The 72,089-nt window shown below is 44.0% G+C and overlaps 1 protein-coding gene across 1 annotated transcript; it reads right to left on the bottom strand.

The window, feature by feature from the left end:
- Positions 1-31,064: 31,064 nt before the first annotated feature.
- On the bottom strand, positions 31,065-35,805 carry HAS1 (hyaluronan synthase 1). Its single transcript, XM_063311802.1, has 4 exons — positions 35,110-35,805; positions 33,226-33,451; positions 32,958-33,090; positions 31,065-31,890 (listed from the first exon to the last, which is right to left on the bottom strand). The coding sequence occupies exons 1-4, from the start codon at positions 35,803-35,805 to the stop codon at positions 31,215-31,217; spliced, it is 1,731 nt and encodes a 576-aa protein (XP_063167872.1). The 3' UTR covers positions 31,065-31,214.
- Between the last annotated feature and the right edge of the window lie 36,284 nt (positions 35,806-72,089).

The raw sequence follows: 72,089 nt of genomic DNA, 5'->3' as shown, positions 1-72,089 counted from the left end.
CACAGCAGTTATAAGTACAATTGTATTTTGACCTCTCTCAAAAGGGAGCAAGATCTCAGAGTAACATTAGAACAACGAGGAATGTTGCATTTTTATTTTTAAAAGCCTCAGAAATAAAATGGGGGCTTGCCTTGACTGGAAAGATGAGATACAGTAGCTCAGGGGGTTTCAAACCTTTTCAGGACACTGACACTGTTAATTTAAAAGAAAAATTCCTGTAATCCCCAGCGAAGAGGTAAAGCTGTGATGATAAAAAATTGGCTATGTTCAAGTGAACTCTTTTTTTTTGCCCCTAGTCCTTCATGGAACCCCATCAAACCACCCAAGGTTCCCCTGGAACACAGTTTGAAAAACCCTGCTGTAGCGATTTAGTTGAACTAGGGAGGAGATGCAGGTTCAAATTCAGATTCCTCAATGGGATAGTCACACTCAGGCCAGCCTACCTTCTAGGGTTGTTGTGTGGAAAAACTGGAGGAGGGGATGCTATGGACACCAGCTTAAGTTTCAGGAGGAAAGGTGGGATGTAACTCCATTACTGTATATCAGGGATGGTGTGGTGGTGAATCCTGCAGTGTGCAGGGGGTTGGACTTGATGACCTCTGAGGTCCCTTCCAACTCTATGATTCTATAAATGGAATCGCTAGAGCATTTTTCTACAGCAAACCATCTTCAGTTAGGGTAGCTTTTTCTCAGAAAGCCATTTGCCTAACGCCCAGTAATAAAAGATGTGCAGAAGTTCTTAATAGCCTTGCAGGTGCCTATGAAAACCGAAAGCCTCTGGATGCAAAATCTGGGCTGAAAAAATCCAGAGGACCATTAGATGGTAGCAAAGGGTGACTTTTCTGAATTTCCTGGCTGCCTTTCATTCAGAAAACTCACTCCTTGAGTTCTCATCTAATGGTGATCTGGAGTCCTCTTTAAAGTGCTGTAGTGGCTTCACCAATTGGGGCTGAAAAAGAGGTGGGAACCAGACCATCTGAAGAAGCACAGGGGTGGTAATATGGATCATAATGCACCCTTCCCGGTATTTGCAAACTTTCTAGGCCTTTCCATTCTTTGATTTTTCCCCAGGGTCCTTCCCTCATTCCAAAGGAAAAAAGAGGCACATTAAATTGGAAAAGCAAGAGTTTTTCAAATGGAAAAAAAAAACTGAATTTATTCATTGTATCAACCCACAGTGCAATTTGTTTGGGGTTTTAGGGTGTTTTGCAAACCACCCAATTGTGGCTGATTTCAGGAATAACGTTTAATTCTAGCGTGATGCATATGATGGAATTTCTGCATTCCAAACAAAATTGCAGGAATAAAACAGGGTAATCGAACCACGAAGATCCCACTTACCGTTTGCAATTCAACTAACCTTGGTTTGCAGATTGTCTTTAATAGCAGCTTTCGATGATGGTCTTTTGAGGCCTGTATCAGTTTGGTTTGGTTGATTCAGTTTTGATACATGGACACCCCACCATTTGGAGCAGTGTTTCTCAACCCCGGGGAAGTTTAAAATGTGTAGACTTCAACTCCCAGAATTCATGCTGGCTGGGGAATTCTGGGAGTTGAAGTCCACACATTTTAAACTTGCCTGGATTGAGAAACACTGACTTGGGGGTTCTAAGTCAAGAAACAAGCCAGCTGGTGCTAACTGGATATTTGGGAGCCCGGTACATATAAATGCTAACAATTGGCTGTATTTCCAAACAACTTTAGGGCATCATGTGACCTAATTTGGCTCTGGGATTTTCAGCCCACACTCATATCCCAAACAAGACAGCCAGGGTGGGGTAGAGGTTCAGGGGTGTAGAGCGTACTGAAGATGACCTTGACGGAAATATGCAAAAATTATTTGTGTGTGTGCCTTCGACTCAGTGTTGACTCCTAGCAACTGCCAGACAAGTCCCTGCAGTTTTCTTGGTAAGATTTCGGAAGTGGTTTGCCAGTGCCTCCTCCCTAGGGCTGAGAGAGAGGGACTGGCCCAAGGTCACCCAGCTGGCTTTGTGCCTAAGGCGGAACTAGAACTCACGGCCTCCCAGTTTCTAGCCTGGTGCCTTCACCATGACACAAACTGGCTCTAACTGCAAGAACTATTATGTGGACAAAACTGGCTGAAATTTTTTTTTCAGTCCAGAGCAACGAGATAACATTCAGATGCCTCCATGTCAGCCCTCCAAGGTAGACCACACCAAAGAAACACAAGCTAATACTTCTTTTGTTATAAGGTTATAGTAACAGAATCTTGCAAGTCTTAATGAGCTTCCCCCTCCCTTCCTTCATCTTCGTGAAAACTTGGGTTCTTGTCTGAGAGGATCTTGTCTGAGAGGCTTTCTCAAATTACATTTCTGCCCCAGACTCAGTTTTCTTTTATCTGATTGTTGTCTTGGTTGCAGCTCTTCCTCAGGGTTATTGCTTCTGCCCATTATCCACCAGAGTATATGAAGGTGGTAGAAGCACAGCACAATCAGACTTTCAAGACAGTGTTAATAGAGGCACTGAATAAAAGTAGTTTCAGCCTTCCCGTGGAGCTGATTCCCTGGTTTGGTGCTGGACCTAAGTTCTACTCCCAGCTCAGGCATGGAAACCAAGTGGGCGACCTTGGGCCTCTTAGCCCAAATCAGCCTTGGGCTCTGTAACAAATTGGCGGGTAGACAAACACCTTGTTGCATCATGTATCAATAGTTTTGCTGGAGGGTGCAGTGCAAAAACAAGTGGATCCTTTATATATAGTCCAACACATTGTGGCAGGGTATAAGATGCAGGCAGGAACAACATACACTGAACAGTGCAACCAAGCAGCTGGCATTGTGTGCAGGAACATCTGCACAGCGTATGGGCTAGACCCTCCCAAGTCCAGATGGGAGATTCCACAGAAGGTCGTGGAGAATGACAGGGCTGAGATCCTGTGGGACTTCCAGATCCAGATGGACAGGCAGGTACTGGCCAATCAACCAGACAACGTGGTAGTAGACAAGGACCAGAAGACAGCGGTGGTGATAGATGTAGCAGTGCCAAGTGACAGCAACATCAGAAAGGAGTATGAGAAGCTGGAGAAGTACCAGGGCCTGAAGGAGGAACTAGAGAGGATATGGAAAGTGAAGGCCAAAGTGGTCCCAGTGGTGGCAGGAGCACTCGGGGCTGTGACCCCCAAGCTGGGAGAGTGGCTCCAACAGATCCCAGGAGCAACATCCGAGCTCTCTGTCCAGAAGAGTGCAGTGCTAGGAACAGCTAAGATCCTGCGCAGAACCCTCAAACTCCCAGGCCTCTGGCAAAGGACCCGAGGTTGAGGAAGACACAGACCCATAAGGGTGAGAAGGGATTTTTTTAAATTAATTTTTTTTAAAAAGAAGATAAAAACGAATACAAACTAATATAAAGTAAAGAAGAAAAGGGAAAAAGAAAGAAAGCAAAGAGAAAGCAAAGAGCACAAGAAAGGAAAGAAGTGAGAGAAAAATAGGAAGGAAAAAGAAAAGAAAGAAAAAAGATACAAAGCAGTGGCTTCTGATATTCTTCACCGCAGTTATAAGTACAATTATATTTTAACTTCTCTCTCTAAAGTTCCATCATAATACCTTTCTTTCTATAATCCATCCTGTCTAATCATCAGAAGCATAGATCACAAGTTCGTTTTTTTCATTTTTACCCGAAAAAAAGTCCACCAAGCGTGATAAAATGTCCCTTCATGTTGTTTACATTTCCAACATACATTTATACATTCTAATTTCTCTAGTGTCATATATCAGCCATAGATTATTTTATAAACATTCTCTTTGAGATCATGACACAATGTAAATTTCAGCCCTTTTAACCACATATTTTCCCATTGATCCATCCGTATATTGCAACTGAAATTATAACCAAAAAACAAGTGGATCCACACGGTTAAATGCTTAGAGCAACCATAACTCCTCTGCCCAACAAAATATCAATTTTTAAGGATGCATAAGGTTTGGTCTAGTGGTTAAGAAACTGGGCTAGAAACCAGGAGACTGTGAGTTCTAGTCCCACCTTAGGCATGAAAGCCGGCTGGGTGGCCTTGGGCCAGTCCCTCTCTCTCAGCCCAAGAGCCAATCAGGCGTGGTATGAGAGTTCTAGTCCCGCCTTAGGCATGAAAGCCGGCTGGGTGGCCTTGGGCCAGTCCCTCTCTCTCAGCCCAAGAGCCAATCAGGCGTGGTATGAGAGTTCTAGTCCCGCCTTAGGCATGAAAGCCGGCTGGGTGACCTTGGGCCAGTCCCTCTTTCTCAGCCCAAGAGCCAATCAGGCGTGGTATGAGAGTTCTAGTCCCGCCTTAGGCACGAAAGCCGGCTGGGTGACCTTGGGCCAGTCCCTCTCTCTCAGCCCAAGAGCCAATCAGGCGTGGTATGAGAGTTCTAGTCCCGCCTTAGGCATGAAAGCGGCTGGGTGACCTTGGGCCAGTCCCTCTCTCTCAGCCCAACCCACCTCACAGGGTTGTTGTGGTGGGGAAAATAGGAGGAGGAAGGAATATTAGGTATGTTCTCCGCCTTGAGTTATTTATAAAAATAATAAAGGCAGGATAGAAAAGAAATAAATAAATAAAGGAACCAAGCAGCCTGAAGCCTCTTGGGCAGAAGGCAACCAATGGTCTTGACAAAGGCATTCCATGATCAGGAACTTCTGTTCTTTTCCTAGGAGTGTGTCTTGCGCTTCTGGATGAAACCCAACAAGCAGCTGGAACAGCTGTCGTGTAGATAACTTTGATTTCAGAAAGCTTCAATTCATGGGCAGCTTTCTATACACATGTCCCATGGTCCACTACCTGCAAAGCCACCTTAGACCATCTGCCTCCTGCCAGACTGAAAAAGCTGTTTCTGTTCCTCAGGGACAACATCACTGTAAGGCTTCACAACTGACTGTTTTGTGCAGCCTGTTTATAATAAAATCCAGAAGCAGCAGACCATCAGAAATGTCAGCGCATGCAACCTGAAGACCATCTTGGGGTTTTAGAAGCAGGTCTCAATGCGATTACATTCCCCTTTGCTTTCCAACAGGAGCAGCCAGACCAAAGACTGGACTTGTGGGCCAACCCAAAAAGCAGAGAAGAAGGAGATTTGGAGCCAGCAAGTCTAGTTTTTCGGTCTGGAGAACAATAAAGGAAAAAAAGGATGGGTGGGTGGGTGGGTGGCCTGAGTAGGCAAACAAAATAGTGGATGAGTTAAATGTTGCAAGTTGGCATCAGTCCTGCACTGAGGTTAAAAGAAATCTCAAGTCTGAAGCCAAAGAGGGTTTATAAGAGGATAACCATCAAGAGGGTTGTGGACCCTGTAGGAGAAGAGTTGTGTTAGTCAACGGTGGCAAGAAACTGCAGCTCATGAAAGCTTCTGCCTTTTAATAAACATTTGTGAGTTGGAAAAGGTGCTACCAGACTCCTCCTGATTCACGGAGAGTTTGTGAAATCCTGGAGCGTCGGGGACAAGACCTTTTCTGCAATAGCCCCATGTTTTGGAATCCCCAATTCTCAGAAAGCCTTTATTGGTCTGGGACCTGTAAATGAAATGAAATGAAAAACGAAAGACCTATCGTCCCTGTCAAATTAGCCGACCACAAAAGGCCTCTCGCTCTCCCTTGGCCTTCGCTTCGTTTTAACATCCTTTGCTTTCAACAGATTTTAATTTGCGCCCACTTTTCTTTCTCTCCTTCCTTGCCTTGTTGATTTATGCCCTGCATTTGGGGGCGGAGGGGTGCTCCACCCCTTTGGCATTTCTACGCTGGCATCTCTTTGGCAAGGATTTTTTTTTAAAACTCAGCCAAGGGGGCAATCCATTGATGAAACCTTTTGCAGGCATCAGACCCTGCTGGAGGTTTCAGAAATAAGGAGGGCAAAGACAGAAGAGGATTCACAGAGAAGGCCCCAACCTTCAGGGCTTGCAAGCCTGCCTCTCTGCTTACACACACACACACACACACACACACAGCCATGATTCCTCCCTTGTGTGCTGGGCAACGCTACAACTCTCCTAATGCAACACCCTCTGGGTGGCACATTTTTAGCTAGTCAAGAGTGACAGGTTTTGGTGCTCTGCTCCTAAGTGTGCTATCCTAAAGGATCATCTTGGCCATACACCTGGGAGGGCCTGCCCCCCTTTCCCCTTGCAGTGCTGTGTTGTCTGTGGCCATAGTGCTGTGTGTGTGCGCGTGCGTGTGCATGTGCGTGCATGTGTGCATACGCACGTGTGTGTGTGTATGTGTGTGTGTGAGACCAAGACTGCATGGTGTTAACACTCCTGGCTGCACAGAGAAAGGGGACTCTCCTTCCACGCTGCTTCCGCCTCTCTCCTTCCCAGGCGTGCGCACTGGCTGGGCCCAACTTTTGGCTGGCAGCCAGGGGGAAAAATTCCATCTCCTCCCTGCCACCCCCCCCCCACCATCGCCACCCGCCTTGGCTTGGCTGCTGCAGCTGGAAGCAACAGCGCAGATGGGGAGGAGCCTGACGTTGAAAGCCAGATCCTCTCTCTTCAGCATCTGGAGGATGGGCCCTGGAGCAGAAGGCCAGGCTTCCCCCCTCTAGAGGGTGCTGGATTAAATGTGGTCTGAGCTGCTTATTTTTGTTCTCGTCAATCCAGCTAGATCTCAACGGCAGTCGCAAAAAACTTTGTTTGCACCGGGCACAGGAGTATTTTTTGGCTCCCTGGATGGGGGGCTGGCTTGGTGCAAAATGCAAATGATTAGCCAGTGCAATGGCTGGGTTTATATAGCAAACAGTGCTCCCATCGCTGAGCTCAATGGTGGCTTAATGCAGGGGCCAGGCTCAAACACCAGGTTAAGACAGTGGCTGGCTTTCCCCAGGTCTCTGAATCACAAATTATCAACTAAGGAGGAGGGGAGCAAAGCCTTCTCTAGGTGACCATGGACTGTATTTTGTGGGCCTCTGGAGCGACATGCCAGTTTGGGGAAAGGTGGTTCTTCGGTCTGGAGCAATGATTAATGTTACGGAAGCGTCTGCAGGAGGCCCCAGTGAAGGTGAACGATTCTCTGAACAAATCTCTTTCTCGCTGCTCCATCAGCGATCAGTCCTTCTCAACCCTGATTATTGCGGCTTGTCCCAAAGCCGAGGATAACTGCGAACATCACAAACTGTGTGATTTAATGTTTTAATTATTCCAAGCTGCCTGAAGCATTTTTTTCTTTTTCTTGTCTTCTCCTTTCTGCTGAGAAACGGACTATAAATTGCCTAAAACTAATGCGTACAAGGCTGAACTTTGCTCTTCTCCTGCATACAACAGTAGTGGGTTAAAGGTGGGGCTACCTGAGATGGAAAATTGGGGAGTCTCTAAAAAGGACCAAAGGACATTTATTGATAATCTGGGGCAACCATTCCTTTGTGATATGGAATATGGAATATGGTGTGGGCTGCCGTAGATTTTCAGCAAGGGTGTGAACTGACAAAATGGTTTAATTCAGGAACCAAACAAGACGTCTTGTGCCAACCCCACCACTGAGTTGGTAGCAAAGGCAGGTGTGTCCGCAGGGCGTGGTCAAAAAAGTCAAGATGGTGGCCACCATGGCACAATTGAAGTTCTACCTGCATCACATGTAAAACATAGGGAGAACTTCAATCACACCATTGTGGCTGCCATCTTGATTTTTTTGACCACACTCCATGGACAACCCCTGCACAAAGGTGAAAGCTGTACCCGGAATGGCTTCCTTTGCTATCTCCTCCCCCCAAAGCACCCCAACAGCAATTCACCCCTAACACTCTAGTTTGCAGTCAAGAGCAGCCCCCAGGTTCCCAAGTGACTCCCCAGGGCCGTTAACTCAGTCTTCTTGTTCCAGGGTGAACTGTCTCCAAGAACAGAGCTGTCACCAACCTGATTCAGAAACTAATTGATATGATGATCAGAACCTTTGATCCCTCTCCTTGGCTCCACGGCCACATTCTGAAATCAGATGAAGAAGAAGAAGCTGTCTGTTTGAAAGCTGGAGAAAAGACCTTTCTTTGCCCGGGTTGGGGGGAGAACAAAATGAATGGAGGAGGATTTAAGTCACTTGTGACATTTGACATGAGATTGCATTGAAAGTGCAGGTTTTAAAGTTGCAAATATATTCTACTTAGAAGGGGGATGGTTACGGGGATCAGAGCAGACAGGTGTGTGGATTTAAATTTTTTCCTTGCCTGGTTTAGTTCTGGGGAAAAAAATATCTCTGCTGTGAATTGGAAGTTTCAAGGAAGTCAGTGGGGGATTTTGTTTTCAGATAGATTCTATGGCTAGTAAGTTTTCCAGTAATTATTACTTCCTCGTCCAAATAAGAGCACATTGAACTTCACACGTGGTTGAGGTCCTATCGACCCTTTTTGTCTGAATTTAGATTTTCTTTTCTTTAACAAAACAGTCAAACATGCTGAGGTACAATGGGGTGAGTGCGGGGCCTTTATACCCTACTTGGGAAGATGATTTTCAGTTGGATGAGCTACAGATTTTGAATCATGCCTTGCTGGGCCTGAGTTTATGTATCATTTCATGATGTGCTTAGTAGCTCATGACATCTACCACTGCTCTAATCTGATTGGTAGACTTACCTTCTATCTCTCTTGATTATGAAAGAGCCCCACTCCAACATTTAATTACGTAAGGATTGATATGGCTGCCCAACTCGCAAAAATAAAACAAAACTACAATGCCCTCAATGACAATAAAAAAAGCCCCAGATCACCATCAACAACAATCACGAAATGCACAGTTGGGGTACTCTAACATATACTACCTGTCCCAGGATGAGTTTATCTAAATCTGGGCTTGTACACGGGTAAAATGTTCTAAAGAACCTGAAAGATTGCACGGCCGTAGTTGACAACCTAATAGCTCCACCACCACATCATGGGTCGGCATGGCCGCCATTGGCTTTCATTGATGGAAATCAATAAAAAGTCCCAGGTGGGATTTTTATTCAGAAGGGTTGGGCAGATGCCAGCACCTTGCATGAAATACCTTATTTATTTATAATTTATAGGACTGCCTATCTTATATGCAATAATCCTAGGCTGCTCACAACAAAACCAATAAAGCAGCAATAAAACCATCCTTCCCACTTAGAGAAGCACCCCACTTTCCACCATGGTGCTGTAAGATCCCTCAACTCTACATGCACTACTTCATCCCCACCTTTGCCCAATGCTTGGGGAAGAGCCAGGTCTTCACAACCTTCCAGAAGGCTAAAAGACAGCTATTCAAAGACAGCTCTTCTTTCCTACTATTTCCGCAAGCCCCGTGTTGGATATGGCTCTCTGCATAGGGAGCAGGACACCTGCATTTTTGTTCAGTCTTTGTGCACTGAAGATGTTGCCTAGTCTGGCAATGAAACGTCTGCAAGAAAACAACAAGGCTCAGAGAGCGCCAAGGACTCCACGGTTCATCCCTGAGCTACAAATACTCTCTTCCATTGGTACCTGCATTTTTACGTGTCACACCCCTAGCAATAAATAGGCTGGGTGATTTAGTGAGGTGGCTCCATTCTTAACATCCCTTTGCCTATACTTTTCTGTTTTAGTTCTGCTTTCATAGTTTTTAACATTTTTTAAGTGTTATATATAATACTTTTATGATATTATATTTTAAGTATTATTATATAATGGCCTTAGGCAGTGATGGTTTATATATTTACTGTTTTATTGCATTGCTGTATGCCGCTCAGAGTCACTTTTGTGAGATGGGTGGCCGTATACATTTGATAGATAAATAAATAAATAAAGTAGATAGATCAATAGGCAGTACGTGACACCCTGCCTGCACGAATAAGACAGAGTGATGAAAAGAAAGGGAGTCGCTGCCTGTTGGGTTGCTGATGGTCATGCCAGGGATCATGCCAAAGGAAAAATAAAAAGTCAACACACCTATTTGTCGCATAATAGGGAGCTGGCAGTTGTAGGCCTGCCTGCTCCCCAGTTGTTGCAACCGTGTTGCTGTGTGGCAACAGTGTGTTTAACCAGGTCAGTTAAAGACTCAGCTGCATGTGCACAACATGTAAATTGCTTGTTTAAGCAGGGGGGTGACTTAGCAAGCTCAGCCAGCCAGCCCCATCCATCCTTCGACAGGCGCACAGATTGGGGTTTTCCTACAAGCATTGCAATCAGTTCCCAAACAGGGCTGGCCCTGCCAAGCTGACCTGCTCAGGCCCAAACTGTGAGGCTATCCTTGCCTTATATCAGTGTTTCTCAACCTCGGCAACTTGAAGATGTGTGGACTTCAATTCCCAGAATTCTCCATGGCTGGCTGGGGAATTCTGGGAGTTGAAGTCCACACATCTTCAAGTTGCCAAGGTTGAGAAACACTGCCTTATATTATATTAGAGCCACTGCTTTCTTTGCTCTGGCAAGCCAATCCCTTGCAATCTATCCAGCCTGGTGCAGAGGATACCTCGAAACAGCAAAAGATGCAATTGATTTCCCCCCAGAAGAGGGACCCCCTTTCTTAAGGTAAAGGTGTGCAGGAGCAGAGAGGGATTGGCTGATTTGCTGGGCATCATCAAGCCTTGTCGGAGCAACCTCCCAGCCTCCTCCTCCCTCTGCATTTCTGCCTAGTTGCATCTGGAAGCTTCTTAGGAATTTCTGGGTCCTGAGCCTCCCCTGCTGCTGCTCAGCGTAGCTCAGGGGAGGGGTGAGCCAAGGACACAGAACCAGACAGCCTCTGTCCTGCCCACATTCAAAAAGCACTAATCCGATTGGTCAGTTCTGGGCTTCAAAGAACTGCCCAGGAATGCAAGTATCCTTGATTGCTAGGGGGAAAAAACCCACCTTTTCTTTCTAACCATGAAGATACTGGGACCTAATCCAGTAGCTTAAACCTTGCTTTTTCTTAGCCCTTGTTCAATCATGTTTCTTCTGAGGAAAACAAACTACCCCAAATTTGAACATTTGTCACCAAGGGGACCAGCTGTAACATCTTTAATCGCTGTCCCTGTGTCTTTAATAACTCCACTGAAAGGGTTTTGCTAGTGTCACTCATCTGGGCTCCCAGCAATGAGGTCTGGGTGGATTGCTTGGTTGACTGTCTTCCAAAGGCTGTGAGCTTATATGACGACAGCAGTGGACAGAGAAAATGGTATTTTTGATGTATCCCAGGGCCCTACAAGGATGCTACACCAGGGCTATGGAGGAAAATTGAAAGAGTGGTCTTTTAATGTTGAGAGGGTTTTGTTTTCTTTTTAAATCATATGGCATAGCAGTTCGGTGTTCATTCTGCTTTTCCTTGCTGGGAAATCCTTGTGGGGTCCAGCAGCCAGATGTGTAGACTATTTAGCCGTGACAAGTCAAGTTGCCCAGGGTGCACCACGAGGAGGCTGGCCTACATTGCACCAAGTTGGGCTGAGAGAAAGCGACTGGCCCAAGGTCACCCAGCCGGCTTTCGTGCCCAAGGCGGGACTAGAACTCACAGACTCCTGGTTTCTAGCCCAGCACCTTAACCACTAGACCAAACTGGCTGTCATGTTGAGAAGTTAACTGGGTTTCCCCAATGTGCTGGACTGCAAGGGTGTCCGTAAGGAATGGTTAAAAGAAAAGTCAGTGGCAGCCGATGAAGGTGCTACCGAAACTCTCCAACCCCACCATTTTTTATGGGTGTTGTATGAGCACATTAAAAAAAAAACTAGGTGGAGCTTCAACCACACTGTCACAGACACACCTCACTTTTTTGACCATACCCTGCAGACATTGTTTCTGAACTATATGCTGCCCAGCCCCATTTTAGTCTGTTGGGCATCATGGTATTGGCAAGACAGTTGAACTTGATGATTCATGGAAGGCACTGAGGCAAAACAAACAGGAGCAGAAGTAGAACTAGGCCTGCAAAGGGGTTTTATCTAAGGCTGTGCAACTATCTCTACGAACAGGGAAGGGCACTGCAAGGGCAGAAGTATGTTAGTTTCCATCTTTGTCTTAGAAATCATCCTTTACTCCAACTGCATATAAGAGCTATCAGGTTGAAGCACAGAGAGATTACAGAGAAGGCATTTCCACCCCAGAATAAACCCAGTTAGACACCATGGTCACCAAAGTTCATAATTATATACTTTGGAATGCATTCCCCCACCCCCACCCCTTTCATAAGGCTGGGAGGTATTTAAAGGGAGCATCATTTCTGTGGAATGATCTGGGAAGACAAAACAAATTTGGGCAACTTGGCAGTCACCTTTCAAGCCTAAACAGGCTGCTTTGCAAATTCATGTACAGATTTTTTTTTCTCTTGGAAGTTAATCCCTTACTGTGATCAAAACCTTTGGAGTAACTCTTATTAATCCCTACAAAATGATACGGCTGGACCAGCTGACCAGATCTCTTTTTCTCTCTCTTTGCATGGATTCTCCCAAATATTCCTTGACTGACTTCCCTCTAAATCAAAACCATCTCTTGAAGCTGCATGTATTTTTTGTTGTTATTTCTGACATCTGAATGTTGCAATTTAGGTAGAAAAGAACATGACAGTCTCATTAAAATGTAACAAAAAAACTTCCTGATGGTTTGATCTATACAACAATGGAACACATGGAGGTCATGGGTCCTTCTTCATCTCTGGAAGTATTCAAGAATGGTTTACAGGTAGTCCTTGCTTAATGACCACAATTGAGACCGGAATTTTGGTTGCTAAGCAAAGTGGTCATTAAGCAAATCCAACCTGATTTTATGACCTTTTTTGTGGTGATCGTTAAGTGAATCACCATGGCATAAAGCAAACCATGTGGTTGTTAAGTGAATCACATGGTTCTCTATTAATTTTGCTTGCCAGAAGCTGGCCAGGAAGGTTGAAAATGGCAATCAAGTGACCATGGGATGCTGCAATGTTCATAAATGCAGACTGGTTGCCAAGTGCCCAAATCATGATCACGTGACTGTGGGGACGCTGTGAGGGGCATAAGTGTGAGGACAGGTCGCAAGTAGGTTTTTTCAGCACTGTTGTAAGTCCAAACCATCACTAAACGAATGGTTAAGTGAAGACTACCTGTCATTGGTTTTCCTGAATATTGCAGAGGGTTGGATTAGATGATCCTGGAGGTCTGTTCCAACTCCACAATTCTGTGTTTCTATGTTCCCCTCTTGGTTTCTGCTCCCTGCACCAAAATGCTGCTTTTGAAATATCTCCCACTGAAGCCCAAAGAAGAGTATTTTCCCCCTCCCCTAAGCAACTGGGAAAGCTTCATTTTTTCTTCTATCTCCACGGACAGGGCAGCAGTCAGGAATAAATGAGCAGAGCTCTCTTTCAACTGGAGGAGAAAAAGCTGTCAATTTCTGCCTGCAAGGAAGCCAGTTACTGATGGGTGTTAAAAATGATTCCAAGGTGGCAGGCCTGGGAGGGACTGGAGATATTGTTATCTTCCCTAGGGACAGAGAAGTGTTAGGAGAGGGGGGGGTTTGGGTGGAAAGATTAGGTGATTACTTCCTCACACTGTCTGGAATTGTATAAGGCTTCACATCTTTTTTTTGTTAAAAAAACAAAAATCCAGCAAACACACACACACACACACACACACAAACTTCTTCTGCTGGAGAGCCTGCATTCCTATTTGGAAAAAAAAGGTAATATTCATTTATTTTTTTGTTTTATTTATACACTGATCTGGTCAAGACTCTTGGTGCTTTGATTGATTATCTGCCATCAAGTCTGTGTTGACTCTGAATGACCACACAGATAGACCCTCTTCATGATGATCTGTCCCTAACGTGGTCCTTCTGGTCTTCCAACAGTGCCCCCACTGCCACTGTAACTCAGCCCATCCCCCTTGCTGCTGGTCATCCTCTTTTGCTCTTTCCTTCCACCTTTCCCAGCATCTGAGCCTTCTCCAGAGAGCTAAGTCTTTGCATAATGTATCTGAAGTAGGATAATTTGAGCCTGGTCATTTGTCCTTGAAGGAGAACTCTGGGTTGATTTCTTCAATGATCCATTCGTTTGTTTTCTTGGCTGTTCATGGAACTCTCAGGAGTCTTCCCCAATACCAAAAGTGTCAATACTTTTTCTCTCCTGCTCCTTCAATGTTCATTTCCATCTCAGCAGTTTACAAGTATACATTAAAAGAAATAGAATAATAATAAAATAGAATGGAACAGAAAATATGATAAATATAACAACACAACTAATGTTTGTGTTGAATGGTTTTGCAATGAATCTCAAAAGCCCTCTGGAAGAGCCAGGTCAGTGGGGGTCAAACTTATTTGTCCCATAAGGGGCTGATTCCATTGGAGGGGACCCCCTATACAAGCCCACTCCTGCCACACCCCTGATAAGGGGGGACCTTCAGCAGATGTTCTCTGGAGATCCAAATCAGATAGGCAGCATCTATCTGAGAATGACAGTGAGACCACCTCTGAGAGAAAAAGCCCTGAGTCCATGTTAGAAGGCTTCAGAAACATACCTCAGGGCATCATCATTTGTTAATATGGTACTTCTTTATCAATCACGCCCCCCATTGACTCATCTATCAAGACACATTTCTTATAGCTATGCTTATGTGTGTCCTCCCTCCCTGGCAGTATTTAGATGACTGGTTTTGTCCCATCAGCACAGGACAAATATATTTGTTCATTACTGAACTTTTGGGTTTATGTTCTAGAACAGTGTTCCTCAGCCTTGGCAACTTGAAGATGTATGGCTGGGGAATTCTGGGAGCTGAAGTCCATACATCTTCAAGTTGTCAAGATTGAGAAAGACTGTTCTAGAAAATGGATGACTTTACTTTTTGTATGTCATCTGGAGACTGGGGAACGTAAGGAAGAAGGATCCCCTGGAATTGGGGGTTATGTGTAAAGGGCAGCTCCTTCTATTGTCTCAATTTACCAATGGTGTTGGGAACTCAGCTTATACAGGAAAGGCAGAGAACATCTACTTTCTCCCCCACCCTAACCCAGCACAGAAATTGCTGTTGACTTTGCTGTTAGTTTTAGCACAGTAGGTCAACCAAGGACACTAATGCTGTAGTTTGCAGCTGACGCCCTTGCAGAAAACTGACACTGGCTTCTTCTAAGTGGGAAAAAAAATGAGATTTAACCAAGGAGGACTGCCCCATAAAGCCCTGGAGCAAACACCATGTTCTTCTAGCCACTGGAGACAGAATCTAGAGGTGCATGTTTGAGGCTGTATACCTTGGCAGCTTTCAAGAACACATCATACTCTGCATTGGCTTAGTCAGTGATGGGTATCCACACCTGGCTGAATACATATGTGAAAGAGAGATTCTAATCCATACAAATTCAAGTGGGTGCAAAGTCTCAATATGCATTGTGCAGGATGAGAGATCTGTGAGCTTCCTAGGAGCATTTGCTAGTCCAGAGAAAACTGGATTAGGAAATCAGAGAGCATGCTGGGAATTATACTGTGAGAGATGGTATGTGCTTGTGATGAATTTGCAAGGACCTTATATAACCTTGTGATGCCAGCATCATTGCTCAGATGAGGGGAGATCCCTCTTTTTGAGATTTTAGACCTCACTAGAGTCATAAAGTTACCACTTTTTTTTGTGCTGGTACTTAGTGGGAATTAGCTCGGTGGCTGCTACTTGTACATCCGCAACCACAAAGTTGTGGTTATCTATGCAATAGATAAAATCAGCTATAGCTATGAGCATGCTTACAGGTCATGAATGCTAGCATGGATACAAGACAAAATAATCTCTTGACACATATATACATATAAAACTTGACACCCAGGTCCATAAACACATATACCAGTGTTTCTCAACCTCAGCAACTTTAAGACGCGTGGACTTCAACTTCCAGAATTCCCCAGCCAGCATGCTGGCTGGGGGATTCTGGGAGTTGAAGTCCACGCGTCTTAAAGTTGCTAAGGTTGAGTAACACTAAAAGAGACACTGAAGATACTGTCTCATCCGGCAGGAGGGATTATGGAGGACAGAACTCATGGCCAAGTTCACATGTTTTGTTAAGCTAGGGTTTGATTAATCATGGTTTGTTCATTCAATCAAAATTGGCATGGTTCGTACAACATGCTCAGCCCAAACCAATCTCATTATGGTTGTGAGGGTGTGATTGTAAACTCAGGCCTAATCCTAGCATTACTCTAGGGTTAATAGAAGGCTGACCCTGCAGTTTACATTCCCTCCAGCAGGGGTAGAATGGAGAGAAAGACAATCTTTGCTTACTGCCTGCCTACTGAGATAATCACGTGCTACAGAATTCCTAGGACTGGACCATTTCAGACTGAAAGTGGGAGAATTACATGTTTGAAGGTTTTGCACATAAGCGTCACCCTCTGGACAGAGGGATGGTATAGCTCAGAAGCGATTTTAGCCTATCTTTTTTTTTTCTTTATTGCTTCCAGGTTTTGACTTATGGGGAGTTTTTAAAAAAAACATTTAATCATACCAACAGCGTGCAAACCTGTTGAGCGAATGGAACGCATGCAGGATAATTTTTTGTTTGTTTGTTTTACTGCTTTTTGGTTTTAGCTGCGCATTATTGCTTTTATGGTTGGGTTGCAGGATGCCCAAAGTTTGGTTTTAAGATGGGCGGCTGAGCAGATGTTTTAAATAAAATAAATAAATATTTTTCACTCCTTTTTTCCCCCTCAATGCATGCTGTTTATTAGGGGGTTGTGATCTTTTTGAGGATGGCTGCACACCTCAGGTTAGTCCAGGGAGAAGGAAGAGCTAGGTTAGGGGAAGGAAAGTGTTTGTGTGTATTTTGGCTTGGGAAAACGTTGTGTGGATCTTTAGGTGTGAGAGAAGTTGCAGCTGTGCAATTTTCTAGCAGTTCTGTTGCCTTTGGCTTTGCTTACCAACTGCCAGGCAGCCCCAAACCATTGTCAAACCTCACATACAGCAATTTAATTACACAAAGTTTGCACATGCTTGGCTTTAGATGACATTAGACAACCCGTTGGGTCATCGTTTCAGAGATATTTGCTTACCAGATTCAACAGTTGAAAAGGCCTTAAAAATTCAGGGAGATATTCAGAGATGCATCTGGCTTGAAAATAGCCCATGTCATTCATAGTGAACTGTATAGCACAGTCAAATGTCAGGAGTCAACCACAGGAAGGGTTTTATGACATTTTGTGCTGTCATAAAATGTTTTATGATAATTTTTGTGTCATAGAAAATTTTATAAAATTTGCCAAATTTCAATTCCTCAGGAGTCATGGGTCCCAGATTTAGGATGCATTCTGTACGTTAGTGCATTTGAGGTACCTTGGTTCAAAAACTGTTGCCCTACGATGCACCATTTTGCCCAGTTGAAGGTAACAAAATATCAAACAGACACGAGACTTTTAGTAGTATATAGATACCATCCAGGAAGTGGATCAAGCCATTATTGACCCCCTCTAAAATGTCAGCCCCTCTAGGTAGACGAGACCAGAAAATCGATTCCATAGGAACACTAGAACTATACTTTATTGAGATAGGCTTTAATAACAGAATCTTGCAAGTCTGATTGGGCTGTCCCTCCTCTCCCTTCTAATACTCCAGTGAGTTAGGAAGGCTGAGCGACTTCCAAATATTATGTTTTTGCTCTGGAGATAAAAAAAAGTTTCAGCCCCTTTTGCATAGGGAACAGTTCCTGCATATTTCCATCAAGGTCACCTGAGGATATCTGTCCATCCTACTGGGTTAGATAGGGTGGGCATGCTCCAGGTCCCCTCCCTTAAAGGTTGCTACCTGATAGGATCTGAGAGATGTGCCTTCTCGGTGGTGCCCCAGCCCTTTGGACATGCCTCCCACCTGAAATCAGAGAGATCTATACCCCTTTAGCCTTCCAGAGGGCCTCGAAGACCTGGCTCTTCCCCCAAGTATTGGGCTAGGATGCAGGTTGAGCTGCGAGGATGTCTGGTCTGGGCCTGGGGGGAAGAGTACTTTTGTTTGTAACCATGTTTTATGGATTGTTGTGAGCCTCTTAGAATCATTATATGAGATAGGTGGCCATATTAGTCCTGTAAATAAAAATACCAGGTAGTCCTTGACTTATGACCATTCGTTTAGTGACCATTCAAAGTTACGATGGTGCTGGAAAAAGTGTCTTGTGACCAGTCCTCGCACTTATGACTGTGGCAGCGTCCCTGCAATCACATAATCAAAATTCAGGCACCTGGCAACCGTCAGGTGTTTACGATGGTTGCAGCATCCTGGGGACACATGATTGCCATTTGCGACCTTCCCAGCCAGCTTTCCAACAAGCGAAGTCCATGGGGGAAGCCAGATTCATTTAATGACCATGTGATTTGCTTAGCAACCGCAGCATAAAAGGTCATAAAATTGGGTGTGACTCACGTAACAACCGCCTCGCTTAGCAATGGAAATTCTGGTCCCAATTGTGGTCGTAAGTCGAGGACTACTTATAAATCTTTCTTACTCTCTACAAAAAATATAAGGACAGGAAGAACTTTCCCAATTCCTTCCAGATGTAATTTGCTCCAGTACCACCTGATGTCTAAGCAACATTAGGATGTTATCCATGCAGACTTCCAAAAATAGTCGTCAGTGGACAAGGTGGCTCTGCAGGCTTTATTCTACATCTTCTACAGATTTGTGTATCTGATTCCACAGGTCATTTCAGTGAATCCTCATTGTGCTATTAGGACTTGTAGCAAGTCTGTTCCTTTAAAAGAACTGGTGAGGATTGGCCTCGTGGCTGTATCCCGTATCCCCTGATGAGCACCCCAGGTGTGCGTGGGGGTGCGTGCAAAAGGCTGCAAAGAGCAGGAGGGTGTTTTCAGTCTTCCAGGATGCAATGCCCCAGCTGCTCACTAGTTTTTCACCAGCACCCAGCCATGAAGGCAGAGGCCACAGGTCACTGGGTCACAGGGGATGAAAGAGGCTGACCCCTGCCTTCTGTCTGGAACAGGTTAAGCCATTGCTGTTTTCCACGTTTCAACAGTAGCCGCAGATCCAACAGCAAAGGGAAGGCTAGAAGTTTGCAAACTCTTCGTAGGCGAGACAGTGTGAGTGGTGTCAGCTTTAATCCCACAAATTACGAAAGGAGAATGAGACCTGGGTCAGAAGAACTCCGGGACCAAGACAGAGGACGTGAGCAAACAGAACTATTTGAACACGTACAGTGTAAACCATGTGTCTGGGTCTGTGTGTTCAGAAGAGGCACTTCAAGGGACTACTGTACTGTAGTGCCTTGATAACATGGGATTTTTTCTCCCTCTGCTGTCAGATGTTGGTAACACATATGTTCAAACATGTTGGGCATCCTGATGCCAATCTGCTTTAAGCCCATTTAACCAACCACTTTCCAAAATGCAGATCCTTGGAGAACACTGTTTTATGAAGAGACTGCAAGGAGACTCCACCTCCCCGCCCCCCCAATCAATCAATAAATCAATCAACAATTTTCGAGGATTCCTTAAACCGAGGTGGTGTTTTTTAACAACATTTTTTGACTGTAGTAAAGGTAAAGGTTTCCCTTGACATTAAGTCCAGTCGTGTCCGACTCTAGGGGGCGGTGCTCATCTCCGTTTCAAAGCTGAAGAGCCGGCATTTGTCCAAAGACCCTTCCGTGGTCATGTGGCCGGCATGACTAAACGGAACGCCGTTACCTGCCCGCCGAAGCGGTACCTATTAATCTACTCACATTGGCATGTTTTCAAACTGCTAGGTTGGCAGGAGCTGGGACTAGCAACGGGAGCTCACCCCGTCACGCAGATCCGAACTGTATTTGACTGTAATACAGCTAAAAAAAGAGAAAGGATTTATCTCTAAATCCCCTCTAAAAAACACATGAATGCATATAAAACAGGATAGATATCTATATATCCTGTCTGTGTGTATGTATACAGATAAAATAAGCCTACAAGCAAAACGGGGGGTGGGCTGGGGAATGCTAAATCAAATACAAAGCAAATGCAACAATAATTCCATCTGTACAAGACCCGCTAGAGTTCAGTTTTAAAACAATGTATTGAACCTCAATTAAATGGAATTATATTTTCCAGTATTTCTTTTCTTCCAATAGAAAGCCAGCTCAAAAGCTGAGAGCTGACACATTTCACCTTTGGTATCTGGTATGCAAGTCTTTTCAGGAACACGTGATGTTCTTTTTGGCAATAGTTCAAGTATGCTTCATAATGCTTCATAAATAGACAAATTCCAATTTTTTGAACAGAATTTAGCAACATAGCTTGGCCGATGTACCATTTTTCTCCCCCAGACGTTTCTACCTTCAAGCCAACTTTTCATATTTTCCAGAATGCTGGTGGCAGAATTTGAACAATTTGCTAGGCTGGATGAAAATGGGGTTACTTTGTGCTTCTCTGTGTTGTGACAAGCTCATCCTTTTCTTACAATGATGTCTAAAACAGTCCATAAGCCAAATATGGTGTCTTCGTTTGGGCATATTTATTTATTTATTAATTAAATTTATTAATCAAATTTATTTATCAAATTTTTATCTCTGCCCATCTCCCCCCGAAAGGAGGCACTTTATTATGAGAGCATAATCATTGTGTCTCGTTAACCTGGGTTTAGAAATTCATAGGTTGTGTGAACACAGGCATTAAGTCTTAAAGTTCTTGGGATCGGTTTCATAGACCTGGATCCACACTGCCAAATGCACAGAGCCATATAGAGGAGAGTTATTGTTTATTGATTAATGGCCTGTTGGGTCAGCCATGCAGTGAAAACAGAGGCTTGGAGAGCTCCATCAGAGATTTGTAAGTCCAATCTGAATGGTAGGTGTTGTGTTGACCCATAAGGTGGATCAGATGGATCCCTAAATCCCTTTCAATTCTCTAATGCAGGGTTTCTTCACCAGGGTTCCACAAGAGGACACTAGGGGTTCCCTGGGAGATCACAATTTATTTAAAAAATTATTTCAAATCTGGGCAACTTCACATGAAAGAGGAAAGTTTAATTCTTTATTTTCAGTTTAAGAACACGGTTCATGCACATCTACAGGCCTACCCATATAACTTCCGGCCTCTCTTTGAGCCTGAATGTTCAGGGGTTCCCCGAGGCCTGAAAAATATTTCAAGGGTTCCTCCAGGGTCAAAAGGCTGAGAAAGGCTGCTCTAATGCCAATCCATGCATCTTCTTGAATTTGAGAATGCAGCTTTTCAGCCTAAGCTAACTTGTGGGGTTATTATGAGAATCAATAGTTCTCCATCTCCATCTCCCTCCCTATATGTGTTCCAATATTGCATGCCACCCAAAAGGGGCACAGCTTGAACTGCAATGCCCTGATACTGATTTTTTATCACCCAGAGAATACTCCAACCCACAGAGCCATTTGCAAGTGTGGATTCCCATTTTGCCCCTCTTTTGCTCCTTACTCTGCCGAGGACTCTTTGGCCCCATGTCCTCCCCACTCTTAAACATGCTTTGGCATCCATCCACATGACGTCTTTTGATGGAGTGGCAGTTGGCAGATCAGTGCCCCATGGAGTTTGCAATCTAGCAATCAGTGGTGGAATAGGGTAGAGAACAAAAGAGAGAGGGAGGGAAAGATGAGTAGGAGTGACAAACTTAATGTGTCTTGATTCACTTTTTTTATTTTTAAAAAGCATATGCTGCCTTTCAAATAATTCTTTTGGAACGCTTTGAGAGCATGGGGAACCCACTCGTTTGAACCCAGAGAGAAGCTAAAAGTAGAAGTAAATGATGTTGGATAAATAGAGATGAATTATTTTGTGAAGCCAGTCTTTTAGGTGTCTTTAAGATACTATGGGATTCTTGGCCATGCCTCTGCAAGAGATCCTGCTGGAATTTAAGACCAGTATGTGCTGGTCCTAATGGACTGATCGTAATTTGGAAATACAAACAAGGCTGTAGAATGTTGCCCTCTCTGCCTCTCCTTTCCATTTACATTGTGCAGTCACTCCTTAGCCAGGATTTCAAAACAGACTACACATCTTGGATAGGAAAGCTACTCTGATGAGACAGCTGAAGCAGGGAAGTGAAAGGGCGTTACATTGAAAGGGCGAAGAAAGCACAGCTGTGTGTAAATTGTTATCCAGAAGATGGCACCAAAAACCAATTGGAAAGCAAAGAGCAGGACTTCCACCCTACACCCCCTGCTTTCAGATACATACTGGGCTAAGCCAGCTCTATATTCAGTTTTCTTGTCCCTACACATTGTCGTCGTCGTCATCGTCGTCACGTCACAATAAAACAAAAACAATATACAGCTTTATACATGATCAAAAATGTATTAACTTAATAGAATGCAGAAACTAAAGGATTTTTGACTGCAGACCCTAAAGGAAATAATCTATATGGGGATACTGCAGAGCGATAAATCTCAGAAAAGGTATTTGGAGAAAGTTCAATGAAAATAAGGATTGTTGTCTCCCAGTGTGGTTTTAATATAGAGCTGGCGTGGCTGATCTCAAACAGCTAAGCAGGGTAGAAGCTAGTTAGTTCTTGGATGGGAGCCCACCAGGTAATCCCCAGGGGTTTAGGCTAGATTTTACCACATGGTGGCAATGAAGACTACATAGATGCATCCCTAAAATCTACAATGGAGCTCAACTTGAAGAAGACTTTACTGTTACCTATTGAAGCCAAAATCCTCCAGATGTGGCTGAACCAGAACTCCTTACCATCTATAGGAGCCACCCTTAGGGCTGTAGTTCTGCAACACATGGAAGGCCTTGTCCTTCCTTAATATAACCACCCAAAGTCGTTTCATATGAGATGGGCAATAAAGAAACATGATAGATAGATAGATAGATAGATAGATAGATAGATAGATAGATAGATAGATAGATAGATAGATAGATAAGCGTGCCAGCCTTCCCATGTAAAGTTAAAACCAAGAGAATTCACTGGTTCAGCACGACCAATTCTACTACAGAAAAAAATAACCCACCATGTTTGCAGGGCAATATGCAAAATGTAAATTGCACAGATATCGGTCTCCAGGCTGTGTGTTTGTCTGTCTCTGCATATTCTGGGTGTGTATGCACAAAGATCAGATGGACATAATGTTAACTTGATTGGCAGCTTCCTTCAGTCTTTGGATGGAACGAGACAGTCCTTAACTGTGTAAATTAGGTGGGAAGCTTTGCTGTGTGCTATGACCTGGATTACGCAGCAACAAGTTGGGTCAGGGAGGAGTGTGGCTCAGAAAATATTGCATGCGCATGCTTGCACATAAAGCCCCTGCTTTGTTTGCAGATGTTTAAAAGAAGCCTTAATATCCTTCCCTTCCATATTAAAAATTATGTTTAAAAATATTTAGGAATGTTTAACCTTTTTAAGTCATGAATGAACAACACAAAGGTCCCTGAGCCTTCCTTTTGTAGACCCAGACCCTGAGCTACCTTTGGCCAAAAGCAGCATACTTTCCTGCAATTTTGAGGGACTGCAAGCCCTAAAATAGGCTTAACTCAGGGGTCCTGGAGTGAGTAAAGAGAATGGTCTTGGAAGACAGAGGGAAGATCCGCTCCCAAGATAAACAAGACTGACCCCAAGCCAAGGTAGTACTTTATGGAAACACCTCAGACAGGCCTCCCCTTAATTCTAATGAAGATAAAAGAGGGAGGAAGGGAAGCATGTTCAGACTTGCAAGATCCGGTTGCTACAGCTGTTCTAATAAAAGTAGCTTAAGGTCTGCAAGGTGTCTGATTCTTAGCCTGGTCTCCCTGAGAGGGCGGACAGGTCCTGAGCCGTTAGGATACTGCAGCCCCCTAAAATGATGAATGAATGTGTGTGACCCCCCCCCCCTTCCTCAGGAAGACTAAATAATCACTAAAACTGCTGTGATTGGTGGATAGTTTTGACCATGGATTTAGCCATCTGTCTCAATTCATTCTGAATGTTGCTCTATACCTGAGCAAGCCTGTTCTCCCTTATTGGGCCTGCACAGGGGTGAGTAGATTTTTCTTTACAATGCAACCTCTCCCTCTCCCTCTCCCTCTCTCAATCCACTGCCTCCATCCAAAGGGACTCTAGGTGGCGTACAAGTCTAAAATGGTGTGACCTCCTCCGGAGTTGTGTCCCACAGTTCAAAAACTTCCGGCTTAACTAATTTAGAAAAAACAAAAATCATTCCCAATTTTCCTCCCAAACCCAAGGGGGAGGAGCTTAAAAATCCTGACCCTACCCATAGCACCCCTCCCCCCAAAACGCCGAAGCCCATCCTTGCCTTAAAGTACATAACAGGGTTAGCTAGAAAATGATGGGGAGAATCTGGGCATGAAAACTTGGTTGCTGCCGCTCCCGGCAGTCAGGGCATTAGTCCACACTTGTTTAGCTGGAGTGAACTCTGAGCAGCAAATTACAGCAGGCACAAGCCATGTTTTAAATTCCTGAGAGGCCAAAGCTTCCTTAAATCTCCTGGGGACCTGTGCTACGCAATCCATGTGGTAACCTTGCAGGTGACCATTAATTGGCAGCCAAAGGTTTGATTTTCTGTTCCAGTTGCCATCATGGGTTGTCTGTTTGGGTTGTCTCAGCTCAGATCTGATAGCTCTAGTGGGGACTGGAGTGTCTCCATGAGCCAAAGAGAGCCCAAATTGGTGCCCCATACTTACCTACAACATTGTAGAACTTAGAGCCAGCTGTTTGGCCCTGTGGTTCCCCTTATCAACTGCCTAGTGAGCCTGCCAAGACTGTTGATGGAAGAGTGGGCCTTACCATAAGACATTTGGCACTAAATGTGGGAACGGATCATCTTCAAGCAGCTGCCTTGTCATGCAAACCTTTTATGTTCCAGATGTTTGGTGTTGCCGGGTTGGGGAAGGTACACCATGCTTCTAGACGTGCAGCTTTGAAGTGGCTTCATCCAGAAAGAGCTGGCCAGATGCTCCTTCTGAACGGTTGACTCTGGTTGCAGGATTTGGACCCCAAACATCCTCTTTGCAGATGGGACTTCCTTGTGGCTTTGTTTGCCAAATTTCCTGGTAGCAACATAAAAAAGGCAGGAATGCTCTCTGTGAGATGCCTTCAGAGGCAACGTTCAAGTCACACCTTCGCATTCCATGAACCAGGAGCACAACTCCTTTGCCCATCCACCCCCTGCCCAGCCTATGGCCTGGAGGTGCAAGTCGTTTGCCATTCTGCTTCTAAGATTGGGCCAAGATGCGAATCCCTTAGGTTCCTGGCACTAAGCAGAGTCCTCAGAGCAGTGTTCCTCAACCTCAGCAACTTGAAGATGCGTGGACTTCAATTCCCAGAATCTGGGAGTTGAAGTCCATGCATCTTCAAGTTGCTGAGGTTGAGAAACACTGCCTTAGAGCATGTCAGAAGCGGTGAGAGAGTTTGTCTCAGAGGGTGGGTTTAGCTTGTCTCTGCTTCGTCCACTGCTACGCCATGGTGCTGAGCTCAGCTGGGTGGGCCCTGTCTGCCTTTGGGTATCGCTTCATTTCCCTCTGTGAGAGCGTTTCCATTCCCTCAGTTTCCTCTCCCATTGCTTGCAACATGTGTCCGTTCCAGCCATGCCAGCCTCAGCTGCAGGTACTGCTGAATTTTGGCTGCTGGTAATAGTTTCCTTCCAAATGCCTTGCTTGGGCGGCACCCAGAGTGACTCGGTCACAGATTAATGTGGCTATTAATAGCCAAGGCCCAGCCATATGTGCACACCCTGTGGCTCTTTTGGGGAACTCTGAAGTTTCATGGGCAGACATTATTCCTTCTCCAGCCCAGAGCTCTAGTGTTGTGCTGAGTGTTGATGGACAAGTGCCATTTCCTCTGTTCCTGCCTCCCTTTTCTTCCCATTTAGTTTCATTGTCCCCATGTCCATCTCAGCCCTTCAAGGTAGACTAGACTAGGAAACCAAAGTCATGCATGCTAATACTAGTTTTATTATAAGGCTACAGTGACAGAATCTTGCAAGTCTGAATGTGCTTCCCCCCACCCCCCGACAGGGAGGGTCTTGTCTGAGACGCCTTCTCAGGTTACAGTTTTGCCTGGAACACAGATTGCTTTTATCTGATTGCTGTTCTGCCTGCAGCTCCTCCTCCTGCTCCTCAAAGTTATTCCTTCTGTCCATTACGTCCCCTAACCGTCCAAACTTTGCTATCGACTTCTTATTGAATTGTTTAAAATATATTTCCTAAAGGCACTTTCAGATCTTATGGCAGTCTCTTCCAATGTGGGTGTCCTCCAGACATCAGCGTCTGGTATAAGCCCCAGCAACATTGTTAGCATCGTGACATAATTGTAGGTTCTCCATCTGGAGGTTTTTAAGAAGAGGCTGGACAGCCAACACTCAGCGATGGCTTAAATTGGCTTTCTTGCACGTGGCAGAGGGTTGGACTAGATGACCCGTGGTGTCCCTTCCAACTCCACAGTTCTATGATTCTATGGGACTGGTGCTATATTCATTCCACCCCCTCCCCCGCATTCTGAAACACCTTTTCCCTTCAGGTCCAAAGTGTTGCATTGTCCTAATATGTACTAGATCAAACCAAACTCCTTTTTCATTTACCTGGATGTGGTTTAATAGTGGCATTGAATGCTTTCCATGTCAAATAATCCCAGCCTTAGTTTTTCGAAACAGAGCTGCAAAAAGTCTGAAACTGTGCTCATAAGCAGAGTGTTTCTGGGTGCCTTCGAGTCAGTGTTGACTCCTGGGCCAGTCCCTGTAGTTTTCTTGGCAAGGTTTTTCAGAAGTGGTTTGCCATTGCCTCCTTCCTAGGGCTGAGAGAAAGTGACTGGTCCAAGGTCACCCAGCTGGCTTTGTGCCTAAGGCAAGACTAGAACTCACAGCCTCCTGGTTTGTAGCCTGGTGCCTTAACCACTACACCAAACTGGCTGTCTTCACAAGGAGACTACGAACTGGCAAATCCTGTTGTTGGTCTCTGGGGTTCCATCTTTCCTCCCTCCACAGGTCCTGGGGATTTAACCTGCAAAGTATGCATGCTCCCCCTGAGCTAATGCCTTTTTCTCACAAACCCTCTTTCCCTTGTAAAGAGCAAATTCCCCCAGTGACTGAGTCATGTTGTGCTGGGTCCAGATTGCAGCCCTGATATTCTGCAGGATGAGATCTACACTTCCTTCCTTCAGACAGCTGTTTCTCCCTGCAGATTCATCTATCAAGTATGGTTAATTTCCCGTATGCTGTAGCTTCTGGCTTCCAAAGCCTGACTCAGTGACTACCCAGATCCCTCAAACCAGATGTTTTGTAGCAACTGAAGAAAACGTTCCTAAACCAGGGTGGACCAAAGGAAGATTGCAGCGTCATTTGCTTGTCTGTCTACGTCTTGCAGAACTAAAGACTGAATGAGACACCTTGTTCAGTAAGTTGCTGTCTCAAATCTATGCCAAGGATGAATAATCCCCTTCCCATATGAGAGACTTGAGGATGGGGGACGAGGAAGGGAAGGGTCGGGTAGGGGGATAAACCTAAAGGCGGACTCATGAACAAGGGGTGTGTCTTCATCAGGGACTGGCAGAGATCCTTGTTGCATTAAGAAATGTTCAGCACTGCTTTACGGGTATGTGATGTGCTTCCCAGTATTTTATTTACTTATTTAGTTATTTGGCAAGTTTATATAGGGTTAGGGTTAATGGTGCTGAGCAAGGCAGTGATTGCCTGTAATGGTATGTGAGAATGACTTTAAGAGAGGAGGGAAAGGGATGCTGCCTAGGGAACAATCAGATAAAAGAGGGAGGAACCCACAACTGCATAATGGGTAGAGAAAGAGAAAGGATCCGCTCTAACTTACCAGGCTGTAAAAAGAGACAGGGGGAGATTTGTACTTTCAGACTTGCAAGGTTCTGTTAATGTAGCCTTACAATAAAGTAGAATTAGCTCATCTTGTCGTGTTTCCTGTCTGGTCTACCTCGGAGGCTGACATTACCAGGTCCACCTGTCAAATGCTGGCTTAGGAAGAAATGGGGAGAAAACTAGGGCTTAGCTTGACCAGGAACCTCTCCATGGGGATTTTTGTTATCTTTGTTTTTATGGATTGTTGGGCAACATCTAGAATCATTATATGAGCCATATGTTTGTTGTTTGTTTGTTTATTCATTTAGTCTTCGTGACTTCATGGACCAGCCCACGCCAGAGCTTCCTGTCGGTCATCAACACCCCCAGCTCCCCCAGGGACGAGTCCGTCACCTCTAGGATATCATCCATCCACCTTGCCCTTGGTCGGCTCCTCTTCCTTTTGCCCTCCACTCTCCCTAGCATCAGCATCTTCTCCAGGGCGTCCTGTCTTCTCATTATGTGGCCAAAGTATTTCAGTTTGGCCTTTAATATCATTCCCTCAAGTGAGCAGTCTGGCTTTATTTCCTGGAGGATGGACTGGTTTGATCTTCTTGCAGTCCAAGGCACTCTCAGAATTTTCCTCCAACACCACAGTTCAAAAGCATCTATCCTCCTTCTCTCAGCCTTCCTTATGGTCCAGCTCTCACAGCCATATGTTACTACGGGGAACACCATTGCTTTAACTATGCGGACCTTTGTTGTCAGTGTGATGTCTCTGCTCTTAACTATTTTATCGAGATTTGTCATTGCTCTTCTCCCAAGGATTAAGCGTCTTCTGATTTCCTGACTGCAGTCAGCATCTGCAGTAATCTTCACACCTAGAAATACAAAATCTTTCACTGCTTCTACATTTTCTCCCTCTATTTGCCAGTTATCAATCAAGCTGGTTGCCATAATCTTGGTTTTTTTGAGGTTTAGCTGCAAGCCAGCTTTTGCACTTTCTTCTTTCACCTTCATCATAAGGCTCCTCAGTTCCTCTTCGCTTTCAGCCATCAAAGTGGTATCATCTGCATATCTGAGATTGTTAATGTTTCTTCCAGTGATATAGATTGAATGAATGAATGAATGCTTTCATACCCATTTATTTGTAGAATCCCATACATAGGTTTCTCCTTATTTAAACTGGCTTCCTCTCTCCCACAGGGAACTCCAGGATGACTTTCATCAGGGTAGTGCAATCTTTCATAAACACCTATCCCCGTGGTTTCCACCCATCCCACCAGATCTGGCAAAGTGGGTATATGCCACATCCCCTTGGTGAAGCAGTGTTCCTGGTGGGTCCTAGGAAGTGTGTCTTCTCTGTCCTGGCACCTGTCCTATGGAACAGCCTCCCTCTGGGAGATGCAGATGACCCTGACCCTACTGGCCTTTTGGAAGGCAGTGGAAATCTGGTTCTTCCCCCAGGCTACTCTTTGTTATCTGTCCCAAATGGTGGTAGAATGGCAATCTTAGATACATCAGAATGAGACTTTCTGAACCAATTTCAGTTGGCCTTTTGGTCAGGCTAAGGCTGATTTGGTTACCAGAGACAATGTCATCTGCTGGTACCTATATCAGTTGCCAGAGATAACTATCCAGTTGTCTGTGCCCATCTGATTCAGTCCAGCTGAGGAGGATCAGTTAGAAGAATGTCACATTGCAGGATCCAGGAAATGTGCCTACTCTGTTGTAATTACTGCCCTTTGGAATGATCTCCCCCCAGATAATTGAGTGGCTCCCACCCTTACGTCATTCAGAAAACTGTTGAAGAAGTGGTTGTTCTCCCAGGCTCGGGGGAATAGGGTGGTTGTGCCACCTTGATTTGCCTTGTTTTATTTTGAGTTGACCTGTATTGGATTGGTTTTGGTATTTTGCTTTTCTGGTCAGTTGTATTTTATAGGATGGATATGGATATGGATATGGAGATTGGAGATGATAAATAGGTAGATGATAGATAGCAATGCACAGTTAGTTCCCTTAGATGACTTGGCAGCTTCCATTACCATCAACCATGGTGTCTTCACCACCTGGTAGATAGGATCTCGGAGAGGGACTCACAGAATGTAGTCTCTTCCACAAGATAGTGTCCTGATGATCTTGCTGGAGCTTACTTTTCAACCTCAGCCAATGTGGTGATAATTTATCCCTCAGTGTTATATTTACATCCAACTGTTAGCAGAAGTCACTTAGATCTTCTGGGCATTGTTCCATTAATACATTGACAACACAGAGAAGTACTATCATCTGGTAACCTAATAACAATGAAGTGATCAAATAGCACCTGCTTATTTTGTTGGGTTGTTGCAGGATAACTGCAAATCAAGGGTCTCTGCAGGGTATGGTTAAAACGCTCATGAAGGCAGACACAGCAATGCAATTTAAGCCCCACCCAGTTTTAAAAACTTTTTTTCACCATGTCCTTTGGACATCTTGCTGTACGTCCTGCATTTTATTGTGTAACAGATGCATTCAACCAGTTTATCACTAAATTTGCTTATAGGTTTGTTTAGCTTATCACTAAATTTGCCTGGCCTGGGAAAAATAACATTAGGATAAAACACCAGGAAAGAGGTTTTATAAAATAAATAATGTTTTATTTTACATTACTTATAAAAGTTTTTTTAAATCATCATTCAACTTTTTTTCCTTAAAAAAAAAAATTAAATAGCCCTCCTGTTCATTATTAAAATACGGCAAATAAATAACTTCAGGTCCTTCTTTTTCCTGCAAGAAAGATGTTCCTCCAATTCCACTGAGACAATATTATGGCAAAAAATAGAGAAGGTTGGTGCAAATCCAACCCACCCCTCAGCTTTCTTTCCAGGAGAAAAAGAATCAAGGAAGGCAGAATTTTCCAGCTTCTCTCACGCATTTGTAAACGTCTGTATTTCTTTTGTAATCAAGTCTTTCACAAGGCAGAAGACAAATTATTTTTTTTCTTTTTGCAAAAAAAAAAAAAAAGCCACAAAAGACTGTTTAAAATTATGTAGCATCCACAGATGCAAAAATCTGATCTTAGCTTCCACCACTCCATCTTTTTATCTCAGCAAGACCCTGTCTCCTGCAGACTTCAAGAGAACTACAGCAACAAGCAATGGACCCAACATTCCCATCTTTTCATTCAGTGGCTGTGGCACCAGCATTTCAGTGCAATAATTCAGTAAGTCCCTGTACAGCCCACACCCCTGTGTGGTGGCATCACCCAGTGGCTCCAACCAAGAGGTGGCTGCAATTCAAAGAGTACCTGGGCACATAAGTACTCCTGGAATGAGAAAACTCAGCAGTAATAAATAAATTTCAGATCAGAAACATTCCTCAGGACAGGGAGAGAGAGGACAGCAAGTAACCCCTCATGTTTTGTTGGATAAAATAAATATCCTCCCTGAGACACACACACAAACAAACACACCCTCACAGCTCCTGTACCATCATCTGGTTCCACCCTGGATCCAAGGAGAGAACCAAGGAGTCTAAACTTCACCATGGGTTTAAAAGACGAGAGGGAAAGAGTCGGACTTCCCCCTAAATTATAAACTTCTAGCCTGACCCTGGAGATGCTCCAGTTAAGCTGCTCTGTACTGCTACAGCTTGGAGGAGAACCCAGGAGTCTGGAGATCTTCACCCTCTTCCCTGCTCACACCTCAAGGCTGTAGAAGTCCATTCGTTTCCGGCAGCACCTCCGAATCCAGACCCAATAAAGCATGACCATGAATGTCCAATAGCCCGAGTAGATGGCCAAACCAGCAAGCAAGTACCAGATCTCGGTTTGTTTGACCTCTGCTGTCCAATCAGCCAGGGCCTCTTGGTAGATAGTATAGATCAGGCCTCCCAACAGAAGCAGACCCCAGATGGAAACAGGTAGCAGAGGCATGTAGTTGCCCACCATTTTCTTCCGGCCTGAGGTGCCCCAGCTGCTCTTGTTCATGGTCAAGATGGCAAAGTACTTGGCTGGGAGTAGGCCTCCCATGTAGAGGACAGCGTAGAGTGACATGAAGAGCATGACTGGGCTACTTCTCAGCCAACAAGCATAAAGGGCCTTTACACAGGCGACCAGCTGGACGCAGAGCAACACCCACAGCACATCCCACAGGTTCCCCCCATAGAAGAGCCGCAGGACAGTGGCTGTGACAAAGAAAGGGAAGATGCCAGAGACCACTGACTCGTAAGTCATCCAGAGGTGATGTCGGTGCCACCAGAGGGCATTGTATAGCCATTCCCGGAAGTACGACTTTGTCCAACGGGTTTGCTGAGCCAGCCAACGTAGGAATAAGGATGGGGTCTCTGAGTAGCATCGGGAACGGGCTGTGTATCTGGTACAAGAAAAGGGAGGAGGAGAACATTAGCATCAAAGGAACAAGACATGATTTGACTCCATTATGGTCTTGAGTCCTCTCTGTACTGGTCCTTTCCTGATCATTGGCTATTGTAGCTGAAACCTTGGTCCAAAATACCTGCAGTGGGAACTGGAGCATAAAAGGGTGATGTCTGGCCCAAGAAACCTGCAAGGGACACTACAGCCCTGGAGAAACCCATCCCATTCCTATCTGCAAAGTGGGAATGATGGTGCCCTACCTCATGAGGTTATTGTTGTGAGGAAATGAGAGAAAGGCCATGCAAGTATTTTTCTGAGTGTGTATGCAATGCCCTAAACTAGGTGCAAAGGGGTTGGAAAATCTGTGGTTTCAAGATGTGGAAATCCAGCCCTTCTCTTTGCAAACTACATCAATAGCTTTTCATATTACGTTCATAATACACTTCCTTTATTTGGGCAAAGCATCTTATGTAAAAGCAGAAATTAGGTTCATTAACCCAGATTTATCATATCGTATGAACCTAGCAAAAGAGTCTGGGAATACTGAAAATTGTTGTGCAGTGTTAAGTGCACAGCACAACCTTAGTAGTTCAAGCCTGAACCAATTTGATTTCATAACATATAACATATAACATAACATATAACTCATAACACAACATATTAATAGGAATAACATTTTGGCAAAGATTTATTATGTCAGCTCAGTACCAAACACTGGAAAAGATAAGAAGGGCCTGAATTTACTTGTGGTTGGGTAGCACAGCACCTGCAAGTTCTGCCGCCAGTGTCAGTTAAAAAGGCAAACCTTCAAAAAATGTCAGATATTTCTTAGTTTTCCTTGACTGCTCCCAAAGGCCCATTTCTGTGTTTTCACAATAACCCTGTAAGTCAAGATGTCACAGAAGCTTAACCTTGAGGGCTTCACCAACCAAGTTAGGTTTTGAAATGGGACCTCCTACCTGTAGAAATTTAGCATCCTAAACGCACTGCCTCAACAGACTTCTTACATTGGTTACATTTCATTCCATATTGCTCCTATTCCATCAGATATCCAGATTTCCTTACTTGGTGGCATAGCCGATGCTCAGCATCCTGTTGGTAAGGTGCCTATCATCCCCAAAAGTGCAGTGTGTTCCCAGGAACTTTTGATTGTACCAGGACTCCAGAAATTGCTGTAGGAGGTCATTCCGATACAGACCTGATGAGGCCAATAACAAGAAGGGGTCAGATAAAAAAAATACAGTGGAGCAGGAAAACACACTCATCTTTCCAATATCACTGCATCGTTTCCTCAGAGAAGGGACTTGGACGTTGTTCGTGGTGGAAGCCTTACCTAAGGGACCACTGATACAGGAGACACAGTTGAAATAGGACTGGCAGGCACGCTCAATGTTGAAAGCCATCCAGTAGCGCAGGCTGCTCATGAAGCTGATGTAGGAGTCGGAGAGGTTGAGGATCCTCACATCTCCGCCGACAGCCCCATAGCGTTCATTTGACTCCAGCACCTTCACCAGTTCTACCGTTGCCTCCGGCTCCAACTTGGTGTCTGAGTCACATACCTGGGAGAAGCCAAGAGTTTAGTCTAATGATGATACCCCTTCAACTTGCCAAGGGGATCTGAGTTGCTGGAATCTGGATCCCAAGTCCAGAAGGACTCCATTCTTCATTCCAGAACTCTTCATTCCAAGGACCGGCTCAGATTGCACAGTCCTTGCAGGAGAGATGCAGCATCAACTTGATGACTTGCCACAGATTTTGGAACTTCCCTTTCTTCACCAAAACTATGCTGCTTCTTTGTGGACCTCCTTAAATATATTTTATATCTGGTTGTCATTAAGCGTGGTGTACGCACATGTACAAGCTGGCCCAAAGGCCACATCAGAACCAGAGGAATTCATACACTGTAAGGGTCTGTGAAAATAACCTTGGGAGTCAGGAGGAACAGCCGCAGTAGACAACAGTCTGATAAACAAAATCTGAGTCCAGAAGAGGGAGCGGGGTGCAGAAAACATCTCAGAAGGGACCTTCTCTAATTCTCTGGAAAGTAAAGGTCAGTTTCCACAGGAAAACAAAACCATGAGTGTGACAGCTTTTATTCTAAGGTTAAAGTTACAAAATCTTGCAAGTCTGAAAGCACTTCCCCCCTCCCCTGTCTTTACTTTCCAGAGAACTAAGGAGGGTCCCTTCTGAGATCCTTCCTTCACCCCCATTCCTTCTCTGGACTCAGATTTTGTTTATCAGACTGTTGTCTATGTTGTGGCTCTTCCTCCTGTCTCCCAAGCTTCTTCTCACAGCCCATTACATAGAAATACATGCCATTTGCAGCAACTGTAATGCAATGAAAGTGCACAGTCTAGTAAACAACCAAGTGCAGCCTATCTTAGCTTATAACAGTCACTGATTGGCTTAAAAGCATAGCCGTTTACTTCCTCAGTTGCCCCATCTGTAGAACGGGAATGAGAGATGTCTAATCTTGGAACTGATGTGTACACAAATGAGAGAGAACGCATTACTCGTTTTCTAGAAAATCAAGATTACAGGGTTAACGATAAAGAGGCTGAAGAGATAAAAGGAAGAACGCCCTATGGAAGGTAATTCACAAAGCTGTTTCTTTTTCTTCTTCTTTCAGATCAATCAAGGTCAGTGAGGTTCCACCACCAAGAGTTTGCTTAGCATTTTAGCTTCCAGCTGTGGTGGTTGGACATAGTGGGAAATTTATGACTTCCAGAACTTATACAATGACCACTCTCAGCAGCTGAAATCACAATCTACAGACATCATAATCAGTGAGATGAAAGAAATCATAGTCCAACCACAGTAAAGAGGCCATAACTAAAGATGGGCATGTTTCAAGGCAGATAAACAATTGGGTGCTTAGCTGCTTGGATGAAGAATAAGCTCTAGAGTCAACTTCCCCAACCAAGTACCTTCCAGATGTGCCAAACTACAAATCCCAGCACCCCCATACATGATCAGGATGTCAGGGTAACTTTGCTGACACATCTGGAAGAGATTAGTTATGGAACTAGTCCATAGTTCAAATCTCCACTGAGCTCTGAAGGTCATTGTATGTTTTTGGTCTAGTCACCACCTGTCTAGAATTACCCTAAAGATAAAAAATGAAGGGGGATACACTGTAGTATACACTGAGCTCCTTAAATGGAAGGTGAGATAAGTGACACAATACTGTAAAACAACCAGAAAATATGCCTGGTACCTGAACATAGTCCACTGAATTCCCAAGGGCCTTGAAAGCTGTGTACATGACTTCCCTCTTCCCACCCCATTTTTGCATGATGCAGACACATCTCTTGGTGCGGATCAGCTCTTCCACCACCAGTTGTCCAGGGTCCTCCATATCAATCTCAGTGTAGGCAGAGGGCTCATCCCCCGTCTGGTAACCACTGTCTCCTTTATCCACATCCAGCTGAGGTTGGTGGTGGTAGTTGTTCTCCCAAAGAAAAGTGCCCACATCTTCTCCAGCGAAGACTTCTTGGAACATATCCATCATGTATTGGTCCTCAGTGCTGTTGCCATCTATTACCATGATGATCCGGAGCTTCTCTGGGGGATACAGGGTTGCCTTGACAGATTGAAGGCACTCACGGAGGTAGGCTGGGTCCTCCTGATACGCGGAGATGGTGAGGGCCACTGCCTTGGTATAGCTGCAAGTCAGCGAGTCCCTCCGCATCTTCTTATGCTCCAGGAAAGCAAAGAAGCTTTGGATGATGAGGTGGGATGCGAGGAAGGCTCCATAGAGACCAAAGGCCATGATGTGGTATTGGTCAGCAACGAGTTGGATGCCTGTAATGTAGGCCCATGCCAGAATTGATAATATGAGCAAGGCAAAGCCAATGGTGAAGATCCGGCGTCCAGTTGAGACAAAAATTTTGGTGGCTTTGGAAACCTCCATCCCTAGAAGAAAGAACCAGGGAAGTGAATGGCCTCAGTTTTTATGATGAATATTAATTTAGGATTTATCGGTAGGAACAGACATATGGTGCCATCTCACAAGAACTGACATCAAAGATGCAGAATATGATCCTCAACCTAGTAAACTACTTCCATATAGTGACATTTTGCCATGCCGTGGTTGAATTTAACCATGGATTGTAGAACAAGATAGAATGGCTTGGCTCACCCCAAACACTAAATCATGAGAGCCAGTTTGGTCTAGTGCTTAAGGTGCTGGGCTGGAAACCAGGAGGCTGTGAGTTCTAGCCTTGCCTTAGGCATGGAAGCCGGCCTTTCGAGAGGGTGACCTTGGGCCAGTCCCTCTCTCTCAGCCCAACCCACCTCATAGGGTTGCTGTCGTGGGGAAAAGAGGAGGAGGAAGGAGTATTAGGTATGCTCGCTGCCTTGAGTTATTTATAAAAATAATAAAGGCAGGATAATAAATAAATAAACAAACCATGTCTCACAAACTGCCATGGCTGATTTCACAAATCATGCTAAAGTGTAATTTAGTTGGTTCATGTTACTGTTACCTGTAAACTCCCATGAATAAATTCTGATTTATGGTTTCAGCATGATTTGTACAGGAGGCCACCCCAGCCTCTTTTTGCCATGGTTAAAACAGACTCTGACTTAGCATGGCATATAAAGCCCACCACTACTGAACTGGCTTCTTAAAACGTTGAAGGGTTAGGTCCATTGAAGCTCAACCATCCAAGTATTAACTGACTTGCAATCATTCTTCCAGTTGGCCCACAGGGAGAGGGTACCATGGGGGGGTTTCCATTAGGAAAAAGAGTTGAGATGCTTGCCTCCCAGCCGGTAGGGGTACCTCCCCTCCAGGCCACTCCCCACCAGAAGCATCGCTAAACTAATTTCCTGGCACCATATCAGAACAAAGCTATGAAAAAATATATTGACAGGGCCAAGAAAGGGGTGTTTCTCCAAATCACAGCTACTAGGAACAATGGGTCATTGAATAAATAAATGACAAAGTGCTTGAGATGGTATGTATTATCACCACTTGCACATCTGTGTGCTTTCCTACTTAACCCTTCCTGATACAGAATATCAAAATCTCCTTTTTCCTATGTTCATCATTAAGGGCAAAATCATATCCTTATTTTATAGGGCAGAGCCAGCCCTACCGTTAAAATACACCCACTGCCTTAGGCAGCACATGCGTTTGCGTCGAAGATGAAAAAGCAGACCAAACATGGTTAAATAGTTATCATGGTTTAGGTTTATTGCTTGAGAGGACTGAGGGATATTTTGCCTCTGGTGGAAAAAATACCTTGGTTAACCTTGGGTACCATACAGAGTGACTTTGGAAACAAGTAACAAAATGTCATGGGCTAGTCCTGAACATGGCAGTAATTCCATGCTAGGTATGGAAACAGGTCATCCTTGGAAGAGTGCCAGCCTTCCAGGTATGCTAGGAAATCCCAGAATGATGTTAATCAGTGTGGCCAGCCAAAGGACTAAGGGTATTTGCCTGTGTCAGTGTTTCTCAACCTTGGCCACTTTAAGAAGTGTGGAGTTCAGCTCCCAGAATTCTGGGAGCTGAACTCCACACTTCTTAAAGTGGCCAAGGTTGAGAAACACTGGCCTAACTTAAAGTGGCCAAGGTTGAGAAACACTGGCCTAGCTTAACTTGTGGGATTTACTTCTGAGCAGATATGTGGAGGAGTCCACCAGTAGATCAAAACTCTGGGATCCCAGAACAGTTTATAAGGTTCTTAAAGGCAGATGTGAGCTCTTGTTCCCCATTCCAACCGAAGTCCCATCAACTATCCCAACATCTCCTACTGCTAAACCACCACACCCCCTTACAAAATCATTAGGGGTTGGTGCTAAGTACACATGGCCAGCTGATGGCCAATGCATGTGTCTGAACAGTCATGTGAACTAACATACTGGGAGGAGATTAGAGAGCTGACTTTGTGCTGTTATGGGAGAACACCATAGCAACATGCCTGGAGGAACACTAATCTGCGCTGAATTCGGCTCTAAACCTGGGAGGTAGCCTTGCACAAGCCATTGTTTCTCAGCCTCCCACTTGCAAGATAAGAGATCATCCATCATGTTTTTCAGGATTGCTGACTTGGTAGATAGGTGAGCCTATAGCTGTGTTTGGCAGACAGGCTCCGGGGCACCATTTTCACCTCCCTAAAATGTTATTGTTATGGAGCATTATGCTGTAATGCATTAATAGGAGCCAATTAGGTCTTGTAGTTAAGGCAACAGGCTAGAACCCAGGAGACCGTGAATTCTAGTCCTGCCTTAGGCACAAAGCCAGCTGGGTGATCCTGGGCCAGTCCCTCTCTCTCAGCCTTGGAAGGAGGCAATGGCAAACTACTTCTGAAAAACCTTGCCAAGAAAACTGCAGGGACTTGCTCATGTAGTTTCCAGGAACTTGAGGCCACTGTGCATGTGCACACACAGAGCTTTAATATAACACAGAAATCCTCCCCCCCAATAATTATGTCCAGCTTCTATGACTATGTCACCAGTAAATCTCCCAGCTCAAAGAAATTACATGCAGATCACCAGGGTACCAAGCAGATAGAGATGGATTACACACCCAGTCTCCTAACTAAACATAAGCCATCCTCCACATCAGTGTTTCTCAACCTTGGCAACTTGAAGGTGTGTGGACTTCAACTTCCAGAATTCCCCAGCCAGTCCACACATCTGCAAGCTGCCAAGGTTGAGAAACACTGCTCTAAATTGACAGAACATTGATATAGCAGGAACGGGGCAAGGAGAATAGCAAAGCAGTGTCTCCTGAGATATTGCTGAACTACAGCTTCCACCTGCCCCAGCCAGCAGGGCTAAGGAGAAGACAAGCTAGGAGTTTTTGTTTAGAAAGATAAAAGCTAAAATAATAATAATTAATTAAACTTTACGCCACCTGACTCTCAATGACTCTGGGTGGCTGGCAATGATCAAAGAAATTACAATAAAATCAGTAAAAGATAAAAGATGGCAAGCGTGATGAAGCAAGGAGTCACACCCTCCCTTGCCCAAAATATTTTTATTAATAAAATAAAATAAGTTTTCCCATCTGGGCTCCGTTGAATAGCTTTGGAGCCTGTTCGAGAACTGATCTTCAAGCTGAGTTCCCAGTCATCTAGTCCTAACACTGGCCAAAAAGTAATATCCAAACCAAAGATGGCAAATTATGCTTTGATCTACAAAATTCAGAGGTCAGGACCCTGATGGGAGCATACAAAGCAATCTTAGACTCTTCGCCCATCTAGCTCAATCTTTGTCAACACTGAGCGGAAGTGGGAGCCTCTTCCAATTTTCGATGGAGAGGTCCGGACTGGAACTGGGCTCCTTAATCCTCAAGCCGCTTGTTTCAGTAAAGACATTTCGCACAGAGAAAGCTATAAACATTTCTGCCATCCCCTTTGCAGCACCAAGAATTTTGTTTCTTCTCCCCAAACTGGTGATAGCAGCTTGCAAGAATAACTTTTTGGCTCAGGGTCCATTTTTTAAGCGGCGTTCATAACCTTCACCCGCTCCGCCCCCCCCCCCCGCCCTTTATTGGTTCTGGCTAGAAGGATTGAATGAGTGGTCGTACACACCCACCTATTCTTTTCTTGTGGATTAATGAATCCAGGCTAACAGTTCCAATACACCATCAGTCATTTTGCTCAGCGCACCCAAGGAGCAAGAACTTTCACCGCTGATTTAACTACCCTTCTCGTAACGAACGACAAACAGACTTGTAAAAAAAAAAACCTTGTAAATTAGTCTCTGTTGAATAATCTTCCCCAAGCATCACTAATCCTTTCTAGGAAGGCCTGGGGAGTTGAGATGCTGACGCTCCAAGTTTTCAACTTCAACTTTGCTTAATATATATTTTATAAAGAGACGCGATTCCGTTTTTTTCCCCCGGTGCCTCCTTTGCCTAAAGCGTCGGTGTCCGCGAACGCCTCTAAAGCCCCGCTCCGATCCCAGGACGTGCAGGACCGTATCCAGGCGCTCCGGCTGGGAAAAAGCGCACTCTGCACCCGCTCAGGGGCACAAGCATCGTCTAGCATAACGATCCCAGGTTAGCCATCGACAACAGACACCTGGGCATAAACTCGAATCATCACCAAAGCAGGGGCTTGGCGAGCCGCGCGCATCCCCCAGCCGCCGCTGCAGCCACATATCGCTGGAGGAATTCTACCCCGCGACCGAAGCGGCTCGTGTCTCAGTAAGGCTCCTGAATCCCCGGCCCGCCCCCCAGCTCGCCCTCGGGGCCCGGCCGCCAGTCCCCGCGGCCAGTTCTTACCTGCAGCGCCGGGGCGTGCGAAGACCAGCCCGCGCAGGACCCGAGCTGGCTCGCCGAGAGAGCGGGGCTGTTGCACGCCCGGCGGGGGAAGCTTTTGAATCAGGCGGGGCGGCCCCTTCCCTGCGTCAGGGCTGGGCTGGGCTGCGTTTGATGTCCTGCCTCATTCCTGGGCGATGTGCTTAATTCCGATGTATTGGGTGGGGGGCCGCTAATTCCTGTGCCGGCCGTCCAGCCGGGGAAGCACGCCTCTCGCTCATTCTAGTGGGCGGCTGCTTCTCGGCCCGCGCCGTCCCCGTCGGTTCTCCCAGCCCCGTCCTGCCTGCGCCCATGCCGGGAGGGATTGACCTCAACGAAAGGACGGGCGGAGGCGAGAGTTTGCCGGGGTTTGACCGACGGGCTCGGAGTAAAAAATAAAGCCTCCGTCGAAGGGAGACCGACGCTTGGTCACTTCGTGGACGCGTCCATGGAGATCTCTTAGGCCCGTGGCTGAACGGCCATTGTCTTCCAGGTTTGGCTGCCGCTGGGGGATCTCCTGGTGGTCTCCCATCTCTAAACCCACACCAGCTCCAGTTCTCTAGCCTATTGAGTTCAGCCTAGAAACCTGATGGTCTTTCCTTTAAACAGTGTTTCTCAACCTCAGGAACTTTAAGACAGGTGGACTTCAATTCCCATCATGACTGGCTGGGGAATTCTGGGAGCTGAAGTCCACCCATCTTAACATTCCTGAGGTTGAGAAACACTGCTTTAGAAAGGAAAGAAAAAAGTCCCAATTACCTTTCCTTAACTTTGCACATGATCAGGAAGCGCTGGGGTGGATGGGTTACGATGTTGGCTCAGGCTGGGGCATTGCAGTTTTATGGAAGTTCAGTCAGTGCTTTTTAGACCGATTTTGGCCTGGTTCACGTATCATAAACAGTCACCACAATTGGCCAGGTTCACTCGATATGATAAACTGTAAGCTGTGGTTTATAAATGCCACTGGTTCAGCCACAAGCCAGCCCAACACAGGGCGGCTTGGTGCGTTGTCTGAAACCACTACATCGCTCCCTGCCAAGCATGTCTCACAGGGTTGTGTTTGGACCAAATTTGGAAGCGGTATGAATGCTGTGTTGAGCTTCCATGAGAAAAGTGGAATATAAATCTAATGAATGAGGAAGGCAGTGCCCCACAATTACCTGTACAGTGGTCTTCCCCTTGCAGGGTGTTCCTAGCTAGGCTGAATCAGAAGTATTAAATTCAGTTTAACTGTAGCTGAGTGCATCTTGCTAGAGTGAAACTTTTCATTGCAAAACTGAAAGCAAGATTGTTTTGCGTTAAAACCACAGCCAAAATAGTTGCTAAAATTCCAGCAAAGGGGGAAGAAAGATCACACAAGGGCAAAGATTTGGATGATGCAGTCAGGGGCAAGCTGTAGAAGGGAATTGAGGCTGGGGAAATCCATGCGTGGGATGAGGCGAGAGGATGGAGGGGGTGGGGAGAGAGAGAAGAAAGGAAGCAGATTTGGTTTGAGGGTGTTTGAGATGCAAGGCCACAAAGAGAGGGGTGGACATCCAATAGCTGGAATGAAGGAGGCTTGCATGGATGGGTTGACCCTCAGGAGGAGGCCAATAATAAAGCAGGAAAGGGGAATCAGAGAAGCCGAGAGCTGGAGGGCCCTTGAGAGCATCAAGCCCAGTTTTTGCTCCGTACAGAAATCCAAATTAAAGCATTTTGATAGATGGTTTCCAGCTTCTGCTTTAACACATATCAGTGAAAGGTGGGGGGGGTGTTCCCAATCTCTGGGGATCACTGGTCCCCTTGTTGAATTGTTTTTAGGACCTTCTTCCTAGCGCTCAACCAGAATTTGCCTTCCTGTACCTTTAATGTCCTCTGCTCTGGGAAGATGGGGAACAGGTGTGACCTTCTTTCTGTGCTATAAAGTGGAACTGGGTTTCTGGGAGCAGCTTAATTCTCTATCCCAGTGTTTCTCAACCTTGGCAACTTGAAGCTGTGTGGACTTCAAACTCCCAGAATTCCCCAGCCAGCCATGGAGAATTCTGGGAGTTTGAAGTCCACACAGCTTCCAGTTGCCAAGGTTGAGAAAGACTGCTCTATTCCATTTCCTATTAAAAAATGGTACTTTCTTAACCATTTTTAAGAAGCATACTCCCTGGAGTTCAGTTAGGCTTCCTGCCAAGGCAAAGGGCTGTAATCTGAGCACCCTTTACTGGCCTGTTCTATCTTTGTTAGCATCACCAGATTTCCTTTATTGCCTTTTTATATATAGCTTTCTCAAGGGCTGGGGAGGGAAGAACACACACCCCACTTGAAATGTTTAGATATAATCTAAGTACCTGGGAATAAGTTTTATGCAACTCACTTAAACCTGTCACGCAATGGTCTGAACACAAAACTTGTGTTAAACTCCAAGTGTTGTGTTCAGATATTACAGCTTAACCTGATGACCTGATTCACACAACTTGCTAAGGTCTGCCTGGGTTCCCACTGCAGATGAAATTTTGACCTGCCCAACCCTGTTTTTGCCTAATGGGGGGATGTGAACCCAGCCAGTTGGACTGATGCTTAAACAGACATGCATAAGATTGATTATGATTAGACTGGACACTTATCCCAGTTAATCAAGGCTTATCAAAGTTGAATAGAAGAACATGTTTTTGCAAAAACAGAAGAGAACAAGCTCTCTGTCGATTCAGAGAGGCGTTTGCTATTAGCATACTGTACCTGGGCTGTAACACTCTGAAGGAACTCTAGATGGAGGCAGAGAGACACAGAAACACTGGTGCTTTGCTGCCTCCTCACTCTCCTCTAGGATTCTGCATCCAGATGTGGTGGGCTTACTCTAAAGTTTCCTCTTTCCACTGTGGTTCCTGTTTTGCATGCAAAAAGTGCCATGCATATATTCTGGCATCTTCCAGGTTAAGGCTCGAAAAATCTCTGTCTGAAACATTGGCAAGCTGTGGCCCGTCAGTGACCACAATAATGAGAGAGGAAGGCCAGTGATCTCATTCGATATACAGGCTTTCCTTGTGAAATGTTACCTGCCATTATGGGATCTAAAGACAAAAGAGAGACTGTTTTGTCCCACCAGAAGGTATCTAGCTTTGGGAGATTAGTTAGTCAGTTCAGACCCAGACCATTAATTGCGCCTGTTTTCAATTGAGCAATTGGGGATGGGGGGGAATGGCTGGAACCCATTTATTTATTTGTCATACTGCTGATGCACCAAACAGCCTGGATTCATTCTCTGGATGGTTTAGAAAGTTACTTAGAAACATGAAATATTGAGATATAGATGGATGGATGGATAGATAGATAGATAGAATGAGCAAACAAGAAACCCCTTGGGAGTTGAAAAATTTGGTGGTATATGTCTGTAATAAATTCAGAAAAAAGCAACTGCAAGAGAAAAAAATAAAGCAAAAATTTGTAGTGTGTAAAGAAACAGCTCAGGAAGGAAAATATGTTATCTGTAACATGGACTATCCTAAATGGAAAAGTAGAAATTTATTTATTTATTTTATTTTTATCCTGCCTCTATGATTATATAATCTATATAAATAAGGCAGGGAACATCCCTATTACTCCTTCCTCCTCCTATTTTCCCCACAACAAGAACCCTGTGAGGTGGACTGGGCTGAGAGAAGGGACTGGCCCAAGGTCACCCAGCCGGCTTTCATGCCTAAGGCGGGACTAGAACTCTCATACCACGCCTGATTGGCTCTTGGGCTGAGAGAGAGTGACTGGCCCAAGGTCACCCAGCCGGCTTTCGTGCCTAAGGCGGGACTAGAACTCTCATACCACGCTTGATTGGCTCTTGGGCTGAGAGAGAGGGACTGGCCCAAGGTCACCCAGCCGGCTTTCATGCCTAAGGCGGGACTAGAACTCTCATACCACGCTTGATTGGCTCTTGGGCTGAGAGAGAGGGACTGGCCCAAGGTCACCCAGCCGGCTTTCATGCCTAAGGCGGGACTAGAACTCTCATACCACGCCTGATTGGCTCTTGGGCTGAGAGAGAGTGACTGGCCCAAGGCCACCCAGCCGGCTTTCAGGCCTAAGGCGGGACTAGAACTCTTAGTATCCTGAAATAGTGGTTAAGGTGCTGGGTTTCTAGCCCAGCACCTTAACCACTAGACCAAACTGGCTCTTTAAGAAATACTTAAAGGAAGGTCTTTCTTGATACTTGGGCCGAAAAAATACAAAATGTAAAATTCTGCCCTTCTGGTTTCATCAGCAGCTTCTAAAATCCAGGTCTGGTCTTACTAGTTTTTCTAAAGAAGGGTTCCTGTTCTCCTCCCCTCCGGTATTCTTCTTTGAATACAAAGTAATGAACGAATAATATCACAGAGGAATAAATGTGTAGATATTATATATGTCCATATCAAAAGATATGTATGTTGCAACACTTGGGGGCAAAATATATGAGAAACAATTCAGTTGTCTCTGTTTTATCCATCAAGCTGTGGATTAATTTTCTATCTTTATATACATTATACTAAAGTTTTTTAAATAGGAAGGAGTATAAGAGAAGATTCTCAGGCATTATCTGTCATTATAAAAAGTAAAAAGTATGTGACCTAGTTTCCTCACTGCTAACCCATTCTACTTTTAACCATAGTGTGTTGAACAGAACTCATATAACATGATCAGCTGTTTCAACTGTAAAACACAATGCCTAGTTAAAGAAAACTGCATGATGATTTAATCATGGATTGGGCAACCTGTTTGGAGATGCTCAAGACCAGTGCTTCTCAACCTTGGCAACTTCAAGATGTGTGGACTTCAACTCCCAGAATTCCCCAGCCAGCACACCTTGAAGTGGCCAAGTTTGAAAAACGCTGTTCAAGACTGTAAAGTGGGTGATGCAGCCTCACCCATTAAGGAGGAAAAAACCCCAAACAGGTAACCATATTTGGAGGGGGGCAGAAACAAAGGATAAAACTATGGGTGGTAAGCGTATGATGACCATGATGAAACGACGAAAGGCTGGGCTGGGTGTCGTGATGTCCCAATGCACTTTTCTTCATTTCTACCTCAGCTTGGTTTTACTGGAAGCCTACGAACAAATGCACACCATTGTAGAGAATATTTCAATGTATTTGTAATCTTAAGGTGAGAAACAACATGCTAAACATTTCTAGTAGGTCTGTCTCCAAAACACTTTGCATTTATGGAAGTAATCTAGAAAGGGATGCCCAATGTGAAAAAAACAATCTTTAATTAAAAGATTCTTCACAGCCCTGCTGCTGTGTTAAGTTCTTTAACCAACGCTCTTTCCTAAACTTTCAAATATGAGGGCCCTGTGTACAGTACTTTGAAATGATTTTGAACAGTAATGTCTGTAAGAGGGGGGCAAAAACGGCAAGATGGTGGTTGTGGCATTGGGATATCAGGGCAGATTTCTTCACTCGCCCAAAGATACTTCTTATAGCCTTTTGATAGATGAGAGATATAGAAATCGGGAGACCTCAAAATGCGTCTATTTTGGGTGATCTTGGAATCCTACTTCCAGAGGTATCGACTGTGATCCCGCAGCAAGCTATACTAGGTCAGTTACAAACTTAGTAGCTCCATCCACAAAGCATCTTAAACCTTGGTCAGTGTTAATTTGGGGTAGCTTTTGGTGACGTAGCATGTTGTATGAATCCAGCTGATTTTATTATTTTGCAGATGAATGTGTTTTGCGAAGCAGAAAGTGGGTTAATTCAGGAACCACATACAACAGGTTGTGTAGTCTATAGGGGCATGCATCTAACTATTGCCTGTATCTACAGAAGCTTCCTACTTTGGTCGAAATGATGAAAGCAGGGCTGTACCATCACACTGCAGCCTCTGCCCCTTTGGGGCATGTGGGTGATGTCATGACGTGTGCAAAAGGGTGGGGCTCACATCCCAACAGCAGAATGCTATCTTCATCATTCTGCCTCCCCAATATCCCCAGGGACACCACTGGGTAGGGATCACAAATGTTTTTGCAAATAACGTGTGTGTGTGTGTGTGTGTGTGTGTTAAGAGAAGAGACAGTGTCTGTTGTTACAATTATACCAATTATGTCAAGTGAATTTTATTCATTCAAAATCTGATCTTGCTGTGGATTTGATCATACTTGTTACCTGGCCAATGGCCGTAACAAAATATATTGTTGTTATATACGCAAAAGTTCCAGAAAAAAAGAAAAAAAGAAGGTTGTTGTGTGAATCAGGTAATCTTGTGGAAAGCGACCTGTCACAGAATGGGGTGGAAGTGGGCCTATGAGAACAGCGGAAGAAGGAAGTGCTTGCACCAAAGAAGAACGACTAAGACAAAGTTTTGAGATAGGGTTTCTTCCGAAAGCTCACCATGGCGGATGTGGTGTGCCACCTCTTTTTCAACCAACTGTGGGCACATCCACTCTGTGGGTTGAGTGTGTTTTCCTCCAGTCCACAAAGTGGCAGAAAAGTTTGCCAGCATATTTCCTTCTGTCTCAACTGCCAACTGCTATTCTCTGTTGCTAGCAAAGTGGTGCTGTTTCCATGTGGAACACGCGAAGGAAAGTGAGTGGTGGATCTGCTGCCAGTGGGGAAAACTTCCCCAGTTGCTCCTCCAATGTGGGCTTGGGGAGGAGGCATGCTTAGGTGGACATGTGAATGAGCCCGGCTGGCCTCTGGAATAGCTAGTTGATAGAAAATGTGATCATTTTTTTTTCCTGCGGTTTAGCATGCTGTATGAATCCAACCCATTGGCTGAGTTGGGGATTCAAAGTATTGGACAAACCTGAAAATGAGTTAACACCATAATCTGGTCAAGGGCGCTATGTGAACACAGCCAAAATCTCTCTCTCCCCTTCCCCTCCATCTTCTGATAAATCAAAACTACTCGCAAACATTACTACTTTGAAGAGCTGGGTATGGCTGTTTCAGGGGGGTCCCTCTTAGGTTTTATATCTGTTGATAGGCACAGGACTTTTTGAAAAAACACTGTTAGGGTCACGTGCAAACATTCTCTGCAAGGCTTCTTCTTTTCATGAACACTCAGCTTAAGAGGCGTGGCCAACTCTGTGTCTCCAAACATTTTGGCAGTCTTGAAATGGACACCAGGGCATCAATTTAGGAGTGATTGCGTTTGCTGCCTCTCTAACGCCAGGCCTCGCCTGTGTGCCTCCCCAGAAGCTGGTCTTCTCTGGTTTATGTCATTCCGCCCCGGATTTCTGACACGTGGAATGTCTCTCCAGATGCTGTTGGGATTAGTCACTTCAGAAGCTGGCTTGCAAGCTCCCAACCACTTCCCAGTCCCAGGCCACATCCCTGCCTGTGGGTCAACAAAGGGCAAATCCACCCCCACCTCAGGCCAAGCCAGTCTGCAACTTGTAGTTCAAAAGATATTTCCCTGAAGTGGGTGTGCCCCTGTCTCATTCAAGTGATAGCAAAAGGCCAGGAGTCAGCCGTGCCCAGCTTCTGAACTGCCTACGCTTCTCTTGTTATCGCTGCGGATTAAGTGGCTGCCTCAAGGTTTTTTTCCTCTGTCCTTCCAAGATGCTTTTCCATTGGGGATGACCACATGTGGTCAGGATGATTCCACTTCACCTTATCTTCAATTGAAAACAAGCACCTTCAATGGGATAGACCAGTGTTTCTCAACCTTGGCGGTTTGAAGATGTGTGGACTTCAACTCCCAGAATTCCCCAGCCATTCCCAATTCTGGGAGATGAAGTCCACACATCTTCAAGCTGCCAAGGTTGAGAAACACTGGGATAGACCCAGATTATAAATAAATAAATTAATAAATAAGCAAGTCTCCACCATTCAAGACCTAGCCAAAATTTGTCTGTGACAACTATACATGGCATGCCAGACATCCTAACCACAGACAGACACACAAGGATTTTTTAAAAAAATAATCAGTTCTATCCTCTTCCTTCTGCCATGTTATTTGTTGATGTTAGTGGTCCACCATCAGCCACCTTAGCCTAGACACTGCTTGGCAGAACTAAGACCAGCCCTACCATTAGGTAGAATGAAGTTGTTTCCTTAGGCAGCATAATTTTTGAGTTAGGGTTACGGGAAGCAAAGCTGGACAACAAGAGCCATATGGCAGATAGTCTATTTTATGTCTCTAAATTAGCGTGTGGTCGATTTCAGGAGCAAAGAAAGATGGATCTGTTGCCAGTGGTGAGAAAAGGTTAAACTGGTAGCTCAAGAGATGGCTTGCCATCTTGTTCTTTGCCTTAGGCTGAAAGATGTCTTCAGAAAGGCTGAAGGGGTGCAGCCCTTCCCTTCTCCAAATTTACACGGATAAAAATTTGAATCTCCAAAAACCCAGCTCTTACATCCTTTTATCTGGAGACCCTCAATCTTTCCCCAACCTGTGGTCCTTCCAGGAGCACTGGGATACCAATTCCCAGAATTCTCTGCCAATGTAGCCAAAGGGCTTTGGGAAGTTGTTGTCACAAGAAGTTTGGGGAGCCCCAACTTGAAGGCAGCTGATCTGCATACCACTCCTAAACTTATTATGTCTGGTTTTCATTTAAGGTGTGCTGTCTAAACCCATTCAGTCATTGGGCAGGTCAACGATGAAAGGCAGAAACCAGACCACAAGGCCATAATAGCAGTTCTCCTAGCTCTGGTAGAAGCCTTCTGGAATGCGGGGAGGTGAACTGGGAGGGGACAAATCAACACAGAAGCAAAATCACACAAGCAACGAATGCCCAGGTATCTTTTGCCAAATTCTGGCCTGTAGGAGGTTTGGGGACCAACGCGCATTTGACTGATTATTGCCTCTACTGCAATTGTCGGGGCTCCAGATGGCTTGGGCTCCAAGCCAGTTTTCTCTTTCTTATCTTCCCAGCTGTCACTCCAACTCCTAGAAAAAGGTAAAAAGGAGAGGAAAGCAAGGTGTTCCTTGGCTGGCTGGCTGGCTGGCAGAAATTCCCAAGCATTCATGTGACCACAAGAATGCCTGTGTGCACGTCTCCTGTTCTCCACCCAACCGAGGTGGCCTTGGTGCCTACTGTATATTGTGGATAGCAATCTTCTGTTGCACGGGCTGTCAGAAGCCAGCCTTTCTGTTGGAACTCAGAGCCCATCCGAAGGGCTGTCCAGGTGTATCCAGTTTTTTTAAGGGTCAAAACAGCAATAACAAGGAAGTTGCTTCTGGGCAACAGGGCCCTTTCCTGCTCACCTTCCTCCTGGGCCACAGCTGCACACTCCAGCTTTGCAAATACCTCTTATCTCCTGGTGAGAGACCTTTTGCAAACTCTTCTCAACAACTTCCCCTTCGGTTTCTGCTCCATTGCCAACGCTTCTCGACCAGTGGCCCATCAGGTTTTGGTTCCATTATGGGAGTTTCCTTTACAAAAACTGAGCTCCACAATGCACACAGTTTCAAGACATTAAGGGCCTCTCCTTTCATCGTCAGATGCCCTGGGAACTGTTTTTCTCTTTTGCTGGCATAACTCAGGTGCTTGGCTGAGAAGAACAAAAACCTACCCTGGGTCTACTCTTGAAAAGCTGATGCCAGTCCAGATCCTGAGCCTTGAGCCGGGCTAGTCTGGTAGCAGTCAAAGAAGGACCTTCGCTGTCAATTCAAGCAGGAATGTGCCTTCCAACCTTTGCTAGGTGAAAATAGAATATTCTAATGTACGTGTAAACAACCCAGTCCTTTTGAAAAGGATGACTGCACACCTCCCATTATATATTGCCAAAACTGTACTTTGTATATTTATTTTGCTATAGCCTGCTCTTTGTTGGCGTCACAAACAGAGCATATTAGCAAATGGAGAGTCCCTGGCAGATTTTTTTTCTCCTTCTTTCTCATGGAGGTAGTAGCTAATGGACTGAAACTAAAAATCAGAATATTTCTGGCTGGAATTGTGCCTCTGCCCTAACATTTCCAAGTAGCCTTGGACAAGCCATTCACTTAAACTCCACATTTTCAGTCTGCAGCTTGGGGTAGGGGAATAATTTATCACCTTTTTTTTTTCAGTTTGGAAGGGAAATGAATTACAGGAGCCCGTTGCCAATATTGGGTGAATGCCTTTTAAAAAAATAGCAAGTGGTCTAAGAATGCAAAGCTTCTGCTAAACTTGGACTACCTATTTTGCTTTTAAAACACCTGTACCCCCCAAAGAAAAAAGATGCAGCGAGGAAACGCCAGGGATGGGGAAGGGGCGGCTGAGTAGAGCATCCATTTTGTTCCCCTGACCTGTTAGTCACTTGGTTGGCCTGTCTGTCCTCTGCCTTCCTCATCTTCTACAGCCCTAGGAAGCAGGCACCCAGACACTCCTGTGGCTGCAGGAAATTGCTGGTGGGGGGCGGTGGAAGAGGTGGTGGAAGAGGGTCAGAGGCCCCCGCAGGAAAGAACTTGATTGCTTGGCTTGTCTGATGGGACCTTGGGAGAGACATTAGATTTTCCACTTCTGGTCCAAGAGACATGGCAAGAAGGCAACCCTGTTTAAAGGAAGCAAAAGAAAACCATCCTTTTTATGGAATATATGTGGATGAGGCGAGATGTGATGAGATGAGATGAAAAAAAAAAGGAAGAAACCAACACAACCCCCACAAATAAAGAAACCACGAATGCTGGGATTGAAAATGAGATTGAAGATGGGAAGAAACACCCCCCCCTCAATGATACATACTTCCCTCCCACCTTGATAACTATTTTCATAGAAGGCTGTTTTAATGGGGCCAACATGATATCCTTTCCATTGCTGTTTAGAAACCTAGATTCACTGAGCTCATCTAGGAATGTGTGAGGCCTGCAGGAGATAGCTTTGATTTGCCAAAACAAATGCTTTGCATCGTCTCACAACCCTTGATCAGGACTGATGATTGCTAGAAGCAGTTTGCACACCCTAGGGTCTGCTTGGACTGAGGAGGCAGATAAAATGCAAATAAATAAATAAGGCTGCGAAGAAGTAGGAATGGAAGGAGGATGGGTTTTGAAGGGTTCTTGAGCCTTCATTGAAGGAGGTGCCCTCTTGAAGATCTGCCCAACCCAATTGGCAATAGGTTTCCAGGTACACATTCTGGCATCACACTGAGAGAGTTATTTTTACACCAGCAGGGGAGGTCTCTGCCCCCAAAGGCTTACAGGCTAATATCAGACAAAGGCAGAACCTTAGAAGAAGTGGAAGGAAATGGAAATGTAGATAATTGACTTTGCATCTATTTTGCATTAAGTATATTGAGACTTAGGCACATGCTCTTGAATTCCACAACTTTTGTCACTGCAGTTGTCACCACAGTTTTCCCATCCTCACAGGCACTCCTGTGCTAACATTTAAGGATGGTGATTTCCTATTCCTTCTTTTGAACTATATCTATCTTGTTTCAATTCCCACAAGAGATGCACATTTTTCCTTTCCTAGCAAGGTGCTATCAGCCCTCTAAGGTAGACCAAACTTGGAAACTAAAGACACACAAGCTAATACTACTTTTATTATAAGGTTATAGTAACATAATCTTGCAAGTCTGAAAGTGCTTCCTCCCTCCCTCCCTTCATCTTCATGAGAACTAGGTCCTGCCTGAGATGATTTCTCAAATTACATTTCTGCCCTGGACTCAATTTCTTTTATCTGACCATTGCCTTGGTTGTGGCTCTTCCTCCTGTTCCACAGTGTTATTCCTTCTGCCCATTATAGAGACTTGGTCACCTTCAACATAACATGTCTCTCCCAGCCTTTTCCCTTTACTATTTTCTGGAACAATCATCCTAGGTTTATCCTATCTCAGGTATCCCCAAATCCTACTTTAGAGACAACATTCTTCTCTTTGAAGGATTTTTGAGAATGGTCTTCTGCTTAAAGACATTCAAATGAATTTACTTTGGAAATTACTTCTAAAATGCATAAAGGAATATCAAATCAGTGTTGGAAGTGAGAAAAGGAAGAGGGGACACTTTATCATGCATGGTGAAAAAGCAAAAAAAAAAAAAAGGGGGGGGGAGCAAATTCATGCAACAATGCAAAAGATATTACAGACTAATATCATAATGAAACCAGAATTATTTTTACTGGGTTTTATGGACAAGGTATTAGAAAAGAAATATGGGAAATTAATATTGAATATGGTAGCTGCTGCAAGATTATTGTATGCAGAAAGTTGGAAAAGCAATGAAATGCCTACTATGGATCGTAAAATTAACTGAACTTGCAGAAATGGCAAAGCTGACCAGTCTGGTCAGAGGAAAAAACAATAAAGATATATATTTTTTTAAAGACTGGAAGCCTTATATGGACTTATTGCTGAAAGAAGAAAAAAATGAATTGATGATTGGGGATTGGGGATTAAAAATGACATGAAGAAGTTGGGAAAAAGTTTAAGATGACAATTACTTGATAAAAAGAAGGGCAGAAGGCACAACTGTAGGGTTTTTTTTTTCCAATTTCTTTCTTGTTTTTCTCCCTCTTATTTTCTATCTTTCTTCTTGTTTGTTCTGTATATTTTATTACATTAAAAATATCCAATAAAAGAAAGGAAATTAATTCCAAAGTTACCTTGCTATCAAAATGGAAGTAACTCTTTCTAAAGTTGCATGTTTATGTTATGTAAATTCACACGTGCAAATCTGTCTCCTCTTTAATCAATTTTTTTAATGCGTTTCTTTTTCCATGGAGAGAAATGCATAATTGGCCATCCTAACCTTGCCCTACTTTCTGCTGTGTTCTTCAGAGTGCCATTTGCCTTGTTTTAAGTCACAGATCCACCCTTGTAAAGTTGACTATCAAATCGGAAACCTCCCCATAAGATGCAGTACCAAATTTTTACTTCCCTGCAACCCTCTCTTGAGGGAGAATTTCCCAGCTTCTCCAGCATGCTTGCTTCATAGCTGAATAACCTTTAATCTAAATCGACTTTCCTACAGCTTACAAATCACTGCTCTTCTGTCTACCTGCTTCTCTTTCATGGACAAGATGATCCATTGTTTCATTGTTGTGGAGATCCCTTTAAGCAGTCAATAGCCAGCATCGGATTTCTCCTTTAATCTTCCTCAATGCCTCATCCCCCCTTAATCCCCTTTGAAACTCTTTCTCTCTGGATCCAATCCCAACCCAACATCCTGTTTGAATTTGTGGTCGCTGAGCTGTGCGCGCTCTTGCAGTAAGCTTGGTGGGAATTTTACCTTCACACATTCCAGTCTATCTACAGTATCCATAGGAAAACATCACTGTCTTCACGCACTCAAGATAAGGGCAGGCACCTTTTCTTTCTGGGAAGAACATACTCAGGTTTTTGGGGGGTAGTTAATTGTTTTATTGTATTATAAGATGCATGTAATCAGTTTTTGAATAGTGGGCCACAGGGGCACCCACTCAAAAATAAACAGAGGCTAGGATAAAGAAGTAGGCAGGCCCTTAAGAAAACCAACATTAATTTAAACTTCCATTTAACTTCAAACAAATTAAATAGAACTAATGTAATTCTTCTCCAGCTATTTCATAACTTTTCTTTCTGGTCACTTGAAAACTACAGTTTGGGAGCAATCTTTGGAAGGGCTCTGGGAACAGCCCCCAACACTCTTGGATGTGGGGGGTGCTATTGTTAGTCCTGGAATATTGTATATTCCTGGTTGAAATGCATTCATATTTGCAAACCAGTCACTGTGTTCCAGTCTGGAGACCCTTGAATTGAAGCATCATCTTTGCTGCAGATTGTGGCTTGCACTTTTCATAGCATATTTTAAGTGTTCCAATTGCTCTGTTATGAAAAATCAGTTTCGGTGCTAATTGGGATCTTTGTTTTCTTGTGTTCAGCAGGGATGGGGAAAATGTGTGGGCTTCTAAGATGTCATTCAATCACAGCTTCCAGCATTCCTCGTTGCTGCTCATGGTGGGGGTAGTAATTTCAAGAGATCTGGTGAGCTCTCCAAACCTGTTTTGAGAAGGAACACACACACACACAAATTGTTACCCCTTATTGCTGTACAGTGGATAAGCATTCCAGATTTGACCAAGTTGTGATTTGGCTCTCTGTGCATTTAACATTTGAATTTAATCTATAGACCAGTGTTTCTCACCCTTGGCAATTTTAAGATATGTGGACTTCAACTCCCAGAGTTCCCCAGCCAGCAGGTGTGGACTTCAATTTCCAGAATTCCCCAGCCAGCATGCTGACTGGGGAATTCTGGGTGTTGAAGTCCACCCGTCTTAAAGTTGCTGAGATTGAGAAACATGGATTAAGGTGTTTTACTATCATAGCCATCATATAGCATTATGAACAGTGTAGCTCTTAGCTTCTCCTTGGTGATTGCAAAACCTTAATCTGGATTTAAAGCCCTGTTTCCACCACCCATAACCCAGGCAGATGTTCTTATTGATAGTTCTGGCATCAAACAAGCCCATTAAATGGATCAAAAGTCCCCATTTGGAAAGACTGGGTTCATTTGAAGCTAAATTTAGCCCACTGGAGATTAGTTGACTGGGTCAATCTACCTCTTTTGGGGATGTTTTGGTGGAAATCGGTCCAAGTAGTTGTGCAAATCTGCTGTGTTTTATTCAAAGAATCATAGTTAAGCAAGCCTTGATTTACCATGATGTGTGAAGCCGGTTTCTGTGTACATGCAAGCATTATTCCTTCTTATAAGAAGGGTGTCCTTTTTTTCCTCCATCATACAGTGAACAATATCCTACAGAATTCCTTTTCATTTCCTCCTTGCACCCAGAGCTGTAAGATCATCCTCTCTCAGATGTGGCTCCTCTACCTTTTTTGAATCAGAAATATACCTGATGACGTATCTCCCCTTCAGCAATGGAGAATATTTCACCCGTTAAATTTTCATCACCTTGATCACCTCGATTGACCAGACTGTTGCTGGACAGAGTCCATATAAATGTTCATAAGGCTTGTAAATGCATAGGATCTCTCCACTATTAACAGAAACACCTGAGCATCCAGTTCTTAGGAGAAGGACTCACCCTGGGCCTTACCATGGTTGGTGCCCCCTCCTGTAATACTGACACAGAATGTAAGGTGGGAGAAAGAAAGAGATAAGTTACAGTGATAAACGTTGAGTACTTGGCAATTCAGACCATGTGAGTCAACATTTGGATTGTCTTTTCTCATGGTTTCGGGAATTTCCATCAGCTCCTTAATCCTATGTCCTCTTGAACGGATTGCTCAACTTTACCTTTTTACGAAGAAAACTGTAAAGAACCTGGTTCTTTTTTTTTAAAGTTACCACTCTCAGCAGATCTATTTTGGTAGTTTACTGGCTCAGATGAGATAATGGGAGAGGTTTGTTAACCCCACGTTGCATATATAGACTTAAGTTCATATATTCTACTAAGTCATAGTTTAAACATTTGGTGAGAAAAAAAACGACAGTTGACTGGATTCACACATCATGCCAAGCCATAAACCTGGGGAACTTACAGCTCTATATCCTCCTCCTGTGGTTCTTGTGGATCTTCTGACCATGACTGCAAAAACCTCATAACACAGTCTCCTATTATTTTGACTGCAGTGTAAGCCTTAAAATAGGCAGATCATCATCACTATCAATAAAGACACTTTCTAAACGTTGTCCCAAGCCTAGGTATAGGGATCGATGGGGTGTTGTATCATATAACATCATGATGCAAGCCTGATACTTATGTACCTACCTCAGATGTTGAGATACAAGTAGGCAAGAGCAGGTTTGCAGGTATCATATGTCATTGTATGTGTGGCATCATTTTGACCTAATCTCTGTTAGCTGTTGGCACCCATGAATTCATCCATAGCCATGGGTGTGATATGGTCCTATCCACTTTAAACTCTTAACCCTTTCTACAACATTAAAGAAGGTCCTTGGCCACCAAGAATTTGATCACTACCATACTGAATGATGGGTTGCAGATCACAATGGCTACTTCATGCAACCCATTAAACCTAAAAGCGAGCCATATTATGGCTTAGCAGGATGTGCAAACATGGTAGAAGTTGAAACCTTTGGTAGTTGCAGATCAATCCAGCAACCTGCTACCTGACATTGTTTGAAAGTGAGAGGCCAGAGTCCTTCATCTCTGCCCTGCCATGAGCTCGCTTGGTCAACTTCTTAACTCCTCTTTCCATTCTATAGGGTAAGTACAATTCTCCTCCCATCTCTTTTACATCCCAAGAAATTAGGGAGGGTCCCTTCTCTCTGCCCATTGTGCAGTTGTGGGCTATGCTGTCTCTTATCTGACCATTCCCTAAGCAGCGTCTCTGGACCCCGTCTCCCAAAGTCATTCCCACATACCATTACAGGACTGGGATCTCTTGCATGAAGTGGGATGAAATATGAAGGCAGAGTTTCCACTGGGGCTTCCAAATATGGATTGCAAATTTCCACATAACTAGAAGATACAAACAGAGAGGTTTCTGCAGTTTTTAGTGCAGTCTGAACTAGGTTGTTAAAGTCCAGATCACATAGATCTTCTTCGGCTCATGTCGGATGGCCACCTACCCATTGGCCAAAAAGAAGAAACAGCTGCCACCCAAAAGAAAGAAGACGTGGAGATGTGTAATGTTTTCATCTGCTGGTAACTATGTGTATAGATACAATTTGGACTTACGTGCTATTTTTAAAAAAAAGTGGGGGCAGGGAGATGGTGACCAGGTAAAGTGTGTACCTGCTTAGTGGGATGTCCAAGTGCTAAATCTGCTTTGGCACCTCCAGGCTCCTTGCTACTTGTCCCCTCTGAGGATACCTCTTGGCTGTCAGAAGAGTCCTGCAGAACATTCTGATACACAAACACACAAATGGATAATATGTTTAAAACCTTGCTACATGCATGTCTAATAGCAATTGGTCCATGAAATAGTGTGAAGTTCCCCCCTAGGTCATTAGTGGAGAATCGATGCAGGCTTTCAGGGTATATAGGGCTGCTCCTGATGTGAAGGAGAAGGAACAGCAGCTGCAGATGCCACGGCAAGGCTTTTGTGAGCAGAGAAGGCTTAAATGATAAGAAAAGAATGCAAGGGTGCGTTTTCCATGAAATAAGGATGATCTCTTCTGCCAACAATGGTCATTCATTAACAATGCCCGAGAGCCTAGGTGATAAACCAATCAGTAACACAGGGAATCCTGATGCAGTTACCTCTTCACAAGATACAGAACCCTCTTCCGAAATGTGCTCGGGGTCGGGTGGAAATGAATTTAAAGGGCTATCACCTCCCACCTTGAGTGAAGCTTGAAAGAAAGCTCCAAAGGACACAGCTGAAGAATGTCTGGCCCAGGAGAAAATGTGTATTGCTTTGTTTCAAATAGCCCCAAATGTCAGGCTCACTTTCTTGAAAATACTCAGAAATTCAGGGATGTATTTAAGCAGATAAAGCAGCACCTGGAGAAAGGAAAAGGAGAGACACTTGATGCTGGAAAATCTAAAAGTGCAGCTGATGAGCAAATTGGGGATAAGAGCTAGATGCCTGCTATGACGGCATCTTGTGGACATATTGCAGATGCATTTAAGAATTCAAACAATAGGGGGACGGAAGGGTGAATCTACCCATTTCAGCTTCTCCCACTTTCTGATTTTCTTCATTTGTCAGTTCAGTTCCTCCCTTTCTTATATTAGTCTAAGACATGCTGGCTGGGGAATTCTGGGAGTTGAAGTCTTAAAGTGGCCAAGGTTGAGAAACAGCGGTCTAAGATCTTTTTAAAAACAGCCTTCCCCTACGTCTTGTTTATCATTTTGCTTCATGTACCCATTTCTGGTACACAATTTTCCATAGCCGAATGCCTTTTGTGCATCACTTCGTTCATATTTTTTTCTTTTCCTGCAGGTCTTGACCCCTGACCTGTATAATGATCGTTTGATCGACAAACTTCCTTTCAGAGAAGTTCAAATTCTAAAGGCAAGCTTGAGGTTGGCTCTGTAATATTTTGGCTTCCAAATACGGCATTAGCTTAAGTCTGCATTCAAAAAACAAGAATAACAAATGTTTCTCTTGTCTCTAAAATATGAATAGGCGGGGGGAAAAAATCCAAGGTGAACAAAGTTATCTTCATCACTTTGGGAATGCAACAAATAACTTAAAACACTTTTCATGCTGTTACTTCAGAAAAAGCTATACATTCTGTAAAGACAGAGCTTAGAAAAACATTTCTCACAATGCACTGAAATGGCTTGAGTAAAGTGCTTTTTTGAGTTCTATCATATGCTTTAAGTGTCTGGTTTTTTCCAACACCATACGTTGGCCGAAAGCCAGCCCAAGTACACAGCTTCGAGCACTGTAATAATATCTCTTCAAATCTGGAATATCCAGGTTTATTTCACTTGTTCATAGTTAGCATTGTTATATGCTCTTTCTAGATTAAGCAACTATGTGACTCCCTGTAAATTGAAGGGCTGCATTCTTCTTGTTATATTTTCGTAAGGCGTATGATGGATGGTGGAATGTATGGACATGGTGGAAACAAGGATGGTTTGTAAGGGTAGAAAGAGACCGGGATGTCCTCGGGGGGTCAAAAAAGTCAAGATGGTGGTCATGACAGTGTAATTGAAGTTCCGCTGTTTTTTATGTGGGGTACACATAAAGAGAAATTAAAGAAATTAGATTAAGGAAAGAAATTACAGGCAAGAAAAGAAAAAAGAAATTAAAGGCAACCCTAAGAATACAGGTAGTCCTCATTTAGCCACTGCTTTGGATAGGGACGCGGTGGCGCTGCGGGTTAAACCGCTGAGCTGTCGATCGGAAGGTCGGCGGTTCGAAACCGCGCGGCGGGGTGAGCTCCCGTTGCTCGTCCCAGCTTCTGCACACCAAGCAGTTCGAAAACATGCAAATGTGAGTAGATTAATTGGTACCGCTTCGGCGGGAAGGTAACGGCGTTCCGTGAGTCATGCTGGCCACATGACCCGGAAGTGTCCTATGGACAACGCCGGCTCCAAGGCTTTGAAACGGAGATGAGCACCGCCCCCTAGAGTCGGACACGACTGGACTTTACGTCAAGGGAAACCTTTACCTTTACCTTTACCTTGGATAGCAACCATTCACAAATACAATGGTAATAAAAAATTCATTTTCCGACCAATGTGGGAACTTACCCCAACAAAAGCCTTCTGAGTGAAACTGATTAAGGTCTGGTCAGTTAACCGGTGGTTCGCACTTTTTAGGGACCTGCTACACCACAGAGAAAAGCAGTTCAGGTTGCTTGTTTAGGCAATCTCTCCACCCTGGGAGGGGGAAATAAAGGGGGGGAAAAAGGGTCAGGCAACGGCAGCAACCAGCGATCTTCTCAGCATCTCTCTCTCTCTGTCTCTTATGTGTTCACTTAGCGACCATTTCGTTTAATGACCAATTGCAGTCACTAAATGACGACTATGTGTATATTTCAAGGGATATCCACGGGTTATACTAGGTCAAGATGGCCACAACAGTGTGACTGAAGCTCCACCATCTCGACTTTTTTGACAACACCCTGTGGATATCCCTTGAAAGAGATATAGTGAACAGAGCTGGCATACTGTTGATTTAACTATATTTCCTTTTCTTAGCTCATGCTTTTAATTTATTTGGCTTACTATTCCTTATTCCCTTTTCGGTAGTTTATATACCTTTGCTTAACCTAAAAGGGAATAGTGTGATGGGTACACATGTATGCATGCATGCATGAATGTGCCTGGTTTTATATTATTTCTTTATTGCATTATTTTAAAAAATTCCAAATAACTAATCTTTCTTTTATGATGCATACACTGAGATGCAAAGAAAAACTGGAAAATGCAACCGACAATAAATGTCAGACAGGACAAAAAAAAATCAGTAATCCATAGGATAAATAAAAATCAAGCTGCCAGTACTAAAACAGTGTGAGGCTCTTAAGCCCAGTAGGTCAATTGGAAAATAATTAGTATTATGATGGATGGCTTATTGTTAATAAAGATTATTTTTAAATGGGACAATAAAGAGGGCAGGTTGAAGTGAGGGAGAAGGGTCAGTTCAGGTCAGGTGCAACTTTTCATGGATTATTATGTAATAAAAATCGGAGTTGGCCTAAACAGAGGGATTTCTTACAGCACAACAGGCAGGCTTTTATGACCAAGGGCTGCACTGTGCAATTCTGAAAGTGATGCAAAGGAGCCATGGAAAAATCAATTTTAGAAAAGTAGAACTCCTATTTTTAACAATGCAAGATATGGGGATGGGAACACAAAGTAAACAATAAAATGACCCCTTGGATAGCAGTTCCCCATCTAGTTTTGGTGGTTTGGTCAGTTAACAGGCCTGGGGACGATAAACCCAAAGCTCAGGAGTTACTGGTTGCCTACAGTGATGCATCCTCTATCTTACAACCTATGATTTTAAATAATTGGGAACAGCAGCGGATCTCAGCTCTTTGAACCAAGTTAGCCCTGTTGCTTTAGGCCAGTGTTTCTCAATCTCAGCAACCTTAAGATGTGTGGACTTGAATTCCCAGCATTCCCCAGCCAGCATAACACCCTATTAGTGGATCCCAGTGCCCTATTGATGCTTTCTCCCTCGGCTTCATTCTCCCCAAAATTGTGCAAGAGAGCATCTTTCAAAATGCCAGATGTTTTATGGCCTTTGCCACTGAGAAGGGCAGTGAAAAGAAACCCAGGACAGAATCCTCTTCTAGGACCAATTACATGAATTCAAAACGTGTGCAGACTGTCATGTTTTCCAGAACTCTTCCTCTGCTAATCAGGCAGATTTCTTCTCTTTTCTAAGGAGTGGAGGAAAAGGCTGTTTTTTTGTTTTCAGGCCTGGATGTTTAATGTCATGTTGTTTGCAGTTTCCTGTCAATCCTAAAATGGAGTCCATGGGATAAAGGCAGGGAGTTTAGGTGCTGTCCGTTTCAGATTACGCCCAGCGGCAAGGGACAAAGGAAAAGCTCAGAAAAGCAGCAAATGTTTCCAGAGTGGGCTTAAAATAGAGGCCTGGTGACACCTTGGGGGCCCCCAAGATGCTTAGAAGTCGACAAGAGGAAGCCGCAATGGCAGGAATGTTAGTGATCAACATCTCCATTGATGCTCAGCCTATGTGTAAATAAACCACCCATCACAGTACTGCCCCAAGCCCCCAGTAGCTCATGCCAAGAAAACCCAACCCTGAGCAACATGCTTGCACACCTGGTGTTCTCACTGTTCAGAGATTTGGGGCGTGAGGCTGAAACAATACCGCTTGAATGCAGGAGTCAAATGTTCCTTCGCACCTTGACTTGGCTGTCATGGATTCCATTGAAGTCAATAGGGGTGCCTGGGTGTTGACCGCTGATTAGGAAATGTTCTAGTGACAATGTGATGGATGGATGGCCATTGCTGAAATGCGCAGGCTCTGGTTGGTCAACCCCAATAGTTAAACACCTTCTGACACACCTGAGGGCTAAATATAGATTTGAGGGGCTGTGAAACAGTTAGCAAAGTTTTATTAGAAGAATGACAGATTATCTGGAGACACGCTGGCCATCTTCGATCTCTTTGAAGCACGTCCTTCTGGAAATCAGCTTGCTAGTCTCTTGTCTGCCCTTATATTCAAAGCAAGAAGATAATACGATGGTTGATGGTTCAGCTCATTGTAAGGGTCGCTAAACTGTTTCCTATTATTTAAGTCTTTGAACAGTGTTTCTCAACCTTGGCCACTTTTAAGATGTGTGGACTCCCAGAATTCCCCAGCCAGCACGAAGTCCACAGATCTTAAAGTGGCCGAAGTTGAGAAACCCTGCTTTGAACCAACAACTATTAACTTTAGTGATATTTAGCACTGATTAAACCTGGATTGTGTTTTTTTTTTTGCTTCCATTCCCTCCATGATGCCAAGTGCAGCTCTTTTGCCCTCTTTTGCTCTAGACTATTGGATACCTCATCCCCATCCATCAAATTGTTTCCTTCATGGTACAGAGCAGAGGAAGGATTACCTGGTGTCCTACTTTCCATCTCTCTTCTGCTATTGTATTGTAGGATGGAATATTCTCCATCCTAATTACCCATACTATTATTTCCAGCAGCCCTGGAAAATTCTGCATCCTTTTGATGTATAGCTAGAGATATACAGATCATGTAAATTCTTGCTTGTGGTTAACAATTTCTGATTTTGCCAGTTAACTCCCCTGAGGTCTGCCAATGTTGAATAAATATCGAGCTATCTTTTTCTTAGCTGACCTCATTGGTGTGAGTAATTTTCCAACACAGAAGAAGCCTAAATAGTGCAGAATAAAGTGGAATGGTTACTTCCTGTTTCTTGGTGACAAACTTTTTATTAATGCAGACAGAAATTGCATTCCCCACCCCTTTTTTTTTTTTGCAGACATATCACATTGCTGATTCATGTTCAGCTTGTAACCAGCTACAATTCTAAGGTCCTTTTCTTTCTCCTGCCAAGCCAGATCTCCTTCCTTCAGCGCTTACACATTTGCAAAAGTGCACCAAGAGCTTATTCACGCCTGTGTGCAGTTTGGCTATGTGGCTTTTGGGTAAGAAGCCATTCTTTCTGCACATGCTTGAAGCCTGGAACAACCTTTTGTAAGAAATACGTGCCTGTCTCAGCCACTTGAGCACCACTGCAGAAGAGCTGCCCAGCTCATGAAACTTCCCTTTCAGGCTCCAGTGAGTGTTGCTGAGCTAGATGAGAAGGTCTGACTCAGCCTGGCAGTTCCTATGTACTCATGTTGATTGCAGGCGGCACCCTTGGAGATCTAATTACATTCACTTTTTCCAAAATAACAAATCAATATTATATTTTGGTGGTGAAGCATCTAACACCGATGGGCTCGGCTAGCGTGATGGCAGGGTTGCCCAAGGAAGGAAACAATTTACAGCTTTGCTTCCATGGGGGAGTGGAAAATGGCCAGTTTGGGTGGGATAAAAACTATCCACAGGGCAAAGCTCAGTGGATTTCAGGCATGTGGAACGTGGATCCACTTTGTTAGTTTTTCTATAAAACACTATGGCCCACCAAGCAAAGTTGTGCAGAAAGTTAATGGGTTTGGTTGGTGGGCAATGAACAGACACAAAATGGTTGGTTTTGTGTGGTGCTGGTGTCTGTGAGCTATAGGCTGGACTAGTCTGCACATGTCTATCATCCATCCATCCATCCTCTCTCTCTTTCTCTCACCTACCTACCTACCTACCTATTTACCTATCATCTATCTATATTTGTGTTGCTATAGATCAGGGATTCAAATACCGTAAAGTTTAAGAGTTGCACTAAGATCTTGCCCAAGGTAACAAATTAATACTCATAGTTTATAGATGAGAAAATTGAGAGAAATAAGATGAGCAACAGGCTGCTATGAAAGTCAATACTTTTTAATTCATAATTTAACTTGCTATTGGTAATTTTTTTTTTGTGCTGTTGAGTCAGTTTTTGACTTTGGATGTTTGCCTGGACAAGTCCCTGCAGTTTCCTTGGCAAGGTTTTTCCGAAGTGGTTTGCCATTGCCTCCTTCCTAGGGCTGGGAGAGAGTGACTGGCCCAAGGTCACCCAACTGGCTGTGTGCCCAAGGCAGGACTAGGACTCATGGTTTCCCTGTTTCTAGCCTGGTGCCTTCACCACTACACCAAACTGGCTCTCTATTGGTAAATTAAAAAGGTAAAGGTTTCCCTTGACGTAAAGTCCAGTCGTGTCCGACTCTAGGGGGCGGTGCTCATCTCCGTTTCTAAGCCTTGGAGCCAGCGTTGTCCCTAGGGACACTTCCGGGTCATGTGGTCGGCATGACGACTCGGAACGCCGTTACCTTCCCGCCAAAGCGGTACCAATTAATCTACTCACATTTGCATGTTTTCGAACTGCTAGGTGAGCAGGAGCGGGGACGAGCAATGGGAGCTCACCCCGCCGCGCGGTTTCGAACCGCCGACCTTCCGATCGACAGCTCAGAGGTTTAAGGCTTGTGAATCTATTGAGAACTATCTAGACATCCCAGTTTGCCTTCTGTCTGCATCTGAGCTTTGCTGAAGACTGGGAAGAGGAAGTAAAGGCGAAGGGGAGCCATTTGTGGCTAGATATTACAACTAATGGAAGGAAATCTGGCCAGAATCCTAAAGAATCAACAACAGTGAAAATATGGAGCATAAGAACTACATTTGCTTTCTGAACCTAGTCGATTTTTTTTTCTACTTAAACCATTTCATTTGGATTTTTTTCTTCAACAGCTGGTCTGCTTTATATTTTGCCGCTGATACCACTGCTTTAGCGCAACTGCTCCCCATTCACACAGGTTAACCCATTTCTTATGTTTCAGAAGCTTGGTGCACTTTTCTCACATTCTGCTACAATAATAAGATTTAGAAGGAGATTTTGCATTAGCTGAAGCTCAGAACCAGGCCTATTTGTCTAGGAAGACAGAAATAACTTCTTTGGGGAGGCCCATAATTTTTCCAAACCATCCTTGGGGATGCTCGGCTTGGTGACAGATTTTCCAGTGCTAACCAAATTAGGCAAGTAGAACATTTCACACTAAACAAAATACTGCAGCTAAATATTTCAGGAAGCAGTTCGAAGGAGGGGAGCTGTGATTACCTAATAAAAATAACATATAACTCAGTTTTGGGCACTCAGTCATCCTCTTCCATCATTTGATCATACTTCGGCATAATTAAAAGAAGCAGAAGCCAGGACCAGAGACGCAAAGCTCAGAGAAAGAAAACAGGAATTGCGTGGAGGTGGCGCCAGATTAATTTCTTCTTTAGCATCTTCACCTAAAAGATAAATGAGAAAGAGTCCTGCCAAACCAGGAAATGCAGCTGAATGTTGGGAGGTTGACAGAATTTTTCCCAGTGGCTTCTGGTAAGTCCACCAATCCATGGCCCTCTCTAAGTCAAACTCAACTCTTGATGATTTGGCAGCATGTCAGAAATGCTACTGCTTTCTTGTGGCTAGCAAAAGTCCTGGAGTTCTAAGGGTTTCCATCCAAATATCCACCCAGGGTCGCTGGGAGTTGAGCGGCATATACATTTAATAAATTATTATTATTATTATTGTTATTAACGTATCAACCTGTAGTGACACTGTTAAGCTTCTATGATCAGATGAAGGCAAAAGTTATCCAACAAAAGCAGGAAGCAAGCTACTCCAATAGCTTGATTTTTCCCTTTCTTCCCCACAGGTCCTATGAAGGAACACCAAATCCAGAGACTTTAAAACCCAAAGGGTTAAGGGCTGGATTCTGACCCTTTCCTCACCACCTTCTTCTGATCCAATTCTCATATTCTACAGTAGGAAGGTAGCAATAAACAGCAAGGATTCACTTTCCCAATATCACCAGGACCCAACTTTGGTCTTGAAAAAAAGTGGGTAGGCTTGAAAAATGAAACCAGCCTCGTCTCTTATTCTTTCAGGGTCTTTGGGTAAAGTGATGGTTGGGAAGGTGTGGCATGTGAGGAGAAGGAAGTAGGGTTGGGAGAAAAGGTGGGGACATGTCATCTGTTCTCCCGCTCACCCAAACTGATAGGATCTTAACAAGTTTATGAGTATAATTTCACATGTAATTTCTGGATGCCATCTCTTGGTGACACTTCCACATCTCCAGAAGACAAGATTGTACAGGAAACTCTGGTATGGTAAATGAGGAATGTCAGAGCATTGTGGGGTGTGAATGACCCTTGGGGGGACAGGTATGAAGCTGTGGCCCCAAAAGGAGGGATCTCCCTACCCCACACGACACAAAATTCTTTGCTTTATACCTGTTTCTGTATAGCGGGCAGTGGAAATACCTGGTCTTCTGCTGGGTTTCTTAAGAGTTTAGACCCATAGATTCCGAGAGGTTGCAGGGAGGGTAGGTAGTGAATGAGTTGGCACCTTTGACATGCCTCCATCGCTATTTTGACCTTTGAAGGGAAGAGCAAAGTTGCTGGGATGTTCTCAGTTGGCCTTATGTCCTCAGCCCCAATGCCAAGAAAGTACACAGGAATGAGGAAACACTTCTATCTTCAGCTCCACTTGAGTGAGCATTTTCCAAGAAAGGATGCCCAGCAAAATCTTGTGTTTGCTTCTCTAACATGGGCTGGAGCAAGGTAAGTATTTCATTTATGGGCATCTGATGGAATGTGAGCACACACCTACATTTCATGAATAGCAGGATGCTCAGTGATGCCCTAGGCAAAGAGGCTCCCACTCCCCTTGCTGGTCAGTGGTGTTTATTTAGTTTTATTTTTTCCTGAGCAACTGAGTCAGCCAGGGACTCAGTTTCCACCACTGCTTGGGCATTGAGCAATTTTGGAAACAGAGCAACGGTGGCATACTGACTCAGCAAAGTGTTCGGGGCATAGTGGAGAGATCACAGCAAGGTCATGTGAGCTATCCTTCTGCTAATAGGAGTGACCCACTAAAGGACCAGGCAATCAATGGGATTTGGGGATTTATTTAGTTATTTATTTATTACCTGTTTCAAGATCTACTCTTCTCTGAGCAGGCCAAGGGAATTGTGCTTACAATGGTGGAGCCCCACTGTGGTTGGGACTCATCCAAGAAGTTGGAGCATGTGGAGAGGATCTAAATCAGTATTCCTCATCCTTGGCAACTTGACGATGTGTGGACTTCAACTCCCAGAATTCCCCAGTCAGCTATGCTGGCTGGGGAATTCTGGGAGTTGAAGTCCACACATCGTCAAGTTGCCAAGGTTGAGAAACACTGATTTAATTGTCATTTTATTTTTTGAAAGCTAGCAGGTTACTGTGAATCACAGGTCTTTTGCACCCAGACAAGATCACAAGGTTACATAGATCGTACATATTGTAGGAAGAGAGCCTTAGTCTAGGGCGGTGAAAGCATCTTTTCCAATGGACAACTTTTATTAAAATGCAGAAATGTTCAAGAACTGCAGCGTCTGATGAGGGGAGTTGCAGCTCGCAAATGCTCCTGCCTTTTAATAAAAGTTGTCCGTTGGAAAAGGTGCTATGAAACTGTGGATCTTACATAGAATCTTGGATCAACGGAAGTTGAGCTGGTGCATACATTACTAGGAGAATTCAAAAGAGAAAGAATTGTTTTACTTTACAGCTGATAAAGGAATGAGATAACCAGAAAAGTGGAGACCCAGCTATCGTAGGGTGAAACAGAAACGTTCTTTCAAATGCAACGTTGATATAGGAGAGATATCAAGTCTTATTTTCCTAAGCTGACCCTGTGTCTCCCTGCAGAAGGAGAGAGAGATATTCAAGGCATATCAGTTCTATAATCAACTAGTCACTAACAGGCGCAAACTGGCACAGCCATAAACATTCCATTCTTAAAAGTGACTTCAAAGAAATAAAATCGAAAGAATATAAGTAATACTATACTTGTATAAGCCAGCGCATGTACCAAATTGATTCACTCTGAATTCACAAAGGGACTTAAGTTCGGTCAAAAGCAATCTGTGTGTGTATGTGTTGATGTCTCAGATCCAGGAAACCCTGTTTAATGCTAGGTTCGCACACCACGCTTAACCCTAAACCTGGATTACCAAACGCAGAGGTTGTTCTGTAACACGCAGTGCTGAAATGAATTAATTAGATTATAATAAATCAGATTATATGTGTTGAGCAACATTCAGTTTCGCAATCCTTGGATGCAGTGAACAAAACCCTTACAAATTTCAGAGAGGAAAAAATGTAATAATGAAATAAAATCTGTTCATTGTTCTGTGCATATTTAAAACTGCATACTGCATATGTAAAATCCTATTTACCATTTCATGGATTTTTAGGGGCAATGGACACTCCGCTGCTAATCCGTTCGCTCATGGGTTTAGTAAGACGGCCAGGCTGATGTAACATGTTATGGGAACAGCTGCAAGCCTACAATGCATTGGCCTTCTTTTATACTATCTATGTGCTGTTTGGCTCCTAATCTGGTCAAGACTTCTTAAGCAGTGGTTTTGGCAGCACAAAATCACATCAGCCAGGTTAAAAGTCACAAGTGTGGAAGTTACCAGACCCCAACAACTTTCTCCCCAAAAAGCCCTGGCATGCCATGAGCCCTTGGACCTGTCAGGCAGCAATTGGTGTGGCTTAGCCACAGCAGCAGCCAACCATTGTTTGGGGAGTATGTTCTGTGCTTTCAAGTCTTGGCGGATTGTTTTATATTGAAGGGTGATTTTTTTAAAAAAACCGCTCTGTCTCTCCAACTCTTTTTCTTGGGGGACTAAGTCTGTAAAAATGGGCCAGCTACTTGTTTTTTTAACCACTCTTTCTCTCCAACTCTTTTTCTTGGAGGACTTTGTAAAATGGGCCAGATACTTGCTTTAGGTGTTTTCCATAAGAACTGGCCTAGGTTGAATTAGTTTAACTCTGTGCATATCTAAATCTGTCTGAAGCGCAATTTACCTTCCTCACAATTAGTTGATGGAGTCAATTGACCCCCTTTTTGGTATTCCCACAACAGATAATCACCCCTCTCCAATGATCGAGTTAAGTGCATTGTGAAGGAAGGATCATTGAACCACAAAATAACCAACCCCTTTTCTTCTTCTCTAGTAAGTTGTGCAAACCCACCATTTAATGTATAGTGGTGTGGAGTAGGAGGAGAAAGATACTCCTTTCTCCAAACAGTGGAGAACGTTTTGTTGATTCTTTTCATAGCCTGAGCCCTCCATTACAAATCAAAAATTATTTCTCATTTCTTTTTCTCATCAGAATGTAATAACCCTGCTGGATCAGGGTCAGGTCCATCATAGTTCAGCAGTCTGTTTCTCATCATGACCAGCCATGGTCAACCGGAGGCTTCTGGGGGACTTGGAAGGTGGGCATGAAGACATACCTTTCCCCTGTCCTTGTTCCACTGCAATTGGTATTTGAAGGCACGCTGCCCCCAACTGGAGAAAGCACTGATTCTCAACACTAATAACTTTTGGTAGGTCTATCCTCCATGGGCCTCCATGAATTTATCCAATTTGCTTTTTAAAGCCATCCGTGTTAGCATCCATTGCAATGTCTTGTTATAATGAATCTGCAGATCAGTTAGTACTTCCTTTGTTCTAAATTTCCTTCTCGATAATCTCTGGTCCTAATGTTCTGGGAGAAAAACTCTTCTCTGTCCACCTTCTCCATGCCATGCATAATTTTATATTCCTTAATTGTGTTCCTCTCATTTAGCTTTTTTCTAATCTGGAAGGTCTCAAAGGTTCTACTTTTTTTAATAAGGAAAGTTTTTGAGTCCACCTGATCATGTTGCCACCTTCTGTGCTTTTTCCAGTTGTTTTGTATCTTTTTTCAAATGCAGCCACCAGAACCATTTCAACAGTTATTCTGTATAAGGGGAAAAATGGCTTCCAATGTGTTTCTCCAAGGAAAAGAAAATGTGATGAATCATTGCTCAAATTCTCAAGATACGTATGGGATTTTTGCACCCAACTTCATCATGTGGTCCCCAAGGCATATGAGAACTATCCTATCTTTCAATATTCAATCCTATCTTCATCAATATGAATTTTCAGTCAGCTATGTGATCATTCATGCAATGAGCATTGCCCCTTGAAGAGTCTAATATTCCACCATTAGTTCTAGAACATGTAGTGAAAATGTAATAGTAGTATTGAACAGGGCATGGACAGAGAAGAGTCCACCAGTTCCTACTTCTTAGTCTTCATGTACCCAGACTAGAGCTTCCTTTTTTTCCAGACACTGATGTTTTGAAATGTATGATGTATGAAATGTATTGCAAGGCTAAGCAAGTTTTCATGACCAAGTACGTGGAGAAGGGCTTGCAGGGAATACCCAAGGAGTCAAATTCTGCAGTTGATGGAAGATGGAAAGGACATGATCTTAAAAGTAAAGAAACCAGGAGTCCTGGAGAATCCTTGTGTAGAAATGGCTGTCTGCAAAGAAACAGGGTGGCTATATTATTATTTATTATTTATTTGAGATATTTTTATATTCTTCACACAAGTATTACCTCTCCAGAGGCTCATATCAGTAAAGGGAAAGATCCAGAGCCTCTCCACTAGGCTTATAAACTGGAAAGGTAAAACCATCCCAAAGAAGGGGAGTGAAGTGAATGGAAAAATCAGTTGTTGAAGGCCAATATATAGATCAGGTTTGCTTAAACTTCTCACCCTTTGTTGATGTTCCTGCTTGAATAGGAGTCTATGGCTTTCCTCTTGCTTATGCCTTCTTAGGGCAACAGGCAGCTAACGTTTATTCTTTCTTGGATAAAGATAGAATAGCAAAACTCATTTATATAAAAGAATGCTTAAGTTAATTGCTTAGGAAGCCCTTAAGAACAGGGATGGGGTTGAGAGAGAGACAGAGGGTTCCATTGTACAACACCTAGACAAGACATAGAATCCCACTCTCCTTTGGTTCCCATCATTTCCGAAGTCATCCGGATGGAGATTTATAAAATTTGCAATCCCACAAGGCTGAAGGGGATGAAGCTTCAAGTACAGGTGCTCTGGGCCACAATTTCAACCAGCCCATCTTACAGTAAATAGTGAAAGTGAAGACACAACCCAATATTGGGAGTTCTGGCAATAGTTACATAAAGTATTTGCACAGAATACTTTAGATTCTAGATCTATCTAGGTTCTAGATAAATCTGTGCTAGATTTATTCTGCCTTTTATTCTTACCATTTGCATCCAGTTTAATTGAAAAGATTGCTTTCTTTTTTCTCCCCCTCCTCCTCAAAAAAAGAGAAATTCAGTGAAATTCTTGTAGATGGAATGTGAGATTCTGGCCCTTGCCGTGGTTGCAGAGATGGCCAAGGTGTGTGTGTGTGTGTGTGTGTGTGCAATAGCTTTGTCTTTCATCCCTGCAGCCTCCTTGGCTTCCCATATTTTGCATCAGTTCCAGAGAAAGACATCAGGGGAGTTCCACACAGGGAGGCAGAAAATGGGGCAGCAAGGGAGGCCGGTGAGTGATGGAAAGATGGATAACAGCATGATGATGATAGTGGTGGTGGTGATGATGATTAAAAAACCATTTTGACCACACACCTGAAAAAGTCTTAGAAAATGAGGAGGTCAAGATCTTGTGCAAGTTAAAATACAGACTGATGGATGTGGTAAAACTAGGAGATATCTGAATTGATGAAAGACAAATGGAAAAAGTAACAAAATACTGGGTTTTGCCAACTGGGGTAGAAAGACTTTAGAGGAAAAAGTCAGCTGCAATTCCAGTAAGAATCACAGCTCTTGGTGTTGTACCAAAGGGATTTACCAAATATTTGGAAATTTTAAATTTGCCAGACTTGACTTTGCTGACTTTGCAGAAAGTCTCTTTGCTTGAAGTTCCTACAAACTCTGACAATCCTCCATGGTTCCTAGGCTAGTGGTTAGAATCTGAACTGGGAAATTCCATGTTTAAAGACTGTGATGGTGATGATGATGATGATGATGATGATGATGATGGAGAGGAGGAGGAGGAATGCAATAAACAGTGTCAGCAATAACATTCAAAGCCATCAATCATCAAAAGAAATTCCTCAACATGCTGAGATTGAGGTGGTATCATATAAGCTTTTTCAGTGCTGGCTGGGGAATTCTGGGAGTTGAAGTCCACACCGTTTGAAGTTGCCAGGGCTGAGAAACACTGACCTAGCCAATGCTGGCTGATCAGCAAAAGCTAAGCTGGGGTCAGGGCTCCTCAGAGCTACAACTTAGACCATCCTCCCCCCCTCCTCCTCTTCCTCCTCCTCCTCTTAGAAGGCAATGGCAAACTACTTCCATGCTGTTGCCAAGAAAACTACAGGGATGTGCCCATAAAATAATCAGGAATCAATCTTGGCTTGAAGAAGACGTCAACTTGACATCTCAGCTTCTTCTCGGCTGTTCCTCTTTTCCTAATGGTTGTCCTTTATGGCCTAGATTTCCACGGACCCCTGCCCTGCTGTTTTTTTAATCCAAGGCCAGACAGCTGTTTTAACACATCCTTTGTTTCCACTGGGTTCCTATGGTTTACATTCTTTTATTTGATGATATATAATGGATGACGACGACGATGATGATGGGAGCTTGTTCTATTGTTCTTTTCAGGTAGACCACTTGGGATTCCTCTAGGAGAAAGAAGAATCAAATCCAATCCAATCTAACCAAAGCTTTGTCTTAGACATGGAGTTAAAAGGCGGCAGGCACTGAATAAAGGTT

This window comes from Candoia aspera, chromosome 10 (assembly GCF_035149785.1).
Source record: "Candoia aspera isolate rCanAsp1 chromosome 10, rCanAsp1.hap2, whole genome shotgun sequence".
In the NCBI taxonomy this organism is placed as follows: domain Eukaryota; kingdom Metazoa; phylum Chordata; class Lepidosauria; order Squamata; family Boidae; genus Candoia; species Candoia aspera.
The sequence above is the reverse complement of the archived record's forward strand: the minus strand, read 5'-3'. Positions and strand labels throughout refer to the sequence as shown.

What these genes read in the sequence shown, in the direction of transcription:
- HAS1 (XM_063311802.1), bottom strand. Translation starts at nt 35,805, where the DNA reads ATGGAGGTTTCCAAAGCCACCAAAATTTTTGTCTCAACTGGACGCCGG. An exon ending in CTGTATCAGTGGTCCCTTAG is followed by an intron (nt 33,091 to 33,225) that starts GTAAGGCTTCCA and finishes TGGCCTCATCAG; the next exon opens with GTCTGTATCGGAATGACCTC. An exon ending in AGCATCGGCTATGCCACCAA is followed by an intron (nt 31,891 to 32,957) that starts GTAAGGAAATCT and finishes TTCTTGTACCAG; the next exon opens with ATACACAGCCCGTTCCCGAT.